The 72,089-nt window shown below is 42.3% G+C and overlaps 1 pseudogene; it reads right to left on the bottom strand.

Moving 5' to 3' along the window:
- Positions 1-36,557: 36,557 nt before the first annotated feature.
- LOC117366406 lies at positions 36,558-52,258 on the bottom strand (annotated as a pseudogene).
- Between the last annotated feature and the right edge of the window lie 19,831 nt (positions 52,259-72,089).

The following is a 72,089-nucleotide window of genomic DNA, read 5'->3' as shown; positions in this document are numbered from 1 at the left end:
AGATGTGTGTGGGAAACATTTCTATCGCTTCAACTCTGTTCTATTTGGAGAAGATTTTATGTGAAATTATTCTTTATGAAAACAGCACAACCACACATCAAGTAAGCTGGGAACAAAGTCAAAATATAGAGTATATTTCCTTTGCAAACCAATGCTGTTATCTGTCCCTCCCTCCATCCCACCCTTTGATACAACACTTTGAGAGTAGAGACATATACAGAAGTGATGTAAATATTTGTAAAATTTTAATATTCTACTCCTGGCTACTGGTGTTGTGGCCTAGTAAGGTTCCCAAACTGTCTGAAATAGAGTTCCATTGGTTGAAGAGTCATCTGGAATTCCCTGTTGCTCCTGGTAAGCAACATTATCACCTATGTTCATCATATTTAAAAAGAGTCTACAGCTTCAGAGAATAAACAGAAGAATAAAGCTTCAGAATCCACCCCAAAATATATTTAAAATGTAAGAGGCCCTCTTACCAAAGGGAGTTAAGCTCTTAATGTGTGGACAGTGCATGCTACCAGGCTACCACAGAACGCCTTAAAACCCTTTGTATGAGGGGCTGCTGAAAAGTTCTCAGTCCAACCAAGAAGAGAATGATGTGGAGCCATGAAACTTACAAATCATTCCACACTTTTCTTGACTCTTTTCATTTCATTTCATATACTGTTTATAGAATTGGGGTTCTAGTGCCTCCTTATTAGGAGAAAGCAAGTAATCCTTCATTAATTGTATGCAGTTACCACATGTTAATGACCGCATTAGCACACAACCTGAAATAAACCATTTTTAAAATCCCCCCACAATTACCATATTAAATCTGGACTTAGCATGTGGAAAAGTCCCATGTTAACATGCATTAAGTTCAGATTTCACTTCACATTAGTAAAAGAGCCCCAACATTTGTACTGTGAAAATACTGATATAGAGAGAAGATTTAGCACTCTTCCAAAAACCCTATATTGCATTTATATTGCACTTCTTAATATTTAAACCCTTTGGTCAGTGTTGGATTAAAATGACAACTGGGCCATTTAAATTTATACCTGGGTATAAGTGACTACTGGAAGTTAACACAAATGCTGCCGATATTTATTTAATTTTAGCATTTATAGACTACTTACAGCCTAAGTGGTTTACATTCAGGTACATCTCCCTATCTGTCCCAGTGGGCTCACAATCTGACTAGCATACCTGGAGCAATGAAGTGTTAAGTGACTTGCCAAGGGTCACAAGGAGCAGCACTGAACTTGAATCTGAGGCTGCAGCCCTTACCACTAGGCCACTCCGCCACATAGTAATTTTGGTGGCTCAACTTACCCAGATATTGAATATCAGTAGCAACTTACAGCTCCACCCATGAAGCATCCTGGTATTACCCAGAGAGTGTCAAAGTTGTCAGATATTATTTCAAGTGGCATTATCCTGATAATGCTGCTGAAAATCCAGGTATAGCCCCAGTAAGTGGCATTTATCCAGGTAGGAGCTGCTCCCACCCATATAAGCACCGTTGAGCATTAGGCCCACAACTTGTAAATACCTAGGCACAGATGCCCTAGGTGTATTCCAGCTACTAGTTGAAGCAGCACAAACAATTTATAAGATCTCAGGGCAAGATTCTCAAAACTTTAACGCAGTCGCTTAGCAGCTTTCTGGTGGTTTAGCCTGCATGCATTTTAGCAGCGGATTATCAAAACGGATTATCTCTGTGTTTAGCGAGGTTTCTAGCAGTCTCCGACAATGGCATGCAAATGGGCTTTTTAACATTGAAATGAGCCCTCCGGTGGATTCTTAAAAATTGCCGAGGTATTTTCGAAGATCGGTGTCGACTTTTTGTGACAAAAACCAGTGACAGGTCCGGGGGTGCCGTTACATTGCCTGCACTTGTGCTTTGACTGTGGCTAATGAAAAAAAATGTGTATCTATATATTCTTTTGAGTTTTTGGAAGAAACAGGCATGTTTCATGCGCGCATGTTAAAAGCCAACGTTTCTTCTTGAGCACGTGTATGATATGCTTGTCTTGTGTGTTTCTGGCTATGGGTCTTAATTAAACTTTACATTAAAAACAAATTACAAGATTTACTTGAATTATAGTAGTTTTTTGGAGAAAAAGGCATGTGTTATGTGCGATTGAAAAAATTCAAAGTTGCTTCTCCCCTCCTCTCCCTTCCATTAATCCAATATTGCAGCAGGAGAGTGTGTGGGTTTTTTTTTTACGGCATTTTTTAGTACACAATTGATTTGATAGGGCAACTTTAAAAATCTGTGATTAAAAAAAATCAGTGATTAAAAAAAATCAATTCAAATAATCTGATCAATATTCAAAATGGTTTAACTAGTCATAATGGCAGCTGATCTGTTAAATCACTTGCTCAGGGCTATCCACTAATTTTTCTGCAGTATTAAGCAGTTATTGTTGCTGAAAATTAGTACGGTAGTTAGGGCCTAAGTGAAATCCAGTTATTTTAGAGACATTTCAGGGGTGGAGTTGACACTGGGCTGGTTAAGTGCTGATATTCAGCACTTAACTGGCCATGGTACCCATATAAATGGGACTATATAAAACACAGTCCTATCTTTATGAGTCAACTGCTTATTTTCTGGCACCCCATAAACTGAATATTCAATGCTGAAGCCAAGACATAGCCCAACATTGAATATCTGAGAATAAGGTCAGTGGCGATTGGCAAAATGCTCACCCCCTCCGGTGGAACATTGACCCCCCCCATGTTAAAAAAATGTGGAGCGTGTAGATTTGATTTAATGCACATTAACCAACAAATCAACACACGGACTGAATAAATCCCATGTTAAACTTTCTAATCTGCCTTACAAATTGCTTATTTATAGAATACATGAAACAAATTGGGTTGGCCACTGTTGGAAACAAATTACTGGGCTTTGTGGACCTTCGGTGAATCCCATAATGGCAACTCTTGTTCTTAATGTTGGAAAATTGGAAACAATATTTCCATAATGGAAATATAAACACTGAACTATACTTACAGGAAGCTTAATAGCAAGAGGGTTAATTAATAGGTTTTCAATTGATTTTAACATTCTCCTTCAGAAGCCCTTTTAACTGAATCCCAGGTAATTCTTTGAGCCGAGGGGTATGGCCTAGAGGCGTGCTTGCAAACTCTTCTCTTCCATGGCTTTGATTGCTTTAAATCAGGGGTACAGACATGCAAATCTCTTTCAGGCATACTCATTAGGAGTAGTCTGAAAACCTGACTGACCTTTGGACCCTAGGACCGGTTTGAGTACCCCTAAATTTCAGGAAGGCTTTCAGGTTTCCTTTGATTTAGAACATAAGAATAGTCTTACTGGGTCAGAACAACGGTCCATCAAACCCAGTAGCCCATTCTCATGGTGGCCAATCCAGCTCACTAGTACCTGGTCAAAACTCAAGGAGTAGCAACATTCCATGCAGAATCCCCAAAGAAGATTCCGGAATCCCCAGAGTAGTAACATTCCATGCTACCGATCCAGAGCAAGCAGTGGCTTCCCCCATGTCTATCTCAATAACAGACTATGGACTTTTCTTCCAGGAAATTGTCCAAATCTTTCTTAAAACCAGCTACACTATCCGCTCTTACCACAACCTCTGGCAACGCGTTCCAGAGCTTAACTATTCTCTGAGAAAAAAAAAAATTTCCTCCTATTGATTTTAAAAGTAAACTTCATTGAGTGTCCCCTAGGCTATCTGTGTGGCACGGTTCACGGAAGTTTCGCCCCCCACATTTCGCCCCCAGCAATTCGCCCCTCACATTTCGCCCCCGCACATTTCGCCCCCCGGATGTTTCGCCCCCACACATTTCGCCCCCGCACATTTCGCCCCCCGGATGTTTCGCCCCCACACATTTCGCCCCCGCACATTTCGCCCCTGAGTGTCAGACTATTCCTCTCGCAGGCGATTTCTTTGCCGACACGACGGCAGGCTACAAATTCAAAGTGCACAGCTGGCTGTTCTCACTGCCTCTAATGTCGGCCCTGCAGCTCCGGACTTCCCCACACCTGCTCTCTCCCCCCCCCCCCCCGATCACTATTATTTTAAATGTTATGGCAGCCACGGCGCTGTATCCATCGGAGGAGACTTCTAACCTCGGCCATGAAGTTGCTGTTGCAGGAAGAGTTCCGGGGCAGGCCGAGGTTAGAAGTCTCCTCCGATGGATACAGCGCCGTGGCTGCCATAACATTTAAAATAATAGTGATCGGGGGGGGGGGGGAGAGAGCAGGTGTGGGGAAGTCCGGAGCTGCAGGGCCGGCGTTAGAGGGAGTAAGAGCTGATGGTGCCACAGGGTCCCGCGTTGGGGGGGGGGGGGGAGGAAGAAAGAAGATGGGGGTCATAATCCAACGCTACCTCGGCCTGAGGTGTGGGGAAGTCCGGAGCTGCAGGGCCGGCGTTAGAGGGAGTAAGAGCTGATGGTGCCACAGGGTCCCGCGTTGGGGGGGGGGAGGGAGGAAGAAAGAAGATGGGGGTCATAATCCAACGCTACCTCGGCCTGAGGTGTGGGGAAGTCCGGAGCTGCAGGGCCGGCGTTAGAGGGAGTAAGAGCTGATGGTGCCACAGGGTCCCGCGTTGGGGGGGGGGGGGGGGGGAGGAAGAAAGAAGATGGGGGTCATAATCCAACGCTACCTCGGCCTGAGGTGTGGGGAAGTCCGGAGCTGCAGGGCCGGCGTTAGAGGGAGTAAGAGCTGATGGTGCCACAGGGTCCCGCGTTGGGGGGGGGAGGGAGGAAGAAAGAAGATGGGGGTCATAATCCAACGCTACCTCGGCCTGAGGTGTGGGGAAGTCCGGAGCTGCAGGGCGTTGGGGGGGGGGGGGGAGGGAGGAATAAAGAAGATGGGGGTCATAATCCAACGCTACCTCGGCCTGCCCCGGAACTCTTCCTGCAGCCACCACCCGCCTAGGCAGGAACATGAAGTTGCTGTTGCAGGAAGAGTTCCGGGGCAGGCCGAGGTTAGAAGTCTCCTCCGATGGATACAGCGCCGCGGCTGCCATAACATTTAAAATAATAGTGATCGGGGGGGGGAAGAGTCGGGGGGGGGGAAGAGCAGGTGTGGGGAAGTCCGGAGCTGCAGGGCCGGCGTTAGAGGGAGTAAGAGCTGATGGTGCCACAGGGTCCCGCGTTGGGGGGGGGGAGGGAGGAAGAAAGAAGATGGGGGTCATAATCCAACGCTCAGGGGCGAAATGTGCGGGGGCGAAATGTGTGGGGGCAAAACATCCAGGGGGCGAAATGTGTGGGGGCGAAATGTGTGGGGGCGAAATGTGTCTGGGGGCGAAATGTGGGGGGCGAAATGTGAGGGGCGAATTGCTGGGGGCGAAATGTGGGGGGCGAACCTTCCGGATCCCGTGTGGCACATTGCTTTTTCATGGCTTGCTTGTTTAGCAAAATTAGCTTTTTGGTAAGTTTGTTGTACATTTTGCTACCCAATTTTTCATGTAAATAGAATATACATGGTAGCACCCCTCTTACTGCACACTCTATGGGCTCCTTTTATCAAGGTACGCTAGGGGCTTAACGCACAGAATAGCGTGCGCTATATTGCCGTGCATGCTAGTTGCTACTGCCTCCTTTTGAGCAGGCGGTTGATTTTCTGCTAGCGCATGCTATAGCACGCGCTAATCCAGTGCGTGCGATAAAACCACTAGCGCACCTTCATAAAAGGAGCCCTATGCATCTTTCTTGAGGAGGATATAACAAATAATTTTGATGCTTTTTTATTTGGTCAAATATTCCTCACAACCTCCCCAATATCAGTTGGACAGTTATTTTTTTCAAAGGCACAATTCACTGATAATGGAATATTTTATATGTACTGTACTGTATATTATAATGTATAATTAATTATTATTAAAATTACTTTTCAAAATAGTAGCTGTTCTGTGCAATCTGATGAATGTAAAAACACATTAGACAATTGGCCACTAGCCCAGATAACACTGAGAACACTGTCTGTGCTGGACTTACATTCTTCACAATTGCCTTCAGTTCATTTGTACTTTTCCAAAAGTCTCCATTTAAATGATAACTGTAATAATTCTGGTAACATTAAGTGCTGTCATTGTGTTCAAAATTATTTTTGAAACAGAAGGTATTTAATTATATGTTTTCATAATTAATGAGAGTACATCTTCAAAAAGTATTTGTTCTTGGCAAAGAGAACTTGCCAGTTTCTACAAATATTTCTCCTAAACCTTTTGAAGTAGTAGCAACAGTACTATCATGTCACTTACACAGTACTCCAAAATGTATACAAGGACGTATTGAAATCAGATTTTAGTAGCTGGACAACATTCACACCACATTAACAAAGACCTTGTGACTACACACCATCAATACGACAACATATGAAAAATAATATATATATAAGACAACGGAGAAAAATGAACCTCAATTGTGGGAGGTCAGGACTACACAAGTGCCTGAACCAACTCACATCATCACGGGTTCATAAAAAAACTCCGTGTACATTTAAATAATTCTCATTCATACGTTTTTTCAAAAACTATTTTTCTTTTTCAAACTTTTTCTGTGTGAGCAAAGTCAACAGTATTAACAATCTATTTTTCGGTGTGAACCGGAACCAAGCTAACCAAAAATTTAACGAGGGCAACAGCTCAACTTCACAGGTGTAGATAGTTGTAAGGCATGAAAATAGTAACAACAATAAGAGAAAAAACGTTCACTCATCTGAAAAAACAAGATGGTTCTGAAATTTCCTCAGTTTATGTCCCAACAGAAAAGTCTTTCTGTTTCTCCTAAAAGGCTACTTCAGGGGAGTATTGCATTGTCCAGAGATTTTCACGCTTCTTCCAACACAATCAATATAAAGCTGGCTCCTCTTCAAATGGTTCTGGGACTGTGAGACGCGCCCGGCTCAAACAAAAAGATGAACGAACCGGGCGTCATGACGTCATCACAAAAACGTGATGCGTGATAGGCTAAACCCCAGCTAACAATTAATCATCTTATATTGTATTCTCCACGCTACTTAGATCATCACAAAGACAGAATAAACAGACCCGGAACTGAAACACTTCATAAAAAAGGTTGCCATTCATGTACAGTATTCAAACCTTCCGGCTCTAACGTTTGCAACCGATCGATCCACTGTTGCTCTTTCTGCCAAAGTACTTTTCTAATATCGCCTCTCCTTAAAGATGTCATTAACTTCTCTATCACATAACATTTCAGGTTTTCAAACCTATGATCTTGTTGAACACAGTGAGTTACTATAGGAGCCGTTAATTTTCGAGTGTTCAGGCAACTTTTATGTTCCGTCATTCTCACTGTTAACGTACGTGAGGTTTGACCCACGTACAACAGGTCTACTTACACAGTACTAACATATATACTCGAATATAAGTCGATCTGAATATAAATCGAGACTCCAATTTTTCCCCTCAAAAGGAGGAAAAATGGTTGACTTGAATATAAGTTAGGCAGCTTAATATTCAATAATATTAATAAACCCAGTACCCCCTCCAACCCCCGTCAGGTTCTGCACCCAGCCCCCTCCCTACAAGGCACTGCACACAGCCCCCTACCCTTCCTCCCTCCCACCCAGGGTCGCCACCTGTCTCCCCCTGCCCTGTCCATCATACCTCCTATGCCACTGGAATCCATGGTGGTCCAGAGGTATAGTGGGCAGGAGAAAGCTTTCAGCGCTCCTGCCTGGCTGCTAACACGGTCACTCGCTCACTGCCTCGAGTTTCAGCTTCAGCTGATGAGTGGTACAGAGCAGGAGTGCACTTTGGTGCTGCTCAGTACTGAGTGGCTTCCTGAATGGATTCTTACTCTCTCTCTACTTCCCTTCAGCGTCTGCTCCCCTCTCTCACTTCTTTCCAGCATCTGTTCCCTTCTTTCTCTCCTCTCTACTTCCCTTCAGCATCTGCTCCCTCTCTCTCTGCTCCCCACTTCTTTCCAGGATCTGTTCCCCTCTCTCTCTCCTCCCCACTTCTCTGCAGCATCTACTTCTCCCTCTCTCTCTACTTCCCTTCAGCATCTGCTCCCCTCTCTCTCTCTCCTTCCTACTTCTTTCCAGCATCTGTTCCCCTCTCTCCTCCCACTTCCATGCAGCATCTGTTCCTCTCTCTCCACTTCCCCTCAGCGTCTGCTCCCCTCTCTGTCCTCCCCACTTCCATGCAGCATCTGCTCCTCCCTCTCTCTCCACTTCCATGCAGCATCTGCTCCTCCCTCTCACTCCACTTCCCTTCAGCATCTGTTCCTCTCACTATCCTCCCCACTTCCATGCAGCATCTGCTCCTCCCTCTCTCCCCTTCAGCATTTTCTCCCCTATCTCTCCTCCCTATTTCTTTCCAGCATCTGTTCCTCTCTCTCTATCCTCCCCACTTCCATGCAACATCTGCTCCTCCCTCTCTCCACTTCCCTTCAGCATCTGCTCCCCTATCTCTCCTCCCCACTTCTTTCCAGCATCTGTTCCCCTCGCTCTCTCTCCTCCCCACTTCCATGCAGCATCTGCTCCTCCCTCTCTCTCCACTTCCCTTCAGCGTCTGCTCCCCATCTCTCCTCCCCACTTCTTTCCAGCATCTGTTCCCCTCACTCTCTCCTCCCCATTTCCATGCTGTGTCTGCTCATCCCTCTCTCTCCACTCCTTCACTTCCCCTCTCTCTCCTCCCCACTTCTTTCCAGCATCTGTTTCCCTTACTCTTTCCTCCCCATTTCCATGCTGTGTCTTCTCCTCCCTCTCTCTCCACTCCCTTCACCTCTCTCTCCTCCTCACTTCTTTCCAGCATCTGTTCCTCTTTCTCTCTCTCCTCCATGTAGTGTCTGCTCCTCCCTCTCTCTCCACTCCCTTCACTTCCCCTCTCTCTCCTCCCCACTTCTTTCCAGCATCTGTTCCCCTTTCTCTATCTCCTCCCCACTTCCATGCAGTGTCTGCTCCTTCCTCTCTCTCCACTTCCCTTCAGTGTCTGCTCCCCCCTCTTTCCTTCCCACTTCTTTCCAGCGTCTGTCCCCCTCTCTCTATCCTTCCCACTTCCTTGCAGCATCTGCTCCTCCCTCTCCTTCCTCTCTCTCTCTTTATTTCCTCTCTCTCTCTTTCTATCCTGCCCACTTCCATGCAGCATCTTCTCTCCACTCTCTTCAGCATCTCTCCATTTTTCTTCAGCATCTGTTCATCTCTCCTCTCCCCTTCAGTGCCCTTCATGTAGTCCAGCAGCCCACTCCCACTCCAGGCATCTCTTCCCCTCATCGGAGCATCTCCCTCCCTCCCTTTCCCTCAACTTCACTGGCGTTTTTCAGTTTTCTCTCTCCGAGCAGACCGAACCTGTTCACAAGTTGCATGTGCCGCTGCCCCAAAACTTCTCTTCTGACACGGAAACAGGAAGATGCATCAGAGGAGATGTTTCATGGGCAGCCGCTAGCGTGACTTGTGAAAAGGCTTGGCAGGCCTTCCACTTCCTGATGCATCCTAGGAGACACCGGGGAGGCACATGGGTCAACTGCAGGTTGCACAGGGAAGGGGAAGGCCTGTCATTCTGTGGAGGTAGGCCTGCCAGCAGGAAGGAGTGGGCATCCCTCTTTCTGGCCATCAGAAAAAGGTATGGGGCGTTCAGGGGGGTGGAAGGGGGATTTTTTAGGGGGGGTTTGGGGGATGATGGGGCCAGCGGTGGGAGGGAGTGGACATACCTTAAGCCTGGGTATGTCTCATTGGGGTGGTGGCAAGAAGGAGTGGACATCCCTCCTGCCCGGAGATGTCTCAGTGGTGGCAGGACAAATTAGCCACTCTTCCTGCCACAGACATTTGAGTGGGGGGCCTTCAGGGGTTCCAGCAGGAGGGAGTGGGCATCGCTCCTGTTGGCCAACTTTATGGGGGGATGGGTTCCCTGCCGTGTCCACTAAACTGATCGCAGCAGGGAGATTTCCTTGCCGCGATTGGCATAGGGTCGTATCTATTTGAATTGTAATCCGGCATTTTGCAGGCCTACATTTCAGGCGCCTATTACAGCCCTAGGGAGATACCTAAGGCCACCTAAACTCACATAAGGCCACTTTTGGGTGAAACCACGCCCACGCCTAGCCTTGGGTGAGCCTAGGCAGCCCTGTGCATCTCACTAGACTTGCAAAAATGCCTACAATGTAGGCTGCCTGCCTTGGGGTGATTTTTTTTTTTTTTTTTTTTTTACGTGCGTCCTGATTGGCTGGTTAGACAGTGGTAGGACGTCTACCACTGCCTACAATTGGGATACTGTTTCTAGAATTTGCCCCTAAATGGCCAGCTTATCATCGATAGCTAAACTGTAGACCACTGCAAATCAACACCCAACAATGGTGTATTAAGAGGGTGGACCGCTCCGGGGGCAGTCTTCATGGGGTTTATAGGCACCTCTCCTCCTCTCTGCTTCTCCCATGTATCTGTTTAAATGTTTCAAGTTTCAAGTTTTTATTAAAATTTGATACTGTCCCTCATCCAACTTCTAAGCGAGCTACAGATTAAAATATAATGGAGGAACATATATAAAAATTAAAAAACACCAATAACGATACAATTAAAAGGAGCAAAAACAACAATAATCAAATGACGTAACATGAAAAGAACATCAGATACGAGACTTACACGAGACAAAAGAGAAGTGGGGAAAAATACAATTGGTATAGGATAGGAAACAGTTAAGGAAGGAATGTGAAGAATGTTCACTGGCGCAAGCAGCATCTTCATTTGTTGCTTGCACTGGCCTTGGCTCCCTTCTGACATCATTTCCTGGTTGCGAGACCAGGATGAGAAGTCAGAAGGGAGCCGAGGCCAGCGCGAGCAGAAGGTGGAGGATACTTCTCATACTGGTGAAGATTTCAAGACTAAAACAGTTAGGGCTCCTCAACTTGGAAAAATGACGGTTGAGGGGAGATATGATTGAAGTCTACAAAATCCTGAGTGGACGGGTACAAGTGGATCGATTTATCACTCCGTCAAAAATTATAAAGACTAGGGGACATTCGATGAAGTTACAAGGAAATACTTTTAAAACCAATAGGAGGAATTTTTTTTTTCACTCAGAGAATAGTTAAGCTGTGGAATGCATTGCCAGAGGATGTGGTAAAAGCGGATAGTGTAGCTGGTTTTAAGAAAAGTTTGGACATATTCCTGGAGGAAAAGTCCATAGTCTGTTATTGAGAAAGACATGGGGGAAGCCACTGCTTGCCCTGTATTGGTAGCATGGAATATTGCTACTCCTTGGGTTTTGTCCAGGTACTAGTGACCTGGATTGGCCACTGTGAGAATGGGCTACTGGGCTTGATGGACCATTGGTCTGACCCAGTAAGGCTATTCTTATGTTCTTATGTATGTGAGAGCACCCAAGCGGTGGGGAAGAGAGTGTGTGTGTGTGGGGGGGGGAGGGGTTGCACAGTATGGTGATGCCCAGTGCCAATCTCCCTCACTACAATGTAATACATATTAGCTTATCAATTAAAACATATTAAAACTTTTTTGTTGCATGAATGTGTAAAACAAATTTTAAAAATGGTTGAAAATTAGGATGAAGACTATATAATTTATTTTTCTGTGCATCCATAGTACTTAGGATCTTTAGGCAGAGTTATGAATCTGTAAGTGTAAGAATATCCCCAGCAGGAAGACTCCAACTTTAGAACTGAAAATTAGCTATTAGCCAATGGGTTAATAATATTCTTGTACTGTGTGCAAGATGAAATGTTAAAGTGCACCCTTTCATCACTAGAATTTATATCCAATAAGACTATCTATTCATTACTTACATCAGAGGAAATAATCTGCAACAACGTCTTGCCCTTCTTTTTCACACTCACCTTGTAGACATGCGTATTGTTCCATCTTGAGTGTCCTCTTCATCAACACATTCCAAAGGGCTTTAGTACAATAGGGTCTTACTTGTATCTGATGACAGATGACTGAAATAATTTGAGTGAGCTTTTCTTTTTTTTAAAAAAAAGCAAGTTACGAGTTTCACACATTGCTTAATTAGATTGGGTAACTGAGAATTATGCACTTTATATATTTCATGATGTTCTTAGAAAGGAACATAAAAATTTACTATAACATATTTTGCTTTATGTTTCTTATTATAATTTCTTGCTATATTATAATCCACTTAGGATTCTTTTAATAGATGGGATATAATTAATGAGTATGATTATCCTACCATCTTGTTGCAATGAATTCCCTGATGTAAACAATCTTCAATGCAAATAAACCTCTCATAAAATGTTAATGAAATATCAGAAAGGCTTTTGGGGCCAAATTCTATAAGTTAGGTGCCAGCAGGCACCTAGATTGCACCTACCGGAGCTTAACTTAATTGCATTAATTGGCAAGGCAATTGAATGCACCATTTAAAACCAATTAAAAACATATTTTAAGAAGTAGGTGCAGGAATCATACCTACAGCATAGTGCCTAGTGGCGCCTAAAGTCAAAGTAGGCGTACTTAGGGACAGATATGACCTTAGGCACCAAAGAATGTGATTCTCTAAAAACTATGGCCTAGATTCACTAAGGGCACGGATCGGATTCAATCCATGAGGGATCCGATCCGATCCATGTCTGGGTGGCTTATTTACCAATCGCCTTCAAGCAAATGAGGGCGATCAGAATCACGCCCCCAACCGACTGTGCAGACCATCTGTAGATGGTCTGTGCATGCTTAAAGAGCAGCAACCTTTTTTTTTTTCACTTTTTGGTTTTACTTTTCTTTGTGAGCCTGTGGTTTTAACCCGTGACAGATTGGGTCAGGATCTGGTTGAGTAGAAGGTGACAGAGGGTAATGGTAAATGGAGATTACTTAGAGGAAAGGGATGTTAGCAGTGGTGTGCTACAAGGTTTAGTTCTTAAGCCTGTTCTTTTTATTATTTTTGTAAGTAATATTGCTGGTAAGATTTGCATCTTTGTAGATGATACTAAAATATGCAATAAAGTAGACACCCATGATAGGGTAGAGAACATGAGGAAGGAACTAGTAAAGCTTGAAGAATGGTCCAGAATTTGACAGCTAAGATTTAATGCTAAGAAATGGAAGGCTATACATTTGGGCTGCATAAACCTAAGGGAACATAATTTTTGTGCATAAAAGAGGAACAGAACTTGAGTGTGATAGTATACGATGATCTAAAGGTGGCCAAACAGGTTAAAAAGGTGATAGTGAAAACTTATATGTATAGGGAGAGGAACAGCTCTGGTGAGAACTCATTTGTGTATAATACTGGAAACTACATCTTCAAAAAGATATAAACAGGATGGAGTTAGTTCAAAGGAAGGCTACTAAAATGGTCAGTGGACTTGGTTATAAGGTTTATGGGGACAGATTTAAAGATCTCAATATGTATACTTAAGAGGAAAGGTGGGAGAGAGGATACATGAGCCAAGGTAGAAGATCTAGTGAGCCGCATCGACAGGATCATCGACAGTGTGGAAGAGGAAGATATGGCAGCGGTGACCCACGTGGGGACAAACAACGTGAGCAATGGGAACTACAGCAGGGAAGGACTGAAGGACCAGTTCCGGATGCTAGGAGTGAAGCTGAAGACCAGAACGCTGATGGTAGCATTCTCAGAGATCCTGCCGGTACCCAGGGCCAATGAGAAGAGGCAGACGGAGCTGCAAGCAGTCAACACATGGATGAGGCGCTGGTGTGAGGAAGAAGGATTCCACTTCATGTGCAACTGGACGATGTTCTGGGGGAAGAGCAAGCTATTCTGGAAGGATGGACTCCACCTCAGCGGAGACGGAATGAGGCTACTTGCAAGCAACATCAAGAGAGAAATTGAGAAGTTTTTAAACTAGGAAGAAGGGGAAAGCCGACAGTCGAGAAAGAGTCGATGGTTCGGGAACCGGTATATCCAGAGGATACCATGCAGAAAAATAGAGAGAAAGACTCACCAGATCATAGGCAAGACAGAAATCCTGACAGATCAAAAGGGACACAAGAGGGAAGGAAATGCAAGAAAATAACAGGCCCTATGGAAAGGTTTATAAAATTAATCCTAAGGGACCTGTTTAATAAAGTGAGGTAAGATACCGTAGTTATCATTTGTTAATGACCAAAATCAAACATGTGATAACTGCAAAGTGTCTGCATTAACTTTCGATAACATTCATTTTAATGCAGAGAAAAGTATTTTTAATCACTTCTCAAAAGGCAGATAATCTGATGCAGTTCGGTCAGTCTATTCAGGTGATGTTATTTGTGCTGCATTAGCAGCTGCATTATCAGATCAACTGGTTAATTTGGGGGCCCTTTTACATAGTTTAGTGCGTGCTAGTGAACACTTGTGTTCACTAATGGTTATATTCTGTAAATGGCATCCTACAGGCTTAAAATCTTTCGCCATTCTGTACCAAGTGGCAAACTTATTTTGGGAGGGCAGTAAAGCCAGGAATGCTTCAGCAAATTTAGAAAAAAAGGGATGCCCTAAATTCTGTGCTGCTGTGCATAAGAACATAAGAATAGCCTTACTGGATCAGACCAATGATCCATCTAGCCTAATACTACTACTATTTATCATTTCTATAGTGCTGGAAGGCATACGCAGCACTGCACATTTTACCTTCAATAGATGGCCCTGCTCAGAAGAGCTTACAATCTAATTTGGACAGACAGGACATCTCAGGTAGAGAATGATACGGTGACAAAATTCATCACCGTTCTCGTCCCCGCGGATAACCGCGGGAAACCATCTTCATGTCATTCTTTAAGGAGAGAGGAAAGAATCAGAGTATAATTGGGCACAACCACTGACCCACAAGCTTTGCTTTGAAGAATGCTGGTGTAGAAGGACCGAGGTTGAAATAGACACTAGAAAATGACATGGGATTATTTCCCGCGGTTATCTTTGAGGATGGGAGCGGTAAATTAATTTTGTCACCATGTCATTCTCTAATCTCAGGGTTGGGGAGATTCTGGTTGAAGGAATGATACAATGGGTATAGGTATCTGACAGTGAATGGGAGTTAAGAGTTAAAAGCAGTTTCCAAAAAGTGGGCTTTTAGCTTGGATTTGAATACTGCTAGAGATGGTGCATGATGTAATGATTCAGATAGCCTGTTCCAGGGGGATGAAAAAAAAAGGAACGGGGGTGGGGAGGCTAGTAAACTAATGGAAACACTTTTTAAGTGGAGGATAGTGAAATTTCTAGAAACAAATGGACTGCAGGACCTGAGGCAGCATGGATATATGTAAGGCAGGTCTTGTCTGATTGATTGATCTGATTGATTTCTTTGACTGGGTGACCAAACACGGATATGGAAGAGGCGCTAGATGCAGTGTACTTAGACTTCAGCAAAGCCTTTGACATGGGGCTGCGTAGGCGGCTGACAAATAAACTGAATGCATGCAGTATGTGCCCCAAAGTGACAAACTGAATTAAAAGCTGGTTAAGTGGAAGGAGACAAAGGGTAGTCATAAATGGAGTTTGCGCGGAGGATGAGGATGTTGTTAGTGGAGTGCCGCGGGGATCTGTTCTTCGTGCTGGCTCTATTTAACATCTTTGAGAGTGATATTGCGGAAGGACTGTCTGGAAAAGTTTAGTTTTTTGCAGTTCTGTAATAGGTGTACCTCAAGGCTCTGTCCTTGATCCTCTCCTCTTCTCATATATACCGTATTTTTTGCTCTATAACAGGGGTAGGGAACTCCGGTCCTCGAGAGCCGTATTCCAGTTGGGTTTTCAGGATTTCCCCAATGACTATGCATGAGATCTATTTGCATGCACTGCTTTCAATGCATAGTCATTGGGGAAATCCTGAAAACCTGACTGGAATACGGCTCTCGAGGACTGGAGTTCCCTGCCCCTGCTCTATAACATGCACCCTGGGTGCCTCTGTACCTCTCAAAAGAGAATCTCCAACCACAACTACCTTTTGCTTCTTAATGGCTACTGCTCCAGCAGCTTTGAGATTTTTGAGCTCTGTTTTTCCCCTGTTCTTAAGATATTTTTATATCTTCTACCTTTAGGGCCGGTTAGGAAGACTAGATAGGCCGTATGGTTTTTATCTGTCTTCTTTTTTCTAGACCTTATAATGTTGTCGAAGTAGACAATTCTCCTCCACTTATATCTACTGCAGATGTAGAAATATGTATTATACATAAATATAAAAATATAATAAAATATATGTTACATACACGGTTACGGTAATCTGTGCCTAAAGCAACAGATCACTCAACAGGCAAAAGATCTCTTGCTCATTTTTTTGAAAGGCATACAGCCTATGACTTAAATTCAAAAAACAAAATCAACTACACAATTATACAATATTACATAACTTTATTTTTCACCCGAGTACACATTTTTCATTGATCTTTATAGCTACTTCTGTTACTAAATCATCATTAACCAACCTAGATGCACTGAAAAGATTCTGCTCATCATCTGCAAAGCATAAGATAGTCTGAAAGGTACCAGCACTACATCACCATCAATCTCAGTGCACATTTTTCTTGAACTTTCTTTTTATTTAAAGCATCCAAAATGCTTTCGTATATCGCAGAGATCTGAAAAAAAAAGTTTTTCTTAAGCATACAATCATTATTTCATTGGAATGTTATCATTTAATAAAATTTGACATTATCGGCCATTTATGTGTCAGATTAATTGGTAAAAGTGTCTGATATATGGTCTTATTCGATAGGAAGAAGATTCCTCGTACTTTTTTTTTTTTTTTTTTACTTTGAATCTTCCATAAAATTCTTTGGTCAAAAATATCTGAAACTGATTTTGGCCTTATGGTTCTTGTCACATGAATGTGGCATATTTACCTATCCCTTTTGATCAAGCAATTTACTTTCAAATATGTATCATATTTAGCTTGTTAGTGCTGCTCTATTTCACCAGATATGAAATGCTAATTCACAAAGTAGCATAGCAAGTACAGCAACTTTAAAAATGATTCAAAAATTAATATTGCTTAGTAATTGCTTTCTAGAAAACAGTGTGTGAACAGGGAGGGCATTAACCCCATCTTTTACAAAAACATAGCATAGTTTTTAGCACCGGTCACGGCAGTAACAGCTCCGACGTTCATAGAATTCCTAAGAGTATCGAAGCTGTTACTACCATGGCCGGCACTAAAAACCATGCTATGATTTTGTAAAAGGTGGGGATAAAGAAACAATGCAGGCAAGTGTGGGGGGAGGGGTGCTACAGAGGTCAAAGAAACCACACAAAAAGAAATACATTCTGAAAGCAAATGTCTAATTCTTCCAAATATTTTACAAAGAAAGAACCATTATGGCCAGTTTCCAACACAGAATCAAAAGATCTATACAGGACCCTCCATCACCCCAGAAAATGACTGCTAGCAAGGAATGTGAAAGTCCTCTTACTGTGATCACACAAGTACATAAGGATAATGGAACAGACTGAAAGTCCATCAAGTCTGGTATTCTTTTTTTTTTTCCCCCAGTCATGGCTAATCCAGGTCACAAGTACCTGGCAAGATTTCAAAAGAGTAAAACAGATTTTATATGTTTATCCCAAGAATTAACCATAAGAATAGCCTTACTGGGTCAGACCAAAGGTCATAAGAACATAAGCAATGCCTCCACTGGGTCAGACCTGAGGTCTATCGTGCCCAGCAGTCCGCTCACGTGGTGGCCCAACAGGTCCAGGACTTGTGCAGTAATCCTTTATTATACCCCTCTATCCTTTTTTCCAGCAGGAAATTGTCTAATCCTTTCTTGAACCCCAGTACCGTACTCTGCCCTATTATGCCCTCTGGAAGCGCATTCCAGGTGTCCACCACACGCTGGGTAAAGAAAAACTTCCTAGCATTCGTTTTGAATCTGTCCCCTTTCAACTTTTCCGAATGCCCTCTTGTTCTTTTATGTTTTGAAAGTTTGAAGAATCTGTCCCTCTCTACTCTCTATGCCCTTCATAATCTTGTAGGTCTCTATCATGTCTCCTCTGAGTCTCCGCTTTTCCAGGGAGAAGAGCCCCAGTCTCTCCAGCCTTTCAGTGTATGAAAGGTTTTCCATGCCCTTAATCATTCGTGTCGCTCTCCTCTGGACCCTCTCAAGTATTGCCATATCCTTCTTAAGGTATGGTGACCAATACTGGACACAGTACTCCAGGTGCGGGCGCACCATTGCCCAATACAACGGCAGGATGACTTCTTTCGTTCTTGTTGTAATACCCTTCTTGATAGTACCCAACATTATGTTCGCTTTCTTTGAGGCTGCCACACATTGCGCCATTGGTTTCATTGTTGTATCCACCAACACTCCCAAGTCCTTTTCGAGGTTACTTTCCCCCAGAGCCAACCCCCCCATTTTGTAGCTGAACATCGGGTTCTTTTTCCCTATATGCATGACCTTGCATTTCTCTATATTGAAGTTCATCTGCCATTTATTCGCCCACTCCTCCAATGTTGACAGGTCTCTTTGCAGTTCTTCACATTCCCCTATAGTTTTAACTCTGCTACAGAGTTTAGTGTCATCTGCAAACTTTATAACTTCGCACTTTGTCCCCACTTCCAGGTCATTTATAAACACATTGAATAGCAGTGGCCCGAGCACAGACCCCTGAGGGACACTGCTCGTTACCCTTCTCCAGCCTGAGTAGTGGCCTTTCACTGCAACCCTCTGCTTTCTGCCTGCCAACCAGTGTTTAACCCATCTATGTATGTCCCCTCCCACCCCATGGTTCCACAGTTTCTTAAGTAGCCGCTCATGACGTACTTTGTCAAAGGCTTTTTGAAAGTCAAGATATATGATATCAATGGGATCCCCTTTGTCCATCTGGCTGTTTATCCCTTCAAAGAAGTATAGTAAGTTCGTTTGACATGATTTTCCTTTGCAGAAGCCATGTTGGCTCGCTTTCATTAGCCCATTTCTTTCTATATGCTCACAGATACTGTCTTTTATCATTGCTTCTACCATCTTGCCTGGCACTGAAGTCAAACTCACCGGTCTGTAGTTTCCTGGATCTCCTCTCGATCCCTTTTTGAAGATAGGTGTAACATTTGCTATTTTTCAATCCTCCGGGATCACCCCTGTTGCCAAGGACAGGTTGCAAACTCTTTGGAATATTTCTGCTTTTTCGGTTTTCAGTTCCTTTAATACCCTTGGGTGGATCCCGTCCGGGCCTGGGGACTTGTCAGTTTTCAATCTGTCTATCTGCCGGAGTACATCTTTGAGGCTTACTTCTAGTGTCGAAAGCCTTTCCTCTGGGTCTCCGTTAAAGATTTCTTTGGATTCCGGTATATTGGATGTGTCCTCGCTTGTGAAGACTGATGAGAAGAACATGTTTAATCTGTCAGCCACCTCCTTTTCCCCCCTTATCGCTCCTTTTATGTCTCCATCATCTAACGGTCACACTGCTTCCCTCGCTGGTTGCTTCCCTTTAATATATCTAAAGAAAGATTTGAAATTTTGTGTTTCCTTGGCCAGTCTCTCTTCGTATTCTCTTTTTGCTTTCTTGACCACTCGGTGACATTCTTTTTGGTGTTCCCTGTGCTCCTTCCTGTTTTCCTCAGTTTTGTCCTTTTTCCACTTCCGGAACGATAATTTATTGTCCTGTATCGCTGCCCTCACTGCATTGCTTATCCACACCGGGTCTTTTGTTCGATTCTTTTTGCACCCTTTTCTAAATCTGGGGATGTACAGGTTCTGTGCTTCCTGTATTGTGTCCTTGAACAAGGACCAAGCTTGCTCCACGGTCTTTGCTATTCCCGAGCCTTCCCTGAGTTTTCTTCTTACCATTGTTCTCATAGCGTCGTAGTTCCCCTTCTTGAAGTTGAGCGTTGTTGCTGTGGTTCTCTTCCCTTTTGATGTTCCTACTTCTAGTTTGTACTGGATCATGTTGTGATCGCTGTTTCCTAGTGGTCCTATTACTTCCACTTCCTTTGCAGGTCCCCCCAGCCCGTTGAGTAGTAGATCTAGAGTCGCATTCCCTCTCATTGGTTCCTTGACGAGCTGTTCCATGAAGCAGTCCCGCACAGCCTCTAGGAATTCCATTTCCCTTGCGTTGTTTGAGTTTCCGATGTTTCAGTTTATCCCAGGGTAGTTGAAGTCCCCCATTACCATGACATTTCCATTTTTACATTCCCGCCTTAGTTCCGCTTCCAGCTCTTTGTCTTTTGCTTCTGTTTGACCAGGTGGACGATAGTACAGTCCCAATTTGACGTCAGGCCCATTTCTGCCTGGTAATCTAACCCATAATGATTCTAATCCGTCTGTCTCTGGTGCCGTATCCATTTTGGTCGAGTGAATGGTGTCCTTTATAAATAGTGCTATTCCTCCACCCTTTTTTTGTGTCCTGTCTTTTCGATAGAGTTTGTAACCTAGTAGTACTATGTCCCATTTGTTTTCCTCGTTCCACCATGTTTCTGTGATTCCGATGATGTCCAGGGCCTCTTTTTTGGCCATGATTTATAGTTCCCCCATTTTGTTCTTCAGGCTCCTTACATTTGCGTACAAGCAATTTAGGTCTTGGTTTTCTCCTTTCTCTGCTGTTCGTCCCTGTGATTTGTTCCTCTTATCGTCCCCTTTTCGAGCTGAGTCTTGTTCATTTCTTCCTTCTTCTTTGGCGCATTTTTTTTTTTGCCTCAATTTGTTTCCTCAATTCCACCTGTCCCTCTAGCTTTTGCTGTTTCCCATTGCCTTTGTTCGCCAATTTCTCTTTTTCCTCGGGCTCCAGTTGTTTGCCTTATGTTTCTATCCAGAATTTCTCCTGCTCAGTATCTTCTTTGGATACTCTCACCCGAACTGTCGACGTCCGGTCGACTGTCGGCTTTCCCCCTCTTCTTAGTTTAAAGCCTGTTCTATTCCTCTCTTGACATTGTTTGCTAGAAGTCTTGTTCTATCCATGCTCAGGTGAAGTCCGTCCCTCCTGAAGAGCTTGATCTTCCCCCAAAAAGTTGTCCAATTTCTCACGAAGTAGAATCCTTCTTCTTCGCACCATCTCCGCAGCCATGCGTTAATTGCTTGTAATTCCATCTGCCTCTTCATTTCTGCCCTCGGTACTGGCAGAATCTCTGAGAACGCTATCTTCTGTGTCCTCAGCTTCAGTTTTCTTCCCAGGATCTTGAACTGTTCAGTTAGTGCAGTCCTGCTGTAGTTTCTTCTGTTGACATCATTGTCCCAATGTGGATTACCACTGCCATCTCTTCCGTCTCCACTCCTTCCAGGATCCTCTCAATTCTGTCGGTGATGTCCTTTGTTCTTGCTCCTGTAAGACAGGTCACTAGTCGGTCTTCTCTCCCTCCTGCTACGTGACTGTCCACTTCTCTCAGGATTGAGTCTCCTACTATGATTGCCGATCTCCCTTTCTTCAGCTTCCTCGCTGGTCGCAAGTCCGTATCCTTGGTGTGCATTCTTGCTTCCCCTTTAAGGCTCCGGTGAGACCTCGCCTCCTCTTCCTGCCCGATGTTTCCACAAGTTCCTTCATCCACAGTGTCTGTTGGTTCCTGTCTTCTGTTTTGCGTGGACTTGACTTCCTCGTTCCAGCGCTGCCGCTGATCTTATCCCTCCACCCTGCTATAGGCCTCCTCGATGAACCTCTCGAGCTCCCTTACTTGTTCCTCGATATGGCTCTCTCTTGCGGGGTCTTCAGCTATACTGAGGGGGGCTTCCAGAAAGTGCAATCCTTCCAGTTCCTGGATCCTGCAATGCAGTTGACTGACTTCTTTCTTCAGGCTGTCCAGTTCCTGACACCGACTACATATGTACGCCTGCCACCCCGAGGGGAGGTAGTCGTATATATGACACTCCGTGCAGTACACTGGGAAGCTCCTCTGGGTTCCTGCTGCTTCCATCTCCATTTCTCTATGAATTAATTCTCTAGATGGCTTTTACTTTTGGTTGTATGTGCTTGTGATAGCTCTCTCCTATGCTTGGCTTGGTCTCACCTACTTGACTGTCGCTTTCTCTTTGCTTGTGAGTAAGTGCTGTCCTCTGTTGGGTCTATCTCATTCCTGCCCCTGGAGCCTACCTCTCTGTCTCTCCTTGTCTTGCGTGTGTGTTCCCTGCCTGTCGCTTTCTTGTTGGGTAAGTGTTATCCTCTCTCGGCCTACTCCTCTCTTGACCCTGGAGCCTAGTGTCTCTCCTTCCTTCTTTACTTTGTGCGAGTGCTCTCCTTGTTCCTTGTTCCTTACCTTCCTGTGCTTCGCTGTTCTCTGAGTCCTTGGCTGTACTCGCTCGGTCCTTCTTAAGGCTCCTTCGCGAAGGCGATCTCGCTAAGGCGAGCGCCTTTGCCGCTCGCCGAACGGCTGCGCGCCGTTAACTCCTTCCCTTTTAAGGGGGAGCTCGGCTTCCGAGTGCTGGTGACGTCGGAGGGGTGGGTGGAGCTATCTCTTGCCTCTGCCCCTCTCTGTCTCCTGCCTGCCTGGCTCTCTGCTGCTGTTCCTGGCTCTCTGCTCTCCTTTTCCCGACTCTCCACTCCTGCTTAGCCTCCTCCCGACTCTCCGCTTCCTCTCACAGCCCAGTAGTCCATTCTCATGGTGGCCAATCCAGGTCACTAGTACCTGGCCAAAGCCCAAAGAGTAGCAACATTCCATCTACTGATCCAAGGCAAGCAGTGACTTGCCCCATGTCTTTCTCAATAACAGACTATGGACTTTTTCAAGTCCATCTCAATAATGGTTGTGGGCATTTAGGAACTTGTTCAAATCTTTTTCAACCTTTCAAAGCTAACTGCATTTACCACATTCTCTGACAATGAATTCCAGAGCTTAATTGCATGTTGAGTGAAGAATCATTGTCTCTGATTTGTTTTAAAATTTCTAATTATTAGCTTCATTGTGTGCCCCCTAGTCCATGTATTTTTGGAAAATGTAAACAAGTGATTCACATCTACCTGTTCTGCTCTACTCAGTATTTTATAGACCTCTTTCATATCACTCCTGAGCCGACTCATCTCCAAGCTGAAGAACCCTAACCACTTTAGCCTTTCCTTATGCCTTTTATGATTTTCGTCACCATTCACTAAACCTTTTCTAATTCTGCTATATCTTGTTTGAGATATGGTGACCAGACTTCCACACAGTATTCGAGGTACACTCATACCATAGAATGATACAAGGGCATTATAACATTTTCATCTTTGTTTTCATTCCTTTCCTGATAATTCCTAACATTCTCTTTGCTTTTCAAGCCACCATAGCACATTGAGCTGAGGGTTTCAACAGGTACATTAGATAGATTGTGAGCCTGCCAGGAGAGACATGGAAAAAAGCTTGAGTACTCATGTAAACCATTCTGAGCTCTCCTGGGAGAACGGTATAGAAAATTGAATAAATAAATAAATATCCTCAACGGTGACATCTTGATCATTTTCCTGGGCAGTGACTCATAACATGGAACCTTGCATCACATACTGCAGTTATATTTCAGGTTCCTCTTTCCCACATGCATCACTTTGTCTTGCTCACATTAATTGTCATCTGCCATTTAATGCCCAGTTTCACAAGGTCCTCTTGCAATTTTCCACAATCCTCTTGCGATTTAACAACTTTGAACAACCTTATAAATCTGATGATCTCGCTAGTTATTCCCATCTCTAGATCATTGACAAAAATGTTAAAAAAAAAAACCCAGCAGTTCCAGCATAGACCCCTGGGGAACCCCACTATTTATTCTTCTCCATTGAGAATGTTGAATTAAATCTACTCTCTGATTTCTGTCTTTAAACCAGTACTTAATCTGTAATAGGACATTACCCCCTATCCCAAACCTTTCTAATTTCATCAGAAGTCTTTTTTGAGCTACTTTATCAAATGCCTTTTGAAATTCCAAATGCACAATATCAACCAGCTCACCTTTATGCTCATGTTCATTCACCCCTTCAAAAAAATACAGTAGACTGGTAAGGCAAGATTTCCCTTGACTAAATCCATGTTGGCTTTCTCTCATTAATCCTAGCCTATGTATAGTATATTGTATGCCCTATCATTTTGTTCTTTATAATAATGTCTATGATTTTGCCTGTCACTGATGCCAGACTCACTGGTCTATAATTTCCTGGATCACCACTGGATCCCTTTTTAATAATTGGCATCATGTTGACCACCCTCCAGTCTTTTGGTAGTGTGCTGAATTTTAAAGAAAAATTACAATTTACTAACATTAGATTTAATACTGTTCAGTTTGTCAAACTGACCCATTACATCTTCCAGTGTTACAGAGATTTGTTATGTTATGCTAATCTTTTTTTCTATTCCACCTTTACCTATTCTGTTCAAGGTCGGATTACATGACAACAGGTTGGGCCAGTTACTCAGGAAGTTATAATGGACAGTTTGACAGAGACATTCAATAGAGTTGCTAGTTACACATTTAAGTAGGTCATCTTTGGCTCATTGTTATGTCCCAGGAGTTGCATTGGACAGTTTAGGAATGGGCTTTTATAGTTATCATTACAGTTACTTCTGTGTTGGTGCCTTGCCTTGGTACAGAAATGCTTTTAAAAGTTTTTTGAACCTGAGATAGTGGTAACAGGATTGTAGAGTAAATGGTAGTTGGTTCCAGCATTTTGCTAATTGATATTGAATGGATAAGGTAATTTGCCTAGTAGACTTTATATTGTTGCATATGGGGAATTTTAAGTGGAATATTTGTTGGAGGCACCCTTGAGTAGGATGGCCAACTCTGTTAGGTAATCGGGGACATTCCCTGTCAGGATCTTAAAGGCAGTGATGCCTAATTTAAACTTGACCCTTGTGGTTATAGGCAGCCAATATAGTTTTATATAGTAGGGTTCTAGGTGTTCCAATTTTCATAGTCCATATATGAGTCTTACTGTTGCATTTTGAGCTAGTTATGGACACGATAGCAATGTTTTAGAGAAAAAAAACTAGTGTTATATTAACTAGTGTCTAGTCAAGATAAGATTAGGGATTACACTATAATTCAAAAAGTCTCTGTTTTAAAGTATTTTCTGTTGGAACTTAGGGATCTTTTTATCAAGCCGCGCTAACGGGGTTAGCGCGTCGGACATTTCATCACATGCTAACCCCTGCGGCCGGCTAAAAAACTAAAGCCTGCTCAATGCAGGCGTTAGCGGCTAGCTCAGAAAGTGGTTTAACACGCGGTATTATGCGCGTTAAACCCCTACCGCAGCTTGATAAAAGGACCCCTTAGCTTTCGCATCATCCTAAGATTCGGGATTATAGTTCTAATGAAAAGTCTATGTCATCTACTATAATCCTTAGAATGTAGCTTGGGTCAGTTGAGGGTCCTAGTGAAAGGAATTTGGTTTTGTTTTTATTTAGTTTGAGGCAGTAGGTTGAGGTCCAGTTTTTTATGATATAGACACATTTTTTGACAGTGATGAGGGTGATGCCTATTGCAGCCATTAGAGGTAACATTACAGGTAGCAATCGTTATGTCATCTGTATAGGTGAAATGTTTGAGTTTCTGTGATTCATCAAAACTGAATACCATTTTTGGCACTAGTAACTCCTCCACATCTGTCTCGGTGAAGACCGAAACAAAGAATTCATTTAATATCTCCGCTATGGCCTTGCCTTTCCTGAGAGCCCCTTTTATCCCTCAGATGTTTAGCAGTCCAACTTATTCTCTTCCCAGCTACTTGCTTTTAATATATCTAAAAATGTTTTTACTATGTGTTTTTGCATCAAGCACAATCTTCTTTTCAAGGTCTCTCTTTGCCTTTCTTATTAGCAACTTGAATTTGACTCGCCATTCCTTGTGCTATTTATAATTATTTTCAGTCAGATCCTTCTTCCACTTTCTGAAGGATTCTTTTTTAGCTCTAATTGCTTCGTTCACCTCACTTGTTACCATGCTGGTTGCCATTTGGTTTTTCGTCTTCCTTTTTTTAATACATGGAATATATTTAGTCTGGGCTTCCAGGATGGCATTTTTAAATAACATCCACGCCTATTGCAAATGTTTGATGTTTGCAGCTGCTCCTCTAAGTTGTTTTTTTACCACTCTCCTCATTTTATCATAGTTTCCTTTTTAAAGTTAAATGTTGTTATATTGGGTTTCCTGTGTGAACTTATTCTAGGGAGTATATAAAATCTGATCATGTAATGATCACTGTTATCAAGTGGCCCCAGCACCATTATCTCCCGCACCAATTCTTGTGCACCCCTAAGATCTAGGTATAGAACTGCTTCACCTGTTGTCGGTTCCTGAACCAGCTGCTCCATAAAGCAGTCCTTGATTTCATCAAGGAATTTTATATCCCTAGCATGCCCTGATGTTACATTTACCCAGTCAATATCGGGATAGTTGAAATCACCCATTATTATTGTACTACCCAAATTGTTAGCCTCCCTAATTTCTGATAATATTTCAGCATCTCTCCATTCATCCTTGTAAGATGGACGACAGAACATTCCTATCACTAACATTTTCCCTTTTACACATGGACTTTCTACACAAAAAAGGCACTAGGTCTTATTTTTTTTCATGTATAATGATCATCTCTCCCTTCCTCTCCTTCACCCCAATTCTTCCTATTTCCTTTCCTCTCTTCTCACCCATCCCCTCTCACCTATCCCTCACTCCCACCCATGTCTTGTGCAGCAGAACCCTTGCAGTTTGTATCCCTCCCTCTTATCCCTTGTGCAGCAGAACCCTTGCAGCTTGTATCCCTCCCTTCCATCCCTTGTACAGCAGAACCCTTGCAGCTTGTATCCCTCCCTCCCATCCCCTGCAGCTTCTATCCCTACCTTCCTCCCATCCCCCATGTAGCATCTTTCTATCCCCTCCCCCATCATCAGCAATGCAGCAGACGAACGGCCCAGGCTGCGAAGGAGCCTATCTACATTGTTGCCGACACTGCCAGTTTGTTATAAGGTACATTTAGTCTCGCAGTTCGGATGGGAGGAAGAGATGGGTCGGTGGGGGAGGGGGAGTGCTGCTGCTGCTGCCAGCGACTAGGACTTATTTTCGGGGGTAGGACTTATATTAAGACCTACCCCGAAAATCTTGCTAGGGCTTATTTTCATGGTAGTCAATTTATTAGGACATGCATGTTCATTCCACTTCTGAAATGGGGAATAAATGTTTATTTTTCAGGCCCATTATAACGTGTATAATGGGCACGTTAGCGTTTAGCGTGCACTAAAACAGCTAATACACCTTGGTAAAAGGACCCCTTAATGTATATAATACCAGTTTTGCAAAAAAAAAAAAATGGAACTTAGATTGTTTAAGCAAGATAAACATTTAAGTGCTAGTTTATGCACATCTGAAACACGAAAGGTGTTTCTTAAATAAGCACCATTATCATTAAAGCAAAGTGCTCTAAAATTCAAGATGGTCTGAAATTCCTACGTCCTTTAGGAATGCATATAAGTCTGGCAATTAAAGGGTTACAAAAGGTGCAGAAGTTCAGATGCAGATTAGGGTCCCCCAGCCCAACAGATCTCTAACAGCGTGTGGAAGCAAGCTGGATGCAACACTTTTGAAGTGGCAGAACTAATCATGCAGAAGCAATCTGCGATTTTCTCTCTCTCAGCCCAGATAAAGGAGAGCATTATGACATTGGTTGTACTGAACAAGGTCAATTTACTGTGAAAAGGCCACTATGGGCTTCAACTTCAAATAGACTTTCATCCTGATGGCTTAGAAACAGGATTTACCCTATTGCTTACACCAGAGAATGGGCAAAATGAAGTGGACAATTCAATTAGGATGTACCTCTGCTGGTCTTAACTTTTAACTAATTCGCTTTTGACTGTTTCAGATGCTAATGCTGTAACCGGATATGCCTCGATTTTTCTAAGATAAAAACATGGGGGTGGGGGTGGGGTGAGGGGAATCAAGCGAAAATATTTAAGTGCTGATACACTTAATTAAAGTACTGCTTACAGAACTCATATCCAAAGTATACTGCCCATATAATCAGGAGTTCTGAGCTCTGTGCCCAGGGTACAGCAGGAATTTCCAAACTGTGGGTCGTACTCCAAATGGTATTTCAAAACTCACTCAAATTGCACCCTGGGTGGGCCTTCTATAACGACTCAATTGCCTTGTCCCTTTAACCTCAATTCTATAAATGTTGCCTAAAAATTAGGTACCAAGGAACATGGTGCATAGCAGCTGTCAATCTTCATTTAAGTGCAGTTTTATATAATCACGTCTAGCAATGCTGGTAAGCATCAAAAGCTTTTTTTTTAGTTCACAAAATTATTACTTTATGAAGAAACAAATTGTTCACATACAAAAACAGAAATAAAACAAACAGTAACAATATGTTATACAACATAAAACAGAAGAAGGTACCATGTACATGATCAACCAAGTATCTAAGAATACCATTATAATGTACCAATTCACAATGGGGTCCTTTTACTAAGGCGCACTAACTGATTTAGCGCGTGCTAACAATTAACATGCGCTAAATCGATTAGCGTACACTAAATCGGTTAGCGTGCCTTAGTAAAAGGATCCCAATAAGCATTGAGGATAAAATGTATAATCTCAATAATAATATGAGAATAGAGGAAATATATTGAAAAATATGATAACATAGAAACTGGGCCTCTTTTCCCTTGAAAAGAGGATACTGAGTGGGACATGATCGAAAGGTTCAAGATAATGAAGGGAATAGACTTAGCAGATAAAGACAGGTTGTTCACCCTATCCAAGGCAGAGAGAATGAGAGGGCACTCTCTAAAGTTAAAAGGGGACAGATTCCGTACAAACGTAAGGAAGTTCTTCTTCACCCAGAGAGTGGTAGAAAACTGGAATGCTCTTCGGAAGGCTGTTATAGGGGAAAACACCCTACAGGGATTCAAGACAAAGTTAGACAAGTTCCTGCTGAACCAGAACGTACACATGTAAGGCTAGTCTCAGTTAGGGCACTGGTCTTTGACCTAAGGGCAGCCGCATGAGCGGACTGCTGGGCATGATGGACCACTGGTCTGACCCAGCAGCGGCAATTCTTATGTTCTTATGTTTAAGTAAATGCAATTTTTAGAGGCTACAACTTATCCAGAATATGGCGGCCAAATTGATATATGATAAACATAAATATGATCATGTTATACCTTTATTGAGTCCCTTCACTAGATTCCTGTTTATTGGAGGATCCAATTTAAATGTGGAACTATAATTTTCAAAATCCTACATGGTATTTTTTCTCCTTTGGTCTCTGTTTCATTTAATTCACAAGAAATCATTTTTCTGGGCTTCAATTGAATTTGGATAAATCCTTGGCATTGTCCACTATACCTCAAATGCAGTTGGGATGAGAGGGTGGTTTTCCGCTTCCCTGGGGCACAGGCTCGTTGTGTTATTTGGGGATCCAGCTTACTACATCCGTCTCCACCTTATATAAGAGGAATATTGATGTATAGTTTGACTATACAGAGGAATGTTTGTCTCGTTGAGTCCTGTTGCCTATCTCGCTTCATGGCCGTACTCATCTTATTGCCATGATACTATTTCCCAAATGGCTTCATACTTTGCAACTTTTACCACTTTGGTTAATGGGCCGGGATCTTCGCCAGTTATATTCCTTGTTTTTCAGGTTCTGCTGGAACAGGAAAAAGCCTCAGATGGCTTTTAAATATTTACTGGGGAATTGGTCCAGAGGTGGGTTGGGTATCCCTGATTTAAATTCTATAATTTGGCCTGTGCCATGCGCTCCTTGGGGGAGTGTTTTCAAATTGTCAAGATTTTACTTCCAAAGCCAAGGAAACAGCTCTTTGGGCTCCGTGGAGTCTCCTGTCTCTTTTGCAGGTTCCGTTCTCTGCTTTACCATCTCATGCAAAAGATAGTCTACTTTTGCAGTCTCTTTGGAGGAGTTGGATTGCTTTATTACAACTGTGGCATTGTAATTGTCACTCCACTTGTGTCCTGCCCATTATAGGGAACTTACAATTTTTGCCGGGAACTGACACTGCTATTTTTTGTCGCTTGTCGTTGGATTGATTGCAATTGTTGTCTCAAGTCCTTCGGGAGGATGGGACATTGATTTCTTGGGCTTCTTTTCATCAGTCTTACAATTTGCAACTGGGAGATTTTCTTGCATACAAACAATTGCAACATTACATTGGTTCCCTGGATAGAATGGCTTTGTTGTTCCCCATTGAGTCCAAAATTCGGGACTTTGTATTAATCCCTTCAGAGTTTAACTTCCTTGGTAGACTGAGCTAATTTGCATTCTCAGTGGAGTTTGGAGGTGGGTATTTTGGAGACTTTGTTGGATTTACCCAAATTGATTAGACTGATACTGGAGATCTCCATTAGCGCAGATCTTAGGGAATGTCAATTTTGAGTTTTGCATAGGGCATACTTCACCTGAGACAGGTTGTATAAATCAGGTTATAGTGAGTCCTCCCTTTGTCAGAAATGTGGCTCGGGGTCCCACTTCTTCATTCATGCTTTTTGGGCCTGCCCAAAAACTAAGCTGTTTTGGAAAGAGATCATCGAGTATGTTGCCAGCATTTTATCCCTGGACATTCCCTTATCGCTTGTTGGGCTTTTATTAGACAAATATGAGGCTTTTTGTCTTCCCCAGTGGGGTCAGCAATTGTTTGTCCGGAAAGTCAGTATACTGGGGAAAAAAAGAAAGTTTATCAGTATGGGTGGGAGATTCCATACCATCATGTTGGGCCTAGCGGAATTGACTGCATGCGCTTTTAGGGCTCCTTTTACAAAGCTGCGATAGCGATTTTAGCGCATGCTTAGCGCACACTGAATTTCTGCACACGCTAGATGCTAACGCCAGCATTGAGCTGGCATTAGTTCTAGCCACCTAGCGTGGGTTTAGCATGCGCTAAAATGCTTCGTGCGCTAAAAACGCTATCACAGCTTAGTAAAAGGAGCCCTTAGTGTTAGAACAAAAATTGGCTTGCACCAGTCCTAAGTGGACAGAGGTGTTTCTGTCTATCTGGCTTCCCTATATTCAATCTATAAGCTCCAGGGCTCATAGTGATATATTAAATACTCTCTGTATTGCTCTGTTTGATCGTTCATTTGACCGGTTCCTGGAGCCTAGGCGAGAGATGAAGAAAGGTTATTTTTTTCTTCTTTTATCTTCTTTCCTTTCTTCTTTGTTTCATGTCGTCAGTTCTTAATTCTCATTGTCACTCACCGGTTGTTCTATCTATGGGAGATGCCCTGCTCCAACTCTTGCCATATACAAACTTCTCTTGTTTTTATATCTTGGGTATATTGTGTTTCACAAGAATATAATTTGCAATGTGATTTCCCTGATGCAGCCATAGATTGGCGAAACAAGAGCCTTGTTGGTAACACCCAGTTCCTTTTCTTCTTCTAGCGCGTGAAGTGCTATAATAGGAAAATCTACTCGCTGTGTTTGGTGACATCAATGAAGATAAGTGAACTGTGCTTTTGTTCTTTTTCTTAGCTCCCTGTGCACAGTGGTGGCTTTGGTCCTGTTTTTGAAAAATTACATTTTGAAAAGTGTGGAGATTTTTGCCTATGATACAGAGCAAGACTGGCTTACAAACTCATTGGGTTGCCGTCCGTATAGTGTTGATAAGTTGAGGCTTTTTCTCCACTGATTTTAAATGGTTTTTCATGGGGTATCTCCACCACTAGGCTAATAACAGTACTGATAGACAGGACCCTGAAGCCATCAGCACAATGCGCAGCGGCAGCAAAGAAAGCAAACAGGATGTTGGGCATGATAAAGAAGGGGATCACGAGTAGATCGGAGGACATCATAATGCCGCTTTACAGAGCAATGGTCAGACCACACTTGGAATACTGTGTCCAACACTGGTCTCCCTACCTAAAGAAGGATATAACCCTGCTGGAGAGGGTGCAAAGACGAGCCACGAAGCTAGTTACAGGTATCAAGAATATGAGCTACAAAGAACGCCTCGGAAAACTGGGATTGTTCACCCTCGAGAAGAGAAGACTGCGAGGGGACATGATAGAGATTTTTAAATATTAAAAGGATTCGACAAAATAGAGCAAGAAACATCGTTATTCACATTGTCCAATGTGACTCGGACAAGAGGTCATGGATTGAAGCTGAGGGGCACCAGGCCCAGGACAAATATCAGGAAATTCTGCTTCGCACAACGAGTGGTGGATGCTTGGAATGCACTCCCGGAGGAGGTTGTGATGGAGACCACCATTCCGGGATTCAAGGGCAGGTTGGATGCACACCTTCTCGCAAATCACATTGAGGGATACGAGTAAACAAGGTTTCTCAACAGGGAACACCTGGCTTGGCCTCCGCGAGTGCGGGTCGCCGGACTGGATGGACCTAGGGTCTGATCCGGCGAAGCCATTTCTTATGTTCTTATGTTCTTATGAATGTATATTGTGTTTCACAATTTCAATCATTTGACTAGGGGACACATTTTACTGCCTGTCGAATAAACTCTTCAGGACTCATAAGAACCTAGGGTCTTGTATTCATTGACTTTTTCTTATGTTCATGGTGTGATGTGATGGGCGGGGGTTAGGTTTGTGCTGTTACTCCCTTTGTTTTTGTTCCACCTCATGCTACCCAGTTGCCATATAATTATATCTATCTATTTATATCTATATTTTATTTCATTTTTCTCTCTCTCTTTCTTTTTCGGATCTATATGGGTTCTTTGGTTGGAGGGGGTGCTATGGGGGGAGGGGAAGTTGTACTGTTTGGTTGTTGTTTGCATTGTTTTGTTTGAAGTCATCAATAAAAATTGTTATAAATTAATTCACAAGAAATCTTTAACTCTAGGAGCTCTCAGAAATTTAAACTTGGCTTTCTCACTGTTAAGAGAATAAAAGCTATGGACAATTTCAGTCGATCATTTTTATTTTTATTCATACAAATTTGGAATGATCTTCCTTCTATAGTTAGAGTTCTCTCTCATTACCCATTTTTCGTAAAGCATTGAAGACATACTTATTTCAGAAATTTACTAATGACTCTTTCCCAAATAATCAACCATAAAAGATACAACTTTTTTGGCATAAAAGTTACAGTTTCTGCTCTATTCTGTTGTATATCTAATATAATAAAATGCTAGGCTGCGCATGCGCACTCCCATCTGCGTGCGTCCGTTTTCTGTGAGATGTAGGGCACCTTAGGTAGGAATACGCATGCGCGCTTACGTCACCAGTCCTACTTCCCAAGAACTTGCAGATCACTTTATTGAGAAAATTAACAAAATTTGTAAAACCTTTACATTAAACCAGCCTTTAACAGATGATTACGACCAAACTGTTTCAGAATCACTAATTTCTAAGTGCTCAAGATTTAATTTACCCAGTTTAAAAGAAATAGAATCCATCTTCAAATCTATTAATATTAAGGGATCTAAAGCTGATTTAATCCCACCATTCATTCTAAAGCAACATTTTGATATTTTTGGACCTTTCATTCACACTTTAGTTACTGAAAGCCTGAACCAAAACACGGTACCACTGGCATGGAAGAATTCCATTATTCATCCTATTGTCAAAGATAAAAATGTTAGCCTTGATAACTTATCCAATTATAGGCCTATAACAAATATTCCTTTCCTAGCCAAATTGACAGAAAAAGTAGTCTTCAATCAAATTTCAGATTTTGTAGAGAAAACTAACGTGCTGCACCCTAATCAAACGGGTTTTAGACATCACCATAGTACAGAACTTTCATTGATCGGTATGACCACTTCAATTCAATACTTTCTAGATCATCACCAGTCAACTCTGCTAATCTCTATCGATCTATCAGCGGCTTTTGATACGATCGATCACCAACTACTTCTTCATAGATTGCAATCCATTGGCATTACTGAACAAGTTTTTTCTTGGTTTACATCTTATTTAACAAATCGCACTTTGGCTGTCTTCTTCAAAGACTCATCTTCAAATTACTCATTAACTACACATGGGGTTCCTCAAGGGTCGATTCTTTCCCCTTTATTATTTAATATTTTTCTTGCCCCGCTAGTCACTCTTTGTCAATCCGTGGGTTTTCAAGTTTATGCAAATGCTGATGATATTCAGCTTCTGCACCCAATAGACGCAAATAAAATGTCAGATATCCAGGAGATTAATGAAAAACTTGATCTAGTTTATCAATGGCTAAATACGAACAAACTGTCACTTAACATCAAAAAAACTAATACTATGTTATTCCCATGGAAAGAAGATTTCACTCTCATAGCTCCTATTAAAATAAAAAATGTCCCTCTACAACCAGTTAATAGTATAAAAATTTTAGGGGTGACTTTTGATAATAAACTTAACTTTCACGATCATATCAGTACTATCGTTAAAACAACATTCTATAGATTACGTAAGATTCGAGCAATTTCAAAATTTCTATGTCCGAAGTCACTAAATATTCTCATTCACTCCTTAGTGATTTCCAAACTAGATTACTGCAACGCACTTTTTAAAGGAATATCATTGAATGAAATTAAACGCCTTCAAATCATTCAAAATGTTTCTATTAAGCTTATAACCAAATCCAGGAAATTTGATCATGTTACACCTCTTTTGAAAGACGCACATTGGCTTCCAATCACTCATCGAATAACATATAAACTTTGCCTGCTCACTTTCAAAACTCTTCTCAATAAAACACCGGCATTTATATACAAACTACTAATCCCTTACTATCCGTGCAGAACCTTAAGATCCAACGAACAAAATTTGCTGACTATTCCTTCGCTCAAGATTATTAGCACAAGACGACAGTTTATTTTTTCTGTAACCGCTCCACAGATTTGGAACGCTCTTCCAATTTCCCTACGAAATGAGCATGATCTGGAAAAATTTTAAAGTAATCTAAAAACATTTCTTTTTAAAGATGCTTTTGATATTTAATTTATTATTTAATGATTATTATTTTTTTTATATTTCATTATTCATTCTCCTCATGTGTTTTCCCTTTTTTTGTTCTGCTTTTCTATCATGAATTGTATTTCACTTCCCTTCATTACCTTTTGTTATGCGTATATTGGATTATTTTTTAACTTAATGTTATTATTCAAAGTCTGTAATGTTTGTTTCCCTTTGAATGTATTTTAAATTGTACATCGCTTAGAATTACGATTAAGCGATTAATCAAATGAACTATTAAACTTGAAACTTGAAACCAGCCGCTGATGCCTCCACAAGCCGGGACCGCAGCCAGCGGCCGATCTCCGTTCCTCCAGCGGGCCAGCAGGTGAGCGGCCGGGCGGGGGGGTGTCTCGGAGGAGAGGGATCGCGGCCGCTCAGCGCCCCCACCGAGGAGCCCAGCAACTTTCCGCCCCGGATTGGGACCCGAGTCCTTTGCCGCCCCCCCCCTTCCCTTCCTGCGGATCCGACTACCTTGGCGATTCAAGCAGCGTGTGCAGCAGTCTTCACACGCTGCTTCGGGCCCTTCTACTGCCCTGATTTGCTCTGCCGCTTCTCTGATGATGTCATCAGTTATGTGCCAGAGTAAATCAGGCCAGTAGAAGGACCCGAAGCAGCATGTGAAGGCTGCTGCACACGCTAGAATCGCCAGGTTTGTAGTCTGTACCTCGGGAAGGGAAAGGGGGGTAGAGGAAACGCTAATGCTGCTGCAGGGAACTTGTGTGGGGGGAGGGAAATGGAGGGGGAGGGAATGCTGCTTTGGACTGACAGACAGAGGGAGGAAGGGAGACAGAAAGAAAAGAAGAAAGACACAGGAGCAGGGAGATACACAGAAAGACAAAGGGGGCCAGGGACAGAGACAGACAGAAAGAAAGTCAGCGGGAGTCATGTCAGGAGGGGTGCGGGATGCGGCAGAGGGAACTTTTCCAATGGGTGCAACTGGGCAGCTGTCGGGAACCTCTGATCAGGGGCAGAGCAAGGTAAGTGTATCATAGGGATAAGAAGGAGGGGGGGAGAAAAAGGAAGGGACGCCTACTGCTGGGCAGGGGGAGAAGGAAAGAGGTGCTGATGGACAGGGGGGGGTGAAGAAAAAGGAACGGAGGCCTAATGTTGTACAGGGGAGAAGGAAAGAGGTGCTGCTGGACAGGGGGGAGGTAAAACAAAGGGAAAAGGGCTGCTGCTGCATAAGGAGAGCAGTGAAGGGGTGGTGGTGGACACAGTGGAGGTAAAAGGAAAGGAGAATGGACAGGGGGAGCAGGCAAGAGGTGGTGATGGACAGCCAAGGAAAAAGAAAGAAAGCGGCTAAGGAGAGAGAGAGAGAAAGAAATAAAGACAGACACACACACATATATTCTAGCACCCGTTAATGTAACGGGCTATAAGACTAGTTTCATTAATATTTTGATAACCGAGTCGGGATGAATAGGTATATATCATCAAAGATTAGATTAGATATCCCCATTTAAAAGTTGAGCCACATTCCATATACCTTTATCTTGCGAATCAGCCCAATTAACCACGGCTTCCTGAATTTTAATATCAGGATTATGCCAAATTGAAACAAAGATCAGCATCTGGTCAAACCAAACACATCCCATGCACTAAAAAACAGTCTTTGATCCTGTGCTACAACAGAATGTCTTGCAAACTTAGGGCCCCTTTTAGAAAGCTAAGGTAGTAATTCCTCTATGGAAAATGCACCAAAGCCCAAAGGAATTGAATGGTTTTGCATTTTCCACAGGGGAATAACTACAATGGCTTTGCAAAAGAGGCCCTTAGAGTCAATCACAAACAAATTAGAAATCTTTAAGAGAGAAAGATCAAGCTCATGCACAGCTGCTCAAAATGATGGTGGCTGGTTCTGAATTTCCCTCAGCTGTAATCCCAGAAAGAATTCCTCCTCTGTATCACGATGTCCCGTAACAATCTACAGTATTGAAGCATTAGAAACTTCAACTTTTCTGAGTGATTCTTCTTCATGGGGAGAAGAAACTGCAAGAGGGGATCCCACCGGCAACGCTGACCTGGTCATGGTTACCTCAAAGCTACAACATTGTTCTGCTGCATTGAGGCACCAACCTATCTGTGGAGCTCCTAAAGGCCCCTTTTATATTGTTGCTAACAAACACTTCTGTTGGACCCACAGAAGCAAATACACTGGAAAACTATGGGTCTTGCTAATCCTTGCTAAGCCTCAAATTCGGGCTCAGTTCAACTGCAGGGGGACAAGCAGGAATTTTTCTGTCTCTTACTCATACTCATACCTCTGATGAATAAGATGAACAAAACAGCAAATCAAACTCACAGGAGATCATGGTGCTAGTGTTAGTAAGATGCCATCTTAGATTGCCCTGCCCCCACCAGGCACATACATAAAAAAATTCTAAAATTTTCTGTCACTTACATATGAACTATAGAAGAATATGATCAATCTCATTTCTCTAAACAGGAATTTGATTACCTTAGCAAAGCAAAAGCTTAGAATAGGGCTTTCTCAATAATTGTTCCACTTATGTTTCATTTCTTTTATTGTATTTTACATTCATTTATATATATATAAATGGTCTAGATCAGGGGTGTCAAAGTCCCTTCTTGAGGGTCGCAATCCATACTGGTTTTCAGGATTTCCCCAATGAATATGCATGAGATATATTAGCATCCATTGAAAGCAGTGCATACAAATAGATCTCATGCATATTCATTGGAAAAATCCTGAAAACCCGACTGGATTGCGGCCCTCGAGGAGGAATTTGACACCCCTGGTCTAGGTGGATTTCAGTATTGTATATATATAATCAGATGGACAATGTTTATTTTATACATGTTGGAGAAGAAAGAATCTCTCTTCTACCAAACTTGTTTGCCAGTGACAAACTCAAGGCCACTCCCTCCGTGATCTAGCCCCGAAACTCAAGCACTCCTCCATGATCTTCCCCTCACTCTCAATGCATACCTGTATATCTCTGGTGGTCTAGAGGGCTCCAATGGGGAAGGAACAATACCCACTTCCTCCTGCCCATGGTTGTGCCAAATCCAATATGAAACTGTAACTACTCACCACAGTTTCAAGGTATCTCTAGGGTTGTGTTAGTACTATGAGATTATGGCAAGAGGTCATTGTTGCCATATTGGATTTAGTGTAGCCACCAGCAGGAGTGACTGAGTATTGCTGTTGTCTCAGTGGAGCTACCTAGACCACCAGAGACATTCAGTTAGGCCCACAGGGCCTATGGGGGGGGGGGGGGGGTAGTATTGTCATGAAGAGGGAGGGGGATTGCTCTTAGAAGGGAGGTAGGATCGCAGGCAGGGGGGAGTGCCTGCTCTTGTGTTGGGAAGTTAAAAAAAATATAATATCCGTGATGACAGAAAGGGAGCAAAATCTAAAGAACATAACATAAGAACATAAGCAATGCCTCTGCCGGGTCAGACCCGAGGTCCATCGTGCCCAGCAGTCCGCTCACGCGGCGGCCCAACAGGTCCAGGACCTGTGCAGTAATCCTCTATCTATACCCCTCTATCCCCTTTTCCAACAGGAAATTGTCCAATCCTTTCTTAAATCCCAGTACCGTACTCTGCCCTATTACGTCCTCTGGAAGCGCATTCCAGGTATCCACCACCCGCTGAGTAAAGAAAAACTTCCTAGCATTTGTTTTGAATCTATCCCCTTCCAATTTTTCCGAATGCCCTCTTGTTCTTTTATGTTTTGAAAATTTGAAGAATCTATCTCTCTCTACTTTCTCTATGCCCTTCATGATCTTGTAGGTTTCTATCATGTCTCCTCTGAGTCTCCGCTTTTCCAGGGAGAAGAGCTCCAGCCTCTCCAATCTTTCAGTGTATGAAAGGTTTTCCATGCCCTTAATCATTCGTGTCGCTCTCCTCTGGACCCTCTCAAGTATTGCCATATCCTTCTTAAGGTACGGTGACCAATACTGAACACAGTACTCCAGGTGCGGGCGCACCATTGCCCGATACAACGGCAGGATGACTTCTTTTGTTCTGGTCGTAATACCATTTTTAATAATACCCAACATTCTGTTTGCCTTCTTCGCGGCTGCTGCGCATTGCGCCGTTGACTTCATTGTTGTATCCACCAGTACACCCAAATCTCTTTCAAGGTTACTTTCCTCTAATACTAATCCCCCCATTTGGTAGCTGAACATCGGGTTTTTTCTCCCTATATGCATGACTTTGCATTTCCCTACATTGAATTTCATCTGCCATTTATTCGCCCACTCCTCCAGTTTGTTTAGGTCCCTTTGTAGGTCCTCACACTCTTCCGTAGTTCTAACCCTTCTACAGAGTTTAGTGTCGCCCGCAAATTTTATAACTTCACAATTTGTCCCCGTTTCCAGGTCATTTATAAATATATTGAACAGCAGCGGTCCAAGAACAGACCCCTGCGGAACTCCGCTCGTGACTTTCCTCCAGCCCGAGTAGTGACCCTTCACTCCAACCCTCTGTCTCCTGCCTGCCAACCAGTGTTTGATCCATCTGTGTACGTCCCCTTCCACCCCGTGGTTCCACAGCTTCCTAAGTAGCCGCTCATGGGGTACCTTGTCAAAGGCCTTTTGGAAGTCAAGGTAAATGATGTCTACAGGTTCCCCTTTGTCCAACTGGCTGTTTACCCCCTCAAAGAAGTGCAGTAAGTTTGTTTGGCACGATCTTCCCTTGCAGAAGCCATGTTGGCTCGCTTTCATCAGCCCATTTTTTTCGATGTGCTCACAGATGCTGTCCTTTATCAGTGCTTCCACCATCTTGCCCGGAACCGATGTCAAACTTACCGGCCTATAGTTTCCCGGGTCTCCTCTTGACCCCTTTTTAAAGATAGGTGTAACATTTGCTATCTTACAGTCCTCCGGAATCTCTCCAGTTTTCAAGGATAGGTTGCAAACTCGTTGGAGTATTCCCGCTATCTCATTTCTTAATTCTTTTAGTACCCTAGGGTGGATTCCGTCCGGGCCTGGGGATTTGTCGCTTTTCAATCTATCTATCTGTTGGAGGACCTCCTCATGGCTCACCTCTATTGCTGACAGTTTTTCTTCTTGCTCACCATGGAAGATCACGTCAGGTTCCGGTACACTGGATGTGTCCTCGCTTGTGAAGATTGATGAGAAGAATTTGTTTAACCTGTCGGCTACCTCTTTTTGCTCCTTTATCACTCCCTTTTTGTCTCCATCATCCAACGGTCCTACTTCCTCCCTCGCTGGTTTCTTCCCCTTAACATATCTGAAGAATGATTTGAAGTTTTTTGCCTCCCTGGCCAGTCTCTCTTCGTATTCTCTTTTCGCTCTCCTAACCACTTGATGACATTCTCTTTGGCGTTTCCTGTGTTTATTCCAGTTTTCCCCAGTTTGGTCCTTTTTCCATTTCCGGAATGATTTTTTCTTGTCTCCTATCGCTTTCTTCACCTCATTGTTTATCCATGCAGGGTCTTTTGTTCGGTTTTTTTTGCACCCTTTTCTAAATCTGGGGATGTACATATGTTGTGCTTCTTGCACTGTGCCCTTGAATAGAGACCAGGCTTGCTCTACAGTTTCTGTTTTCCTTGAGCTGTTTCTAAGTTTTTTTCTTACCATTGCTCTCATAGCATCATAGTTCCCTTTCTTGAAGTTGAACGTTGTCACTGTGGTTCTCTTCCCTTTTGCTGTACTTACTCCTAATTTGTACTGGATCATGTTGTGATCGCTGTTTCCTAGTGGTCCTACTACTTCCACTTCTTTTGCAGGTCCCCCTATTCCGTTGAGGATTAGGTCAAGAGTGGCATATCCTCTTGTTGGTTCCTTGACAAGCTGATCCATAAAGCAGTCCCTCACAGCCTCTAAGAATTCTGTTTCCCTCGCACAGTTTGAGTTTCCAATATTCCAGTTTATTCCGGGGTAGTTAAAATCTCCCATTACTGTCACATTCCTGTTGTTGCCTTCCCGCCTCAATTCTGCTGCCAGATCTTTGTCGTTTGCTTCCGTTTGTCCAGGTGGACGATAGTATAGACCCAATCTTATGTCAAGGCCACTTTTTCCTGGTAATTTTACCCATAATGACTCCAGTCCTTCCGCCTTTGGTTCTATATCCACCCCGGACGAGGGAATGGAGTCTTTTATGTATAGTGCTATTCCTCCACCCTTCTTGTGGGTCCTGTCTCTTCTATAGAGTTTGTACCCTGGCAGCACTACGTCCCATTGGTTATCCTCATTCCACCATGTTTCCGTGATTCCAATGATGTCTAGGTTTTCTTTTTTGGCTATGGCTTCTAATTCTCCCATTTTGGTTTTTAGGCTCCTTGCATTAGCGTACAAGCAATTTAAGTCCTGGTCTTTTCTTTTCTCTGCTGGTTTTACATGTGTTTTGCTCCTCTTACCATCCCCTAGTTGGGCTGCCAGTCCCTCATTTCTGTTCCTTTCTTCCTCATTTTTTGGTGTATCTATTCTGTTCCTTTCTTCCTCATTTTTTGGTGTATCTTTTTCATCTGCAACCTGATTTCCTGATCTCTCCTGTTCCTCTAATTTTATCTGTTTGCCCTTTTTGTTGGTCAACAGCTTCTGTTGTTCGTCTCTTGCCTGTTCCCAGCATTTTTCCCGCTCAGTATCTTCTTTGGATACTCTTATCCGAACCTTCGACGTCAGGTCGACTATCGGCTTTCCCCTTCTTCTCAGTTTAAAGCCTGCTCAATTCCTCTCTTGACGTTGTTTGCTAGCAGTCTCGTTCCTGCCTTGCTCAGGTGTAGTCTGTCCCTCCTGAAGAGCTTGTTCTTCCCCCAAAAAGTTGTCCACTTTTCCTATAGATCATGACACAAGAAACAAAACAAGAAAATTTTCTTGCTTCCCATCCAATTTATTGTCTCCTCATTCACCATATCGGCTGATGCTGTGCACATCCTCAACAATTACTAAAGATTTGCAGTTAGCACACAATTTCCAACAAATACACATAGCTGCAAATGCTTGTCTGACTGATCATTGTTGAAAAGACACCTCCCTTGCCTTTTTTGCTAGACTGTTTATTAAAAAGGCCCCATAATTTTTAATTGGAGATGTTCAGAAAGTTATCTGTGTTGCTAGATTAAGAGCTGCTCTAGCAGCACCTTCAGCATATTAACAAGGCTTTGTCAATTTACCTCTTAAAAATAGATGCTGAATGCTGTCAGTTTTTAAAAGAGCCAGGTTAAACTTAAGTACTGAAAAACATTTTAAAATTTTACCATTTTGTACCAATTAGATAAATTTTCAAAAGAAAACATTCTACTGAGCTTGATACTGCTGGAGCCAAGGCTAATTTTTAAGAATATTTGCAAAGTATATACAGAATAAAGTATACATAACATCTCCACTTGTATTTTAACAATCCCATTTCATTGTGGGCAAAAGTACACACCTTGTAAAATGACATGCACATTTTTAGCTGTTCAGAAAAGGGACATTTCTAATCAGGAGAATTTACCCAGGTAGCTTCTTATTTAACTTGAGTACATATTTTTGCAAACTGTTTTTTGTGTCTGCTCTTTATTTTTCGATTTAAGTTGCAGTTTCTTTGAGCAGAGACAACGTTCCATTCCATTTATTAATTCAATTTAACATCCACTACACAGGTAAGATTTAATCATGCAGATTGTTTCATAAGTCCTGTGCATATGTTTATATAAATTTGCTCCTAGGTAACAAGCACATATAAATATCTTTTATGAATTTCTACATTTTGCTAACTGCATGCACTGGTTTGGGAAAGCCATCCAAGGTTTTTTTCTGAAATACCAAATGTTGTAATTTAAGCCAAAAAGATAACAAAAGTTATAGCAAATTAGTTTATAGGACAACAAAGATCTAAATGGCATGGATAAGTAGATTGTAACTATTCCTTTGGTAATCCCATTGGCAGGCATACTTAAAGCATGTCTCAATGCTTCAAGGAAACTGTCAGCATCAAATTGTAAGACTGAGCCTTTAGGCTATGGAGTCAGAAGACTCTTGCTATACATTGCCACCCATGAGTTAAAGTACTTCTATTCTTTAGAATGACAGACATTTTAGTTTAGACAATACACATGAAAAAGAACATGCCTTATTCACTGAGATGCCATTGTTACTTTTGTTTAACTTCTTTTTTTTTTTAAGTTCAATCATCTTTATTAATATTTTAAAATACACATATCTGAGGCACGAATAGCAGTAGTTTTAACTTCTTAACTTCTTCCTGTTCTTTATTTCTTTACATGTAAAACAGTAGTAGCTGAATCGATTTCTACCATGGTTCAAATTACAACCATATAACATTGACTAGTGTGAATTCATGCAATTTATTGAAATATAATTAAAACATATTTGTCCATTCTATAAATGGCGCTGATACTATTGGAGATAAGGCTAATTTTTAAGAATATTTGCAAAGTGTAAGTACCACTACTATTAATTATTTCTATAGTGCTACCAGATGTACGCAGCGCTGTACAGCGTCACAAAGAGTAAGAAAACAGTCCCTGCTCGAAAGAGCTTACACTCTAAACAGGCAAGACAGACAAACAGGATGTCATGGATACAGTTAAGGGGAACGGTTAATCAGCTGGCTGGATTGGAAGGCAGAGGAGTAGGGTTAAGGATCGAAGACTATATAAAAAAGGTGGGTTTTCAGTCTGCTTTTAAACAAGGGAAGGGACTTGATGGACAAACTCGGGTAATTTATTCCAGACATAGGGGGCAGCTAGATGAAAGGAACAAAGTCTGGAATTGGCAGTGGAGTAGAAGGGTAACGTTAAGAGTGATTTATCTGAAGAACAAAGTTTTCTTGGAGGTATATAAAAAGATTGTGATGCCAGTATATTAAGTAGAATAAAGTATATATGTGGATTTAAAAATAACATCCCCCAATTGTATTTTAACAATCCCATCCTAACCTCACTCCTATTTCATTGTGATTGACATGTGATTGGCAGCCATTTTTAGGTGGCTGCTGATACCAGTGCCATTTATAGAATTAGAGCTGTTTTTTAAAACAGGCACCTTAAACCACTTCTGACAAACTCCTTAAGCCACTTGTGACATAAACACTCACACCAGCCTCAGGTGTCCTTAGGCATGCCTAGACGCTTCCATAGGCATGCGAACAGCACTTTCAATGTAGGCGTCATTCGCCACATCAATAATTTTTTTAAAAAAGACATATGTCTTAATTGGTTAGTTAGACGGTGGTAGGACGCCCACTGCTGCCTAATATTGCTTTTTTGTCTATTGTTAAGGCCTGCTGGTAAATTCTAGATATCAACCTGTTTTGATATTGTAGTCACGTGGGGGGTAAGACAAGGCCTCTAAAAAAACTGTCAACTGTCAAATTTCTTATTTCTCTAATTTCCTTTCAAACTTTGGTCAGGCCCATCTGTTATAGTAGTCCTTTAAATCAGTGGTTCCCAACCCTGTCCTGGAGGACCACCAGCCAGTCAGGTTTTCAGGATAACCATAATGAATATACCTGAGAGAGATTTGCATATAAAGGAGGTGACAGGCATGCAGATCTGTGCCATGCATATTCATTAGGGCTATCCTGAAAATCTGACTGGCTGGTGGTCCTCCAGGATAGGGTTGGGAACCACTGATATAAATCTGAAGTTCATTTATTCTTTTTCTAGTGTACTGTCATTTAAAGTTTTCAGTCCAGTTTTTCTCTAAAATAAGGAACTAAGACCTAATTTTCCCAATGTTCTAATTAACATGGTGGTCTATAAAGAACTGGCCTGGATATTTTCTGAGCAGTTCCCAATGAGCATCTGAGTTTATTCTAGCAATATCCTAAGTAACCTTCTCTAAGCCATCCACTGCTGCCTTTGCTGGCTGGAATCAAGCTATCTATCATAAAGATTAATCATATATGCAGCATACTGGAGAACTTGTCAAACTCAGAGCTCACACATGAAGAATAATTCTCTGGAGAAATACAATAGAGCAGTTCTGCACACCAATGTTAAAATGTATAAACCAGATGCATACTCTTATGCCATTCATTCTTCTGTCTAAAGTTTTATATTTGTATTCAGATGTTATTGATTTTAATTAGGCAAAGTGGACGAAGCACTGAAGTTTATGTATTAGTTCAATTTCCCAGTTGACCAGTATAACTTTGATTGCTGGGCTCCCTCTAAACAACTCTATGCAGTTTAAACCAGGAAAGTAGCAGTCCTCAGTCCCTTGTATCTACAAAGAAACATTGAAGATCTAATGCAGTCATCATGGTCTTGCATTTTCCTCCTAGACAATAGCCATTCACCTTCTTCCTAAAAATTATTCCATGTATTCACATCGTCAGCATTTATGATAATAGTATGCACTCTTTAAATATCACACACTTCTTGATACATTTGATCCATTCTGTGTCTTCTACCTCTTTGGAAATAGTGCTCATTAAGGAACATTCAGTACAGGAGACAGCAAAAACTACAAGGATGCTTGGGAGCATAGGGGGAGGAATGGCCAGTAGGAAAAAGGAGGTATTGATGCCCCTGTATAAGACTCTGGTGAGACCTCATTTAGAATATTGTGTACAATTCTGGAGACAGCACCTTCAAAAAGATATAAATAGGATGGAGTCAGTCCAAAGAGAGGCTTCTAGAATGGTCGGTGGTCTACGTCATAAAGCATACATGGACAGACTCAAAGATCTCAATATGCATAGTTTAGAGGAAATGGGCTCAAGAGTAATTTAAGGAAATATTTTTTTACAGAAAGGGTGGTAGATGCATGGCATAGTCTCCCAGAAGAGGTGGTGGAGACAAAGGCTGTGTCTGAATTCAAGAAAGCATGGGACAGGAATGTAGGATATCTTAGGGAGAGGAGGAGATAGTAAATACTGCAGATGGGCAGACTGAATGGACCATTTGACCTCTATCTGCCATTATGTTTCTATGTTTAAAATTTAAGTGCCAGGATGAAGCACTCTAAGCACAAATTCTATAATGGCAGTTCCGCATAGAACAGACTTTATAGAATACTAGCTTTAGGAGGGAATTCTTCAAGGTGCTGTAAAGTGTCACCCTATACTGCACTTTGATGCCCCATCAGATTCAGCAACCTGCAGGATCCTAGTACCACAGATTACTGAATCCCATCTTAGAGGAACAATGCTGCTTAAGTACCACTCACAAACAACATTATTCCCTTGGCCCAGTAGCATCAGGCCACAAAGCTGCACCCCAATGCTTCCAGGCCATTAGCTCAGGAATCCCACAATTCAACTCCCCCAACTCAGGCCTTCCCCAAAGGTCAAAGCACCCTAATCCTCCCCATCCCTACCCCCCTGTACTGTTTTCATTGGTCGTTCAGGGTGAGGGTCTTCTGTGGGTCCTCTGGGTTCCAAGGGGTTTTCAGGCAGGAGCAATGCCTAGTCATTCCTACTCTGTCTGTCTGAGGCTCCAAAATTATGCTTCTAGTGGTAGTCTTGGAGAACTACCACTAGAGTGTCAGGTCTTCTATGTAAGGAAATATTTCTTTATATGAAAGGTTGGTGTAAATGCTTCCCTAACTATTTAAAAATGTATATACCGCCTAGAATCTAAGCACTTTCCAATAACAAACATTCATAAAATAAAATCATAACAACACATAGACATTACATAATCATTCTCTACCTTATCATTCAGAACATACTATTTGAATACCCAATAGAGCATCAGAGTTTCCCCTGCCACATAATACATAAAGGCATCAACAAACAGTTGTGTCTTTAATAATTTCTTGAAGGTGACAGTCAATTCATAATCTTAAGTGTCCAGGGAGGGTATTCCACAAGGACACACTAGTAATCAAAAACATTTTTGTTTTCACAGTTACATAGTTCACTCCCATTTCTTTGGTTGCTGTTAGTTTTATAACTCCCTCTGACCTCAATGCCTTTTTAGGTCTATAGATCTCCCATAGCATGCAAAAACAGGTTGAGGCTGATCTATACAAAACTTGATGCCCTAGGGACAGTACTTTTTAATTCACCTTCTGTTTCATAGGCAACTAATGTAATTTCAAAACAGGTGAAATGTGTGACATTTTTGGAGTGCCAGTGATCAATCTAGCAGTCAAATTCATCATCAACTGCAAAGTCTTATACTTTTTGTCAAACTAAGATAGAGTGAATTACAGTAGTCCAATTTTGGTAAAATTACACCTTGTATAACCGTCCTTAAGTCATAAGATGTTAACATCAGTTTTAGTCTATATAAGGCAGTGGTCTCAAACTCGTGGCCCGGGAGCCACATGCGGCTCGCCAGGTACTATTTTGAGGCCCTCAGTATGTTTTATCATAATCACAAAAGTAAAATAAAATAGTTTCTTGATCATATGTCTCTTTAGCTATAAATTACAATGTTATTATTAAGACTTAGCCAAAAGGAAAGATTTATAAACTATAAAGAGTTTTACTTCATGCAAAATTGTCATTTCTTTAATAAGAATTAACTATTTTTTCTGAGGTCCTCCAAGTATTTACAAATCCAAAATGTGGCCCTGCAAAGAGTTTGAGTTTGAGACCACTAATATAAGGTATGCAATTGTGCATACCCCTACCCCCAAAATGGTTTTCAAAATCTGCTTTTTCATTGTGAGTGCAGAGTCTGGGCAGATCCCCAATATTGACATTTCCTGTTTTACTTCTTCTTGGGCCCTAACACATTTAAACAATCCACATGATTTTCCTCCAAGTCTTGTCCCACAATCATAATCTCAGTCTAGTTGATATTCAATTGTAGCCCATGAGATGACATCCACAAGTAAACCCCCTTCAAACAAAAGTTTAATCTTTTCTCAACCTCTTGTTTCTGCTTTCCTATTGAGAATTAAAATAGAATATCATCAGCGTATATTCTGTATTCAACCTCCAGCTGACAGAAAACTTTCTCTAAACTTGCCATATAGATATTAAACAACTTGCTATATAGATATTAAACAACAACTAAACTTGCCATATAGATATAAAACAACAACTAATGGTATTTCCAAATTATACTCCTTATAATAATCAGCAGTAATTATGTTGTCTTCCTTGTACTTAAAAATTGCTGTAACTGAATAGGATCCCAAAATATAAATTCAATATTTTGTAATTTAACTAAACAATTGCAAGGAAATTTCAAGAAAAAAGATACCTCGAGAGCCACTTCTCTAGTTTTCAACTTTAAAAATTCCTTCCTCCTTAACTGAGTGATTCTAGAGACATCAGGAAAAATTTGTACCGTGTCACCACAAAATTTAGACATTCTATTCTTAAAGTAGGTTTTTATTGTCAGCATTTTCTCTCTCACTCATGCAGGCTATCGATAGAGTGGATCTAGACTGGATCACATCTTGACTGTCCTCCAAGAACCCCATAAAGTCTAAATCAATAGATGCCAGCGAGGAAGGAATTTAACCCTTTAATTGGCAGATGGTGAAATGGCTGCTTTAGGTAACTTGGTGTTGAACGAGAACAGCAGTGCCAAGGAACTTGCATTTGGAGATGCAGATCTCCCTTAAGAGCCATCCATAGAAGACACATGTTCCTTCTGAACAACAATGCCAAATGAAGGGCTAATATACTACCTTTCTGTGGTATAATCACAGACATTTGCATATTAAATACAGGTACTTTTTCTCATAATCTAAGTGAGGGTTTTTCCATTTTTTATGTACTTGGGGCAATGGAGAATTATATAATTTGCCCCGTGTCAGAGGAAACTGCATTAGGAATCATACAAGCTTCAAGATTCAAGTTTAATAAAATGTGATTAATCGCCTATCTTAGATTATAGGCAATATACAATAATAATAAAAAAGGGCTTTACAAATTAAAATGCAAAACAACAACAAATAACAAAGACAAGGACGGATGAACAAGGAAACAAAAGGGAGAGGGCTGAACTACAATAAAGTCAAGAAAAGAGGACAAAAAAGGGGAAGAACATGAGAAGGGGGAGGGTTTCTTCAAAGCTGCTTTTTACAAATTTGAGGAAGGTGGACTAGCGTCAGTGGTTCTCCTGTTTTTATGCCACTGCATTTACATTAGGCTTCTCCTTCACTCTGCTGAAAACAGAGAATAGAGTGATTCTAGAAGATACAGATCTGCATATTTGTGAGTCTAATAGTTCTGGCCCAGTGACGATTGCTGACAGAAGTCCTAAAGCACAATCTGAAATAAGTTCATTCCAAGGAAGTTTTAATGCTGAAAGGTTACCAGTCCCAAGAGGTTGCTGTTATGAGTTAGCACAAAATCTAAGGTAGAGAATGACACAGTGACAGAATTCATCACCGTTCCCATCCCCGCGGATAATCGTGAGAAACCATCCCATGCCATTCTTTAGTGTCTATCGCAACCTCAGTCCTTCTACACCAGCATTCTTTAATGTAAGGCTTGAAGGTCATTTGCTGTGCCCATTCATACTCTAATTCTTCCCTCTCTCCTTAAAGAATAACATGGGGATGAATTTTGCCACCATGTCCTTCTCTAATCTAAGGTATGATCAGTTACCAGTGGCGTACCTAGCATATGTGACACCCGGGACCCATCATTTTTTGACACCCACCCCCATCTGTACGAAAAACATGATTTTTAGTAACAAGCTACACGTCACACATGAGAACATAGGAAAAGGAAGCATCTTACATATTGCAGTGAGCAGTACATCAATTCACCCATTGTAAAACTAAACAAGCCAGACTAGTACAGATCAATCCTACACCATCAATCCGAACAGAAAACCACACACATAACACACAGAAAACACCTTCATTCTAGTATGGAATATGTCATCACAAACTAACCCCTCCCCCTTTTACAAAACTGTAGTGTGGATTTTAGCTACGGTGGTAACAGCTCTGACGCTCATAGAATTCTGAGCATCAGAGCTGCTACCACCACGGCTGGCGCTAAAAAACGCTCCACAATTTTGTAAAAGGGGGGATAAAATAGAAATACATAGACAAAGGTTAAATTGAACCAGCAAGAAGCTGGACTCTGCATAAAATGCAACACCACAGAAACAGTGACACATGTCTCCTAAAGCAATAAATAAATAGAAAATTGTTTTCTACCTTTGTCTTCTCTGGTTTCTGCTTTCCTCATCTTCTTGTTACTCTCTTCCTTCTGTCTACTGTCTGCCGTCTCTCTGCCCCTCCCTATATGGCATCTTCTCTCCTTCTATGCCTCTTCCAGAAACTGTATGCCTCCTCCTTCCATCTCTCCTTTCACCCCTATTGGTCTGGCATCTCTCTCCTCTCCTTCCTTCTCCCACACCTCTCTTCTGCAATCCCTTTCTTCCCTCATTTTCCTTTTCAATTTATTTTCTGCATCCATCTAGATTACGTTCTTACTACCCTTTCATCAATTTCCTTTTTTACTGTCTACCTACAGCTCGCCACCTCTTTCCCTCACCCCCTCCAGTATTTCCCTAACTCAATCCTTTTCCCCTATCATCTGCCCTCTTCTCTCTCCCCACTTCCATCATCTGCCCCTTCTCCCTACTTCCATCATCTACCCTCTTCTCTCTCCCCTTTCTCCCCACTTCCATTTTATTTATTTCCTGATGATGATCCATTAGGAAAGAAACTAATCTTGTGGCAAGCAGCTCATCGAGATCTACTTCTTCTGCACAGCATAACACACATCGAGAAAAAGTCTGTAACATCAGAGATCTAGTTCCCATTGCATCATGAAGTCGTGGCATATCGACATTTTGGCTGATTTGAGCAATCATATGCATTAGAAGTTGAAGCTTTCTACGATTTGGTGGTGGAAGCAACAAACAGCACAGCTGCAATGCTTCTATAGCAACCCTCTCTAAGTGAGGCTTTAGTAGTCTGTGTGTCATGGCAGCTTTGTGTGGTAGTTGGCTACAAGATTTCCTGAAAGTTCCATAGTACTTGGGTTGAGTTTTTGGAGAAATTCAATATCAGACTCAGCATTCTGTCTTTCTTCTGTGGAAGTTGCATTGGTCCCACCTAGTTTCCTCTGTTTAGGCTGAACCATATCATTTGGTTTTATGGTGATTTCTGCAACTGGTGTATTTATTCTACAACATTCTTCTACATTTTGTGACCTGCGTCGATTTACTTCCTGTTATCCACTATATAATTCTGGATCATGTACACGTCTTGAAAAGGCTCTACTAGTATAAGCATTGGACAGTTTATGGTGACTGTTGTCTGAACAAAAGTCAAGCACCAACTCCGATTTATATCCAAATCGGTTTTCATTACCTTGATTTGATGATAAATTATGTTCAGACTGACAGACAATATTTAGACCTCTTGTTTTATGAAAGCCCAAATTATCTTCAGCAATTCCTTCCATCGAGAAGCACCTCGGCCTGAATTTGAGATGTGATTTAGAGTCGTCACTTGTGACTGAAAGATTTTCACAGCTTCCTCTCATTATGTCATTAGCATTGGCCCTTCTACACCCAGAATTAGAATGTATTTTTCCGATGCATCCTTTTGGAAGTTCATGATCATTTGTTAGATTTTCTGAAGAAACAGCATCTATCGGTTGATTTTCTTCTTTTGTCTCTCTACGAACTAAACTAAGTAGAAGGCATTCTGTTGACTTGAAAGCATTTGTATTGCTCAAGTGTAATGCTTTTGTAGGCTGCAGACCACAAGCCTCGTCTTGAATTTTACGTTTCCCTCTGCATCTATTTGGAACTGTTATGTAGCCACACATAACTAAGACATTCACAAAAAGTTCATAATACTCAAAGGTAAGCAATGGTTCAGGAAGACCAAGAAAATAATCTGCAATTGTCCTGAATACATCCCGTTCAAAACCAGCATATGTTGGTTGGCTCGTGTCATTATTTCTAGGCCAATTTGCTAGGCACTTCATAGCAGATAAAACCCAATGAGGAAGATCATCTGATTTATTCTGCAGTGTGACAACTCCATGTTTACTTGTGTGTGTCATACTATACATTATATAGCAAGATTTATTTGTGCAGGATCCAAAACTTCATCCAGTGATGGTAGACCTAAAATCTTCTGCATATGGATCAAAATAATGTTTCTCCAGATTTCTTCCACATCTTCTTGGCTCACATCCCTATAGTTTGCATTCTGCTCGCTTTCCTCTTTTCTGTCAATGTCCATGTAATGTATGTTCTCCTTTGATGCAGAAAGGCCATGCTTTTTTGGAATCTTTTTGGAGAAGGGTGTCAGTTTAAAAAGGTTTTCTTGCTCTTTAGAAACATTTTCATTGCTGTTCTTTTTCCACAGTGGATGCCGACTTGGCACAGTTTTGAGTGGAGAATTTGAAGGAAATCTGTATAGCTGAGTACTGTCTTCAAGATTTTCTGACCCCCATCTACCTTTCACATCTTCAATGACATGGTTCTTCAAAAATTTTCGTAGTAGTTGTATAGTTTGCTGTCTAGTAACTTCTGGGCCAAAATTGCTATTGTTTCTCAGTAACTCAAGAAGACAGTCAATAGCTTCACAGGCAGTAAAACAATTTCCATAAAGTCTGAAGTGGTATTCCAGCCCTGAAATGTTGTGTTATTTCATTCCACAGCCTTGTAGCTCAGTAGGGTCCCGGGGTAGCGCGGCTCGCCATCTCCGCCAAAACAAAAGAAAACCAGGCAGAGGAGATACAGCCGCTCAGCACCGTCCGGAAGCCGTGTGCTTCATGCCGCGCTCAAACCGGCAGCTAAAGGGCCGCTCCACTTCCCAACTGCCCGAGTTCCCTCAGCTTCCTGCCCCCTTATCTCAATCTCTCCATCCACCACAGGCCCATCTTTCTCCCTTCCTCACCTTTCCAATTTTGGCAACAAGATCTGCAACCCCCCCACGATGACACTTAAGATCGGCAAAATGCATCATTCTACCCCTGGCATCAACAGAACTTCAGATTGGCAACGCGGTGCTCAGTCAAAAGCGGAAACAGGAAGCTGAGTCAGAAGGAAGCTTTTGACGTGACCACTAAAGAATGGCACGGAGAAAAAATCTGTCCCCGTCACTGCACCATCCTCTTTACCACCCAGTCACCGCCATCCCATTCACCGCCCCATCACTGTCCCCACAGCATCCATACAAGCCTCAGTATTGCAATATTTAGCTTATTCCTTCCTTATAAATCAAAGTTCTGGCTGCTGAACTGGAGAAAGAGATGTTCAGCTGGCAGGGCTTTGTTTATAAATTTTTAACAACACAACTAATAAACTACTTTATCCTGAAGCAAAAAAAAAAAAAAGAAAAAAGAAATAGAATTTTTTTTTCTACCTTTGTTGTCTGGTTTCTGCTTTCCTCATGTTCTCAATCAATTCCTTCCATCCACTGTCTCTCTTCTCTCTGCGTCTTCCATTTGCTCTGTTACTGTGCCTCTCCATTTCTCCCCCCTTCCAAATTGGTCTGGCACGCATCTTCTTCCCTCCGCTCCCCCCATAGTCTGGCATCTCTGTCTTCTTCCCTGCCAGCGTCTTCTCCCCACTCTCTCTTCCCCATTTCCCTTCAGCGTCTTCTCCCCACTCCCTCTTCCCCATTTCCCTTCAGCATCTTCTCCCCACTCTCTCTTCCCCATTTCCTTTCAGTGTCCTTCTCCCCCCTCTGTCTTCCCCATGTGCTTTCAGCGTCCTTCTCCCCCCTCTGTCTTCCACATGTGCTTTCAGCGTCCTTCTCCCCCTTCTGCCTTCCCCATGTGCTTTCAGCGTCCTTCTCCCTCCTCTGTTTTACCCATTTCCCTTAAGCGTCTTTTCCTCTCCACTCCACCTTTCCTCCCTTTCTCCCCCCCCCCCCCGCCCGCCCACCCAACCGACAAAAGGCCCGGTCCGACAAACCTCCCTGCCCTGTGGCTGGGAGTCTAAATTACCTTCTTACAGCAGCTGAGCATTGTAGTTGCATTTGGCTGCCTTAAAGGTCGTCTCTGATGCAACTTTCGGTTGCATCAGAGATGACCTTTATGGCAGCCACACGCAGCTTCAATACTCCAGCCGCTGTAAGAAGGTAATTTAGACTCACTGCCACAGGACAGGGAGGTTTGTCAGACTGGGCCTGTTGTCGGTTGGTCGGTCGGGCGGGCGGGCAAAGGGGGGGGGGAGAAGCGCCACAAAGGTAAAGGGACCTGGTCGGCTGTGCACCCTCCCTAAGGCTGCACCCGGGAATAACCGCCCTCCCCCTTGGTACGCCACTGCCAATTACAGGGTTCAGGAAGGTGACAAGTTGCACGAAGAGCAAGAAAATTTTTATCTTGCAGATGAAGAGGAATTATAACCCAAAATTGGAATCACTAAGTTCCCATTGTGAAATGAATCTCAAGGAGTACCAATGGGTTACCATATGGCTCCAGAAAAAGGAGGACAGAAGAGACACCTGGACTTTACTTCTATTGAAACAAATGGAAGTAAAACCCAGATGTCTCAATCCGTCCTCCTTTTTCTGGAGCCATATGGTAACCCTATCATGTGGAGAAATCACAAGAAGGGGAGAAGTATAATACCAGGAAATGGACAGGGATTCTAAACAAAGTAGAAGGTCTGATTGAATTTTGATGGGGGTCAATAGATGAGATACTAAAAGTGCTACTCCATCACCCCTTCATGAAATGTGTGGTTGAACAGGCTTAAAACTGTGGAAGTAGGCAATGAGCCTAGATTGGTTCCTCTCCCTGTCCTAGCCATATGTCAGTCAGGGCTATAATTTGAATTAATAAATCAAAAAACAAATTGTGAATAGCCATAGTCTTCTTTTTCATGAATCAATAATTAAGTAGTGAAAATGTAAGGGTAGGAGCTAGTGGATATTTTCATATCAAAGTTATTGCTTAATGGGTCAATTGAAGAATAAGAGATTAAACACCTTACCTTGCATTATCTGTGCAATGAGATAAACAGTACAGGCTGATCAAATTTCAGTTTTGGTTATGGTTAGGTTTACCAGATTTGCCAATGGGAAAACCCAGATGCATTGCCCTGCCCTGTTCCACCACCAGCACTGCCCCATTCTGCCCCAGCCCCAACCCCATAAAGTGCGTCTCTTTTTCTCTTGATCTCCAGGTTGCATTTGGAGGACTTGTAGCATGCGTGGATGTGTGTGACATCATCCACACATTCTTGTTGGAAGCCCTCCAGATGCAGGTGGAGCTCAGGGCTTTCCACAACCGGGACTAACTGCCAGATTTTGGAAAATCCATCCGGGAACCTGGACATGTGCGGGGTTTCATGGATGTCTAGCAACCCTAGTTATGGTGTTAAAACTGGCCCAAAATCCTATTTCTGCCCAGTTTGGGTTTTGACCAAAAGGCTAGGGTTATGGTTTCAAATTTGGCCAAAACTGTGTGTTTTCAGTGGAAGTTAAAAATTTGTTCTTTATCCTGTTTGTTTCCCTCCCCTCCTAACAGGAGTTGCCTCTCTCCCCTGCCCACTTGTAGGTGTTCCATTCAAGTCTATTTTATAATCCCTGGTGGTCTAAAGGTGTAATCAAGGCAGGATTGATCTCCAGTTGCTCCTGCCCAAACTGACTCTGCTCTCAATATGGTTGCCATGACCTTTAGTGGCAAACTTGTGAGTTTGCTGCAAGAGGTCACGTCAGTCATTTTGAGACTACAGTTGATATGGGCAAGAGTGACTGGGGAACACTTCTACCTTGAATATACCATTAGAGCACTATATTTCATGGAAATGGGTACTGCAAACATTGTTGCAGGTTAATGGATAGGACTCAAAGGAAGATAGTTCCAATAAAGAATTACTTCATTTGGCTCCTGATAAATAGTAATTTAAAGCCCCAACTCCCTCATTCTATACCAGGTCACTTAAAGTTAGGGGCAAATGGTGCACATCAGTTATAGAACAATGGGCTAGATTTACTAAGCAAACCGATCGTGTACCAATCGGTTTGCGACCCCTTTGCGACCCGAATTCCCTCCAACCCAATTCACTAACCTCTCCTGTGATCCGCTTCCGATCCGTGCTTGAAATGAGGGAAGAACAAGATTCACCAACAAAATTTAGGCACACCGACCGGGCAGGCTGACCAAGAAAGAAGCGACTGCTGGGGAGCAGTTGCTGACATCCTTTTCAACTGCCGCCCTTCCTCTCTGCCGCCCTGGTCTTGTGTACAGCAATACTCAGGAGCCCGTGGTTTTAAAAGAACACGCCATGAGGAAGGATGGAGGAAAGGAAGTTAACAGTTCCTTTTTTAAAAAAGATTTATTGTCGCAAGCCCGTGGTTTTAACATGCTTTAAACCTGCGGGTTAAAACCAAGAGCACACAATAAAGTGTTTTAAAAAAAGGAACTGCCTCTGCTGCCCTGCATGTGTTCCCCCCTCCCCCCCGGTGCTCTGAAAGCCTGTTTGTAGCTCATTACCATTCATTTTTATATGTTGTGAGACATGGTGCAGGGTTTGCTTCTGCTTTGGATACCCAGATGTCACGCTTAACTGTCTGTGCTAGCTTTCTGCATCGGCCCCTTGAAAGTTTCCCTTCTGTCTTTCCCTTCTACTTCTGGGCTAAAGCGGTGGCAGTTGGTCAGTTTGCACTCGGGGAACGAGAGGGAAGTTAGGAGAGCCAGCGCATGCGCAGACCATCTACAGGCAAAGAAGATGGTCTGCACATGCAACAGGATTGCTCTGCAGCGATTCATGGGATCGTTTATGGTTGTGTTTATGATTAGAACATTTGCATGCGCAGTCTTTTGTGAATCAGTCACCCAGGATTGGATCGGCCACGGATTGAAATGCTTTAGTAAGGTTAGTGAATCTAGCCCAATGACACTTAAATGCAAGACTATTGTGGTTATGAGTTTAAGTACTAGTTGGGCACTAAGCAGTATTCTATAATTTTAATGCACAACTTACTTAGGGGTCCTTTTACTAAAGTATGGTAAAATCTGAGCTTAATGCATGGTAATGTGGCTTTTCCTGCACGATAAGCCCAGATTTAACCTGGTATTTTTGTAAGGTTTTCTTCTTCTTCTTTTATTATTTCTTTTTTTTTTTTTAAATTTGCAGACCATATACTAACATTCCTATTAATGTGCAGTACCTAGAACATCACATTACATCCCAAAATAAATATAAATGTACCATATTTTTTGCTCCATAAGACGCACCTGAGAATTAGAGGAGGAAAACAAGAAAAAAACATTTTGAACCAAATTCTCCCTGCCAGGCTCTGCACCCAACCCCACACTCCTTGCCAGGCTCTGCATCCTGTCCCCCTCCCTGCCAGGCTCTGTCCCCTGTGCCCCCTCTGGTGGTCTAGTGCTAGGCCAGGACAAGGCAGGCAGGCCTAGTGGCAGTCAGGCAGGTCTAGTGACTGTCAGGCAGGCCTAGCGGCCTAGTGACAGGCAGGCCTAGAAGACTAGTGACAGCTAGGCAGGCCTAGTGGCAGGGTAGGTAGGCAGGCAAGGAACCCCCCCCCCCCCGACAGTGCCCCCCAACCCGAAGCAAGCAGGCAGGCAGGATCCCCCTTACCTTAACTCCTCTGGTGGTCCAGAGCTGTAGGACAGGAGCTCTCAGCCTCCTGCCCTTCTCTCCTGCTTTCTCTCCCCGAGTGGCAGCGGCAGCAGCAGAGCGGCAAGCAGGCAGGGGCAAATTTCTCGTTTCCTGCCTTGTCCTGCGCCACTCTGTGAATGACTCTCCCAGTTCTCTATCTGCCTGTATGCTTTCCTTCCTGATCTCTCTCTCCTCTCCCTCTCTGATGTCCTCCTTCTTGTTCTCCTTCTGCTCTCTGATGTGCTCCTTCTTGCTGCCCCTCTTATCTCTGATGTTCTTTTTCTACTACTACTTATCATTTCTATAGCACTGCTAGACGTATGCAGTGCTGTACATTAAAAAAAATGCAAGAGACAGTCCCTGCTCAGTAGAACTTACAAACTAATCAATAGACAAACAGGACAAGTAAGGGGTTAGGGAGTTTCTCAGGCAGGCAAACTGCCCTCTCCTCTCCCTCTCTAATGCTCCTCCTATGCCTTCCTTTTCTTTTCTGTTCTCCTCCTCTTTCACCATCCCCTCTTCTTTGTCCTCCTTCTCTCTCTGCTTCTCTCTTCCTCCTGCCTTGTCTCTCCTCTCCCTCTCTTCTCCGATTCTCTCCTCCTTCTACCTTGCCTCTCCTCCACCCTCCAATACTGACCTCTCCTGACTCTCCCTCTGGTGCTGCCCAACGCATAGTCAGCACCCATTGGCTGCTCCGTGCGATACCTGCCAGCAGCCGGAACCAATGGGAAGCAGCCATCTGTTAGAGGCTCGAGTCAGGGGTCAGCTCCAGGAGCTGCATGGCACTTTTAACGGCTGGTGCTTCCACGTAGAAAGAATCCCACTCCTCTTTCAAAACTGCCACGCTCCGGCCCAGAGCCCCTGGCCAAGGCGACGGTACTAACATGGACTGACAGCTCATCCCTACAGCATGAAGTGGTTAATTGTGGCCACACTGGTGGCAGCGGGACACGTGGAGCCAGCCCAGTATTTTAAGGAGCAGTTTGAGGATGGAGGTAAGGAGGAAGCATCACTTTGCGTGCCTGGTACCCTGCACGAGCTCGCTTACTCATAGAAAGGCACGGGACAAGGAAGGAAGCGAGAAACTTGCACTTGCCTGCTTGCCGCTCTGCCGCTGCCGCTGCCGCTGGGGAGAGAAAGCAGGAGAGAAGGGCAGGAGGCTGAAAGCTCCTGCCCTACAGCGCTGGACCGCCATTCATGGAATGGCAAGGCAGGAAGCGAAAAACTCGTGCCTGCCTTCTTGCTGCTCCGATTCTGCTGCTGCCTGGGGAGAAAGCCGGATGGAAGGGCAGGAGGCTGAAAGCTCCTGCCTTACAGCGCTGGACCGCCCGTACTGCCAGAGAAATGAAGGTAGGGGAGGGGAGGTTAGTTAGTATTCTCTCTATAAGATGCACCCTTATTTCCACACACTTTTTTTGGGGGAAAAAAAGTGCATCTTATAGAAAAATACGGTACTTCATAGCCTATGGGCTATACCTTATCTGCCAACTGTTTTACAGTAATATGTAAGTGTGGCATAGGGCACTGAGGCGCTTGTAATAATACTATATTGTATTACTCACGTCTGACTAGGTTGATTGTTTATTATTCTGTTAGTTATTGACCAAATATATCTGCATTACATTATATTTTTGTACCTGGTCAATAGAATTGTTGTAACTTATAAAACTTAATAAAGACTATTGAACTAAAAAAAAAATGTGAAGTACCTGTCAGAAGTTAATGTGAGAGCCCTTACTACCTCCCATTTAGGAGGTGGTAAGGGTTCCCATATTAACCTTGCATTAGCCAGGTAGCCTGCTAATTCACACCCACTGACATGCATCCCCAGAAAAAACAACAACATTTTTAAAAAATTGTTAACACACAGGTTAGCATGCACAAACAGACAATGTGTTAGCTTGTTCTTGCATGCTAACCACACGTAAAAGGCTTAACACCCTTAAGCAAAGGATCCCTTAATGCATAAATATAAAAGGACATGAAAAGGGGGAGGTGCATGGGTGGGTTCCACATTTCCACATGTAACATAGCATACTATAAGTTACGCACTGAAGAGCAACATTTGAAAGGAAGCTCTGGAATGAGAGGGAATAGGATGAAGTTAAGAGATGATAGGCTCAGGAGTAATCTAAGGAAATACTTTTTTACAGAAAGGGTGGTAGATGCATAGAATAGTCTGAATTCAAGAAGGCATGAGATAGTCATGTGGGATCTCTTAGAGAGAGGAAGAGATAATGATTACTGCAGAAAGGGCAGACTGGATGGGCCATTTGGCCTTTATTTGCCATCATGTTTCAATGTTTCTATATTGTATAGGGACAAGCATTTATGGCAATTAGTAATATGGCATATGTTTGTGCACCTTAATGTTGGCACGTAATTGATGATTTATACTTGTATTCTGTAATGGAATAAAAATCAATTCTGACTAGAATGGCACAAATCCTATAAAAGGTATGCATACTTTATAGAATCACACTAAGTGCCAGTGCCTTGAAAAACTTTAAAGCCAAGGAAAACCAGGCCTAAATACTTGTGCTTATCTTATGAGTGCATCAGGTGTATTCTATAACAATGTACTTTCCCCCTGGCCATAGCCCATCTTCCAATTCAAACACTAGAACTGGTGTGCAGCACTTTATAGAATATTCCAACAAAGGGATAGATTCACTAAGCAAACCAATTGTGTACCGATCGATTTGCGACCCCTTTAAAACCCGATTTCCCTCCGACCTGATTCACTAACCTTTGTCTCAACCATCCTCCGATCCGCACATGCAAATGTGGGGGAACTGCATTCAAATGATGACAGGCAGTGATTCACTAACAAAAAACCTGCAACACCGACTGGGCTGGCTGATCACAAACAAGCGACTGCTGAGGACCAGTCGCTCAGATCCTTTCCGACTGCCCTATCTTCTGCCGCCCTGCTCTCTGCCCTGAACTCCTGCTTTCAGCCCTAATCTCCTGCAGCCCCGACTCTCCTGCCTGTTCTGAACTCCTACAGCCCTGACCTCCTGCAGAATGCTTTATGAAATTATATTTGAAGTGCTTCAAAGGGAAAATGTGAACAACGATGTTTCTTGCTCTATCTTATCAAAACCTTTTAGTATTTTAAAAGTCTCTATCATATCCCCTCTCAGTCTTCTCTTCTCAAGGGTGAACAAACCCAGTTTTTCGAGGCGTTCTTTGTAGGCCAAATGCTCCACTCCTTTTACTATCTTCATGGCTCGTCTCTGCACCCTCTCCAGCAGGGTTATGTCCTTCTTTAGGTAGGGAGACCAGTGTTGGACACAGTATTCCAAGTGCTGACCATTGCTCTGCGTTTGATCTTTGGCAGGAAATCCATGCAAGATCCACATACCTAAAGGACAAACCTGAGAAAAAAAGTATCTCCCTCTGCTGCCCAAATCTGTTTAAACAGAGACAATCGAAATCATTAGCCACAATCAAATCATAGATTACGAGGGTCCTTAGTTACATCAGAACTCACATTGAGTAAAACAAACCAACCTACAATGAGAACCCGTTATCACCTCTAAGGGTTCCTTTTACTAAACTGCGGTAGCGTTTTTGGTGTGCGCTGCAGATTAGCACGCGCGAACCCCTGCGCTACGCGGAAAAACTAACGCCAACTCAATGGAGGCATTAGCGTCTAGCGCGTGCGCTAAAACCGCTAGCACAGCTTAGTAAAAAGAGCCCTAAGTATAGAATTAAAGTAAATCACTATTATTTTTTCAACTTATCCATATATTAAATTTTGTGCCAAATGCTTTTAATAAATAGAGCACAACAGAGAAAATTATTCCTGAATATATCCTTACGCTTTAAACCTTTGCTTCAGCTTAGATGGCTAGATTGACAGGGGCTGGGCCAGAGCCTGCATTATCTTATAGTATATCACATGTCAAAACTTCCCCTCTTATAATAACAAGAATGACCTTTGTGGTGCCGCAAGTCCCTCATGACCTTTTTAGCAGCCATAACAGTGACTAAAAAAACAATGAAACATCAAATGCTAGATTTTTTTTTTTTTTTTTTAATGCAAAGGGAAGGAAGATAGAAGGGCTAGCATTTGTTTCATGAAACATTTGAAGGTGAAATGATGTATAGCAGAAATGCAGGGAATGTTTTAAATGCAATGATCTAAAGCTAGTAATATTCCAATTAACATCATCCCCCAGATGGTGAGTAAAGCTGTGCATGCAAATTTGACCATGGTCAAATTGCCCGCAGAGCTTCATTTTTTTTTTTTAACAAGCCAATTGGCCCCAATAATTGGCTACTAACAAACAATTCTTGGTACTAATAGACACTCTTTAGAATTTACATGCACAACTTTTTAAGCGTTTTCTATAAAGTCGAGCATGCAAATTCTAACATGTAGATCTCAAAAGGGGGCATGATAATGAGAGAGGCATGGTCAGTCTTTGGGCATTCCTATAAATTACATTCATGTTATAGAATACACCCAGTCCTCGCAGAATGTAGGCACAGGCATTTCCTATATGTTTTGACAGGTGTAAATGATCGATCCTAAATTTTAGTTGTGGGGCCAGCTGCTCTGCATATTCTATAAACTGTGCCTAACTTTAGGTATGGTTTTCGGTGCCAATTTTTGTGGCCCCTTTTATATATATATATATATACTCCATAGCAAAAAACTTTCAATTTTTAGAATATGCTTTCTTTAATAGCATAAAACTTAGGGCTCCTTTTACGAAGCCGCATTAGCGGCTTTATCGCGTGCAACTTTTAATCACGCGCTAACCCCTGCGCTAGCCGGAAAACTACCGCCTGCTCAAGAGGAGGCGGTAGTGGCTAGCAGAGCTGGCGGTTTAGCGCACGCTATTATGCGTGTTAAACCGCTAACGCGCCTTCGTAAAAGGAGCCCTTAATATTTAGGCCCTCTTTTATGAAGCTGCATTAGGGTTGTTGTTTTTTTCAATCACGAGTCACTGCAGTAAAAGCTCTGATGTTCTTAGGAATTCCACGAGTGTCAGAGGTTTTACCGCAGTTGCCTGCAATAAAAACCCCTAATGCAGCTTCATAAAATGGGCTTTAATTTGCTATCCTTATTAATTAAAAATTAGGCTGCTGCAAGAATGTTAAATAATGAATCTTGATAATGTCAAGTATAAATGCATTTTTCTTCTATTCTTGAGAATGAATCACTATACTACGATTACGATGGGGGCAATTTGGGGGTTTACAGAGCTATGGGTATATTAACTTACACTAGGTTTCCTATCAAATGGAGAACCTATTTTGGCTCCCACATTTGCAAATGTGTTGATGCAAATGCCAATATAAGCAATGAAAAATATATGCGGTCTACAACCTTTCAGTCTCTCTCAATACCTTATCTACTTTTATAACATGAAAATATATATTATAAATAGATGTTAACTTGGGGAATGGCACTACCTGCTTATAACTTGGCTCTGTGTAATATTTAAGAACAGATACTTAGAGCACTTAAGGAAGATCTAGAATTTTATTTTACAAAACAAGTTTATTTACAAAATTATACAGGCAATACAGTAATTTTAGCTACAATTTAGGATCTTTAAACAAGGGAAATGTGGCACAAGGTAAAGCATTCTTTCTGCCAGAAACTCCCCAACCTTGAACTGTCCAAAAGGCCCAAAAGCTATTCTTTCTTCTTGTTGTTGCTTCTGGTTAGAAGGGTGAAGGAGGTCTGTTTGCAGAGGATAGCTTGAGGAGATGATGGTCCCTTGCTGGTAGATAAGTTCTTCAGTTGCAGAATAGCTGGGAGTGGAGCATGGAGACTAAGATGCAGAGGAGATTCCAGCAAGGTGTGTTACAGATATTCAGTGGAGATCCAAAGCTTAGGCGAAATTCCCCTTTTGTGGACCATAGGAGCTGAAAGTCAGGAACAATCGCAAGTCAGGAATAGTTCAAAATTGGTTTCTGTTCTGTGTGGGTGATGTCATCTGATTTGGCTGGTCATAGCATTACTAGCTGGGTAGAGCCTTGATTGGATTTTAATAGGGTCATTGGTGAGTTTCAGGTAGATGGTATTTCTTTTCTCTCATCCCCAGCCCTGATTGTTTAGGTAGTTAACACTTTTTCTCCACACCCCATGTCTTTTTTTGTTCTGTTTGCTATTTATAGCTTGGAGAATAATTTATATAATTCATAGCTATAATTTTCTTAGATTCAGTTACCCTTTACAGTGAATACAAAAGAGCTAAGTTTGATACTAGTGTCAAACAGAACTTTACTGACAGAAAGCCAAATAGTAGCAGCATTCCATGCTACCAATCCAAGGGCAAGCAATTAGATACTTATTATGAAAAATAATTGTATTAATATTGAATCAATTATCTTTTCCAAATTTAGCACATAACTCATTTTATTGTAAACCTTACAGAGCTTTTGGTTCTGTCATTGAAAAAGACCATTTATGATTATTATTAATTATTATTATTATTACTACTACTGCTGAACACATAGGTACACATGGTTTAACAGGATAAAGTCAAGATGGTTAAAGGTAAGCCAGCGATTTTAGAAAGAGCACACAATATTCTAGAGAGAGGAATGATGAGAGGCTTTGATCTGCAGACAAAGGAGCAGTGCAGATGGAGAACAGACCAAGCACACTGTATGGTATAGGTGGAAGATAGTGTATTTAAAAAACAGATGAATAAAATTTCTGCCCAGGGTGGCAACTAACATAGAAGGGCTTAAAAAAGGTATGGACAAATTCCATGAGGAAATTCCATAACCCATTGTGGTAAAACACTGGACGTTGTGTTTATAAGAGAGTGTATTTTTATAAGTGTCTGATTTTATGTAGATGTTTGTTATTTATATTACAGTATGTGTGTGATCCTGTGACCCACTTTGTAAAAAGCAGGATTATAAATAAATAAACTATAAACTATTAAGGTAAACATTGGAGAAAACACTGCATATCCCTGGGGGTAAGTAGCATGAAATCTGCTACTTTTTGGGATCCTTTCAGGTACTTGTGACCTGGATTGGCTACTGTTGGAAAAGGATGCAGGGCTAGATGGTCCTTTGGCCTAACCCACTATGGCAATTCTTATATTCTTAAAGAAAGTCAGCAACAGAACTGAGGTTTCTATCTAAACATTCAAAATCCCAATACGTAAGCTTCAACCTTGCCCTAAACATTTGAAAGGTGTTAATAGAGAAACAAATCTTTTTCCAGAGAAAGGAAAATGGTAAAACTAGAGAGCATGAATTGAGGTTGTGGGGTAACAGACTTAAGAGTAATGTTAGGAAATCCTTTTTCATGGAGAGGGTGGTAGATACCTGGAATGACCCTCCCCCACCCCACCCCCCGAGAGGTGGTGGAGATTAAAACAGTGACGGAATTTAAAAAAGCGTGGGATGAACACAGAAAATGAATAGTATAAAAGAAACTAAGGATGGTACTGGGCAATCCTGCACGGTCTGTGTCCCATATATGGTGATTTGGTGTAGGATGAGCTTGTGGAGGGCTTTGATAGAAGCTCCAATGACAGGATGGTTAGGATAGGCTGGAGTGGGCTTGAATGGCAACTCCAATAGTGGGAACCTAAGATAGTACGGGGGGATTTCTTTTTTAAAAAAATAATATCTATATTGGGTCAAGCAACATAACCATAACACAACCAAGAACATCAATGTGGCAACAATCCAGAGTAGAGCAGCAGTACATGTACATAAGAAAAGGAATTCAAAGTAGCTCCCATCATAAGGTACCAGGTGTGTCATGGCCAGCCACTCGGCCAGTTTTACATTAGACAAAACACAATCAAACAATCCCCTCTACAAAGTCCCTGATTCTAACCGCAGGTGGATTTCTATGGTCTATTGCCCAAAAATATTAAAGAAAAGACAATGTAACCATGAATATAAGAACATAAGAAGTTGCCTCCGCTGAGGCAGACCAGAGGTCCATCTCGCCCAGCGGTCCGCTCCCGCGGCGGCCCATCAGGCCTATTGCCTGAGCAGTGGTCCCTGCCTATTTCTATAACTTACTTCTTACTCCTATCCCTCTAACCTACCTCTACTCCTATCTGTACCCCTCAATCCCTTTGTCCACTAGGAACCTATCCAAACCTTCTTTGAAGCCCTTTAACGTGTTTCTGCCTATCACAGCCTCCGGAAGTGCGTTCCATGTATCTACCACCCTCTGAGTGAAGAAGAACTTCCTGGCGTTTGTCCTAAACCTGTCCCCTTTCAATTTCTCCAAGTGCCCCCTTGTACTTGTGGTTCCCCATAATTTGAAAAATCTGTCCCTGTCTACTTTTTCTATGCCCTTCAGGATCTTGAAGGTTTCTATCATGTCACCTCTAAGTCGCCGCTTCTCCAGGGAGAACAGCCCCAGCTCCTTCAGTCTGTCAGTATACGAGAGGTTTTCCATTCCCTTAATTAGCTTAATTGCTCTTCTCTGGACTCTCTCAAGCACTGCCATGTCCCTCCTGAGGTACGGCGACCAGTACTGGACGCAGTATTCCAGATGTGGGCGCACCATTGCATGATACAGTGGCAGGATGACTTCCTTCATCCTGGTCGTGATACCCATTTTGATGATACCCAACATTTTGTTTGCTTTCCTTGAGGCTGTGGCGCACTGCGCCGACGATTTCAATGTTGTGTCTACCATCACTCCCATGTCTCTTTCTAGGTTACTCACCCCTAGCGGTGATCCCCCCATTTTGTAAGTGAACATCGGGTTCTTTTTCCCCACATGCATGACCTTGCATTTCCCTATGTTGAAGCTCATTTGCCACTTTTTGGCCCACTCCTCCAGTGTCGTCAGATCCTTTTGGAGATCTTCGCAGTCTTCCTTGGTTTTAACCCTGCTATATAGTTTGGTGTCATCCGCAAATTTAATGAGCTCACATTTTGTTCCCGCCACCAGGTCGTTGATAAATATATTGAACTATTGGGCAGACTGCATGGACTGTTCAGGTCTTTATCTGCTGTCATTTACTATATTAATTATGAGAGATTTTTTTATCTGTACTTAGAAAACTGAAGTCACTTCAGATACTTTTTGTTATGATTAATTACACTGTTTCCCTCTGCATAACCACTGTGATCCCTCTTCTTTTGTATAAATATGATTAGCAACAATACATGCATTTTTGAGTGCTTCTGTGTTATTATGTGTTTGGGGTCTGTTCAACCTCAGCCTCTGATTATTTCACTAAAATCACAACATGTCTGCTTTCTTTAATAATAGTATTTCATCATGTTTTCAAAATGAAACTTTGAAATAATAGTTTTCCCCAGGTTCCCTTTTTGTGTCAGGTATACATTTTTCTGACTGTCAAACTCGCGAGGAGATGAGATGTCACCTGATGAAGGTTTACAGTAGGCTGTGTAATTTCACAGTATGCTACATACGGTGATGGTTATGCATAGAAAGTGGTGCTACAATTCCTATTTTTCCTGTCTTCTCATTTTGAAATAAAAGTAGCAACAGCATCACCACTTTCAGAGTGCATCAGTAAGAATAAACTCAGTCTTGACCTGGTCTTGTAGAAATGTGTTGCCTCGAGGCAAAATTGAATTCTAATTGGGTGATACAAGAAACATTACTAAATTCAAAGGAAATTAAGCAAAATAAATACTTTTGCTCTAGTAACGTACAACAATAGCATACACATATCCGTGCAACATAACTGTAACCATGAAACAGATTTATTTTTTTTTTTTAATCTTTATTAGTTTTCAATTATTAACAGTGCAATACAGTGAATTTAAACATAAACGAATCAAACAAAAGCACTTTAAGTATACAAATATTTCAACAACAAACATTTTCACCTCCCCCTCCCCCATGACTGGATAATATTGGTAAGTTTTTATAGGTGAGTTGCTGATTTCTTTATTTAGGAAGGGGTTGATAGTATGGGGGAGGTACTTTTGTTTCATAGAATTCATTTTTTAAATTGCTGTTAGCTGCCTTATTCTTATGTGGTCGATAGGGATTCTATATTATATGAAAAAAGAACATTACACCGTGGAGTGCCAAAGGGTTCTGCACACTCTTCGATGCTGTTCAATATTTTTCATAGTCCACTAATAACTGATACAAAGTTTGGGTTTGAGTGTCTACAAGAGGGTGCTGAAAAATTTTCAGCTCTATCAACTTCCTAAATTCTGAGTGTTATTTTGCCACTGTAACTGAAAATAATGTTATTTTATTTTGCAAAGTGCCAAGTTGCAGAATCGTAATGCTGTGTTTTGACATTGTTTCAGCTCTTTGATTGAACCATGTCAATGAAAAGTGTGGAATTTCAAAAAAGTAACCAAAAGGCACTCTGCTGAAAATATACTTAAGGTGAAACACTGATCTGCATCTTATCCCAGGGGATATATTATTACACTGATGTGGTGCCTATATCAACATGAATCTTTTTTATGTTTAAATATATTTATTCATTTTCACCATTCATAGAAACATCCATAGCAAAACAGAACAAAGTACTTACATTTGTACACAAAACAATCCCTCCCTCCCCCCCATTCCCCCAACTAGATACATAAACACAATAATAATCTCTGAGTGTAGGAAGTCCAGCACAACACAAAATTACAGGTTCAAGAGTCTACTCCGGGCTATTGGTGTAAGAGTTAACCAAAAGTGTTCCCAGATCAAAGTAAATCGGTGACCCAGCCCAGTGTCTAAATCAGTAAAATGTCTACATTCCAAGGAACAATATGAAAACCCAAAATAGGGAAAACTGCAAAAACAGCCAAAGCCAGAAAGTTCCCCCTAACCCAAAGGAACAAAATGGAGGATAGAGACAAGCCAACCAGCCAAACCGACCTACTGCTAATAAATGAGTGTGAGTGGAATACCCTCAGTCTCACAGCTTGCACATGGAAACAAGTCCCTAAAGCACCAACTGTCATAATCAAAACCCACAAGAGTATTACTTGTGAAACATTACCTAACTGAATTGAACTAGTGCACAAAAAGTGCTAAGTGAAAAAAAGTGTGAGAAATAAACCAAAAAAATCACTAAAACAGTGGAATGGTTCGCGTGTCTCTATCCCTCATTCGGGGGTAAGTGGTGTCCAAAATCAACCGGGCTGGCTCAAGAACGAACAAAATCAAAAAGAGAGTACATAGCTTCTCACAAGTAATACCCTTGTGGGTTTTGATTGTGACAGCTGGTGCTTTAGGGACTTGTTCCCATATGCAGGCTGTGAGACTGAGGTATTCCACTCACACTCATTTATTAGCAGTAGGTCGGTTTGGCTGGTTGGCTTGTCTCTATCCTCCATTTTGTTCCTTTGGGTTAGGGGGAACTTTATGGCTTTGGTACATTCCAAGGAGGCATGTACAATCATCAAAGTTCTCCATTGACTGTAAGTCGGAGCATCATTGGCCAGCCATTGTGTCAATATTGCTTTTTTTCCAAGCAACATGGTTCGAGTCACAAAAGCTGAAAGGCCTTTTGGTCTAGGTGTGACAATATCATAGAAATAAAATAATGCTCTGGGCGTCGGGGTCCACCGCTGACCCCAGAGAGAGGTAATATAAGTTCCCAAACAATGCCAGAACAGAAGAATGTGAGGGCAAGACCAAAACATATGTCCCAGTGAGGCGTGCACCTGAGAACATTTGGAACATTGATGGAACTGGGTAATGCCCATCCGGAAAGCTCGAATTGGTGAAATGTATAGACAAAGCATAAACTTCAGCTGTAGTTCCCAATGTTGAATGTTGGAGGACACCTTTCTCAAATTTTTCACCACTTGCTGCGGCTGGTGGGAGGTAATAAAACACTGTAAATCCTCAGCCCAGCTAAAATGGCAAAGTTAGGGCCAGATTGACCATCATGAATGCCCACATGATGAAAGCGAAGAGGGATCAATTGTTGTGCAGACAAACTAAACATTTCAGAAAGAGTTTCATGACAGGTGTCCGTCAAATGGCAAGCAGACAGAGAGCGAACATAATGTCGGGCTTGGTATGCGCTTCCAGAGGGCGTGATAGGAAAAGGTACGGTATTGGAGTTCAAGAAGGGTTGGACAATTTTCTGAAGGAAAAGGGGATAGAAGGGTATAGATAGAGGGTTACTATACAGGTCCTCGATCTGGTGGGCCCCTGCGTGAGCGGACTGCTGGGCAAGATGGACCTCTGGTCTGACCCAGCAGAGGTACTTCTTATGTTCTTATATGCAAAATTGTCTACATCTGGAAGCCCAAATGTATGCTGTAAAGAAGCAAGTCGACCCTCTTCTGTATACATCTGCAAAACATAATGTAAGCCCAAAGCTGCCCATCTCTGAAAAGATGCAGATTGTATACCTAGTAAAAAGTCCCCATTTCCTTGAAGCATGAGAAAGGGAGAAATCTTAGAAGACAGTTTCAAACAATGGCACACCCAGCGCCATGTCTGCCTTGCCGGGGCAAATATAAGGTATCGTGCCACCACGAGACGGAGGGGCTGGGCTGCCACATGCAAGAAATAATTAATATGGTAGGGAAATAACAAAGACAGTTCTATTTCAGTAGCAGAAAAATAAGAAGTACCCCGGAACCAATCATTAATATGTCTCATTTGGCATACCATTGCATACCACTGAATATTCAATAGGCCATATCCCCCCGTTCCATTGGAAGGCAAAGCCTTTGATAAGTCATACGCGGACTCTTGCCTCCCCAAACAAACTGCTGAAGCCCTCTAGTAAGTTGAATGCGGTGGGCATGGGTCAATAAAAGGGGAAGTACTTGAAATCGGTAGAGCCATTTAGGAAACAGCACCATATCATACAGGGCCACTCGTACCGCCACCGATAAAGGGAACGCCTTCTAAGTTTGTAGTAATTGCAATGTGTCCCCCAATAACGAGGCCACATTACAAGTATATAAGATGGAGAGGTCTCAGGGTATCCACACTCTCAGATATTTAATAGAGGTCTGTGCCCAAGCAAACGGGAAGTCACCCACCCAGGCATCTTGTATAATATGGGGAATAGCCAAAAGTGTAGATTTTTGATAATTGAGCATAAAGCCCGAGTAAAATTGAAATTCTTCTAAGGAGTGCTGCAGGTGAATGATAGAACGCTGTGGCTGAGTCAAAGTAAGTATCAAATCATCCGCGAAAGCCAACGCTTTAACCGTCCGGTTGGAAAAAGCCACTGGGTCACTGGATATCATTCGTAAAAATGGCTCCAAATAAAGCAGAAAAAGAAGTAGGGATAGGGGACATCCCTGTCTGTTTCCTCTGCCAATAGGAAAGGCATCTGTCGTGATCTTGTTAACTAACAGTCGCACCATCGGGCCCCTATACAAAGTCTTCACGGCTCTTGCATACCAACCGGTGACACCTAAGTACTCCAATACCTCAAATAGATAACTCCAGTCTACCTGATCAAAAGCATGGGCCACATCCAAGCTAACTAATAACATGGATATGTCTTGAGATTAAGTATGGGCTATAGTCAATAATACTTTACGAACATTCTGGACTGCTTGTTTACCCCTAACAAAACCCACCTGTTCCGGTCCTATAATTCCAGGAAGGAGAAGAGAAAGTCTATCTGCCAATATCTTTGCTAATATTTTAATATCAACATTTAGAAGCGATATAGGGCGGTAAGCTTCAGGAGAAGTGGCATCCTTGCCTGGTTTTAAAATAAGCGTTATAAGAGTTTTGTTGGCTCCCGCCGGAAAACTCCCCTATCTATAATCTGGTCATAATAATCACGGAGTGGGTTACTGATTTGAGTGGACAACAGTTTGTAAAATTCAGCAGTAAAGCCATCTGGTCCAGGGCCAAGTAATTGCGCTGGATCATGATCGCCTTCTGTAATTCTCTAAGGGCCCAACATGAATCTTTAAAAACAAAATAAATTGAGTAAATCAGCACAGTCTTATTTATACCAACACTCTGTATGTCTGTGATATTTCTCTAAATGGACTCCTTACACTTCAAAGGCTTAAATTTCCACTCAGTGTCTCCTGCAGTATACAGTCTTCCAAACATTCACTCTGACCGGCAATCTTTATCTGTGGTGCTAATTGATAATGGTTACTCACCAGCACTCAAAGCTGAGAATAAAAACCCCATGTGAGAGATTAAGGGGTCTTCCCTCACTAAGACTGCAGTTATGCCATTGGACAACAGGGGTTATCAGACAAATTAGGGGAAACTACCTCTCCCAGAATGCCCTGAGCTTTGCAGCTCGATTCTGAGATCCATTAAGGAAGGGATACTGCCCTTCTGAGTTAGAGAGGTGGACCTTCTGCAGGGAGGAGTACTTCTGCCTCAGACTGGAATCATTCAGGAGAGGTCCCTGAGGGAGAAGAACCCGAGAAAGAAACTTCAACTAGAGAATCCTTCCCTAGCCGTGGGCTGAGGAAGAACCCTGGAATGTCAAGAAAGCTGGCAAGGACTGTTAGAAGAGCTGACAGTGCAAGACTTTTGGTATATGGCTGGCTAAGGTTAGCCAACCTTGTTGTAGTGAAGATTGTGGATTATGTGTGGATCTGGCTGGCACAAGCCCTTGAGCCTTGCTTAAGAAAAACTGTTTAGCTTTGAGATGAGAAATGGTTTTGCCTTACCAGAGTCTGTGAGATAATATACTTAAGTCTGTACTTAATATAAGAAACCTATTGTACTTGCAAGGGGAGAGGGACAGGCTGTTTATGTGAGTGGACACAGGATACAGGATTTGAGTTTCTGTTACAAAGAAACTAGACCTAGGTACTGCCAGAGTTTTAGATCTCAAAAATGGGAACAGGCTTTTCAACAGGCTAAGGGGAATAGCTCCACCTTAGACAGAGAGGAACAGTATAAGAGCAAGCCAGTGCTGGACATGCAACATTATTTTCTTTTCATGTCTGAAAGTTTAAAGAGAGAGAAAGCTACAGAAGAGTGCAGACTGGCTTAATTAAGTTGCTGATTGCACTTGTGGGAGAGTGCAGTCTAAAGCAAAAGTAGGC

Source organism: Geotrypetes seraphini, chromosome 1, assembly GCF_902459505.1.
Source record: "Geotrypetes seraphini chromosome 1, aGeoSer1.1, whole genome shotgun sequence".
Lineage (NCBI taxonomy): Eukaryota > Metazoa > Chordata > Amphibia > Gymnophiona > Dermophiidae > Geotrypetes > Geotrypetes seraphini.
Note: the sequence above shows the minus strand (reverse complement) of the source record. Positions and strands in the feature narration are given on the sequence as shown.